General features: G+C 38.6%; 3 protein-coding genes and 1 non-coding gene across 4 annotated transcripts; 1 reads left to right on the forward strand and 3 right to left on the reverse strand.

Moving 5' to 3' along the window:
* Nucleotides 1-27,951: 27,951 nt before the first annotated feature.
* Nucleotides 27,952-31,961, reverse strand: LOC109804443 (flavonol synthase/flavanone 3-hydroxylase). Its single transcript, XM_020366267.3, has 4 exons — nucleotides 31,742-31,961; nucleotides 31,139-31,484; nucleotides 29,555-29,882; nucleotides 27,952-28,407 (listed from the first exon to the last, which is right to left on the reverse strand). Exons 1-4 carry the CDS (start codon nucleotides 31,848-31,850, stop codon nucleotides 28,195-28,197), a joined length of 996 nt encoding a protein of 331 aa, XP_020221856.1. The 5' UTR covers nucleotides 31,851-31,961; the 3' UTR covers nucleotides 27,952-28,194.
* A 2,905-nt stretch (nucleotides 31,962-34,866) lies between these two features.
* Nucleotides 34,867-36,735, reverse strand: LOC145954762 (uncharacterized). The gene is made up of 4 exons (XM_083069450.1): nucleotides 36,610-36,735; nucleotides 36,347-36,474; nucleotides 35,660-35,830; nucleotides 34,867-35,032 (listed from the first exon to the last, which is right to left on the reverse strand). Exons 1-4 carry the CDS (start codon nucleotides 36,733-36,735, stop codon nucleotides 34,867-34,869), a joined length of 591 nt encoding a protein of 196 aa, XP_082925576.1.
* Nucleotides 36,736-36,956: 221 nt separating this feature from the next.
* On the reverse strand, nucleotides 36,957-38,393 carry LOC145954768 (uncharacterized). The gene is made up of 3 exons (XM_083069454.1): nucleotides 37,892-38,393; nucleotides 37,473-37,588; nucleotides 36,957-37,355 (listed from the first exon to the last, which is right to left on the reverse strand). The coding sequence occupies exons 1-3, from the start codon at nucleotides 38,391-38,393 to the stop codon at nucleotides 36,957-36,959; spliced, it is 1,017 nt and encodes a 338-aa protein (XP_082925580.1).
* Nucleotides 38,394-42,633: 4,240 nt separating this feature from the next.
* LOC114916265 (small nucleolar RNA snoR1) lies at nucleotides 42,634-42,736 on the forward strand. Its single transcript, XR_003804656.1, has one exon. It is a non-coding gene; the product is annotated as a small nucleolar RNA snoR1 (small nucleolar RNA).
* Nucleotides 42,737-72,089: the final 29,353 nt, after the last annotated feature.

A 72,089-nucleotide genomic window follows, 5' to 3' on the forward strand; every position in this document is an offset into this window, starting at 1 on the left:
AATTTTCTCATATGTAATACCATGCTGCCTACAATAGACATGAAAAGGTCCATAATACTCACCATCATTTTAGTACGAATGCATTTCAGATTCTTTACTAACTACCTCTCAACCAAGGCATGAAATTCTTTAAACTTCTCTAGCACTTGGTATTTTGTCTTAAAAGCATAGACCCATAGTTTCCTAGAACAATCATTAGTAAAGGTAATAAAATAAAATGTACCGCCAAAACATTTTACTTTCAAAATACCACAAACATTTGAATGCACCAATTATAAAACAATTTTTTTAGAAAGAAGATGCTTCTTCAAGGATACTCTGGCCTGCTTACCAATCATGCAATGAGAAAATTCCTCCAACTTTGCATTCTTCAATCCCTGAAGCACTTCCTTTTTTACCTAAACAATTCAACATCTTCTCATTAATATGACCAAGTCTTCGATGTAACAGAGATGCCTCCATATATATGGCATTCACGTTGTCTTTAGAAACTAAAACTTTTATCTACTAAAGCATATAATTTTCTCCCCTTTGTCCATGATCAAGTTACCTTTGGTGAGTTTACACTTTCTAGAATGAAAGTGGTTATCATAACCACCATCTTCAAGCACCTACACAAAAAATCAAATTAAAATAGACATTTGGAGCATATTTAACTCCCCTAAGCAACAACTACATCCTCATGTCAATTTGCAAGTAAACATCACCAACACCAATCACCTTGGATATGCCATCATTACCCATTTTCAAGACTCCAAAATCACCTAGATATGAGATAAAAAGAACTACTTCCTGGCTATAACATGTAGTGTAGCACCATTATCAATTATCTTTATTCTCTCATTGAATACAAGATTAATTACATCAAGATCATAAAGAATGATAATATCATCACTAGTAGAAGTAGTAACACAATCATCATCATCATTATCTCTCTCTACTTACCCTTCTTGTCTTTATTCTCATTTTTTCATAGAAAATAATTCTTCTATATATGCCTTATTTTGTGAATAAAGTGACACTCAATATTCTTGTTCCGGGACCTGGACTTGTTTTTGCTTTTGCCTCTACCACCCTTTTGTTCTTTCTTCTAGCTTCTCCTCCTATTTTCAATAACAAGCACCTCTAAATGAGATGAAATATCATGTGTTATCCTTCTCATCTCCTCATTAAGTTCACCATTCTATGCCATTTGCACATAAACATCACCATTAGTAATGAAACACCCAAATTTTCTAAATAAATCAATAAAAGAATTTAATTAATTAAAGGGTTTTTGAAAAATAGTGGTGATGCTTTATTTAACTACATATGTTTTAATTAATTCTTTAATTGAGTGTATTTTGGAAAATAGGTGTTTTATATTGTGGTTTTACTTTAATTATGTTTTGTGTTTTAAAAAGAAAATAAGAGCATGAGTTGGTTTTATAAAAAGGGGATTTTCTTTTAAGCATTGTCAATTTACGCTTCTCATATAAATTTACGTTCTTCTCTTTGTGTCTGAAAAACTTAGAGAACCTAAGGTTTCTGGAGTTCATCGAGGTAAGGGGAAGTGAGTAGTCTTGTTTTGGGGTATGGGTTGTATGTTGGGTAGAGAGATTGACTCCTAATCTTGTATCTGTTTATGGATGTTGTGAGGGAGAAATCCCAATTTTGATTTATAAACTATGAATTTGTGTTTTGCACTCTTCTTATGTGCATTATATCTGATGATTGAGTTATATGTATAATCAATTCCATGTAATTCATCTTAATCATGAATTTATGAGTTCTTATAGTTCTTGTAGGAACCCTAAAGTATAGAGTAAAGTGAATTAGTATGCTTTGGTGATGATTTGGATGTAAGGATGTTAAATTGATGAGTTATTGGCATAGAATTAGGCTTAAAATATGTTTTTTTATCAATTGAATTGTAAGTCTTTGAGTAGCGAGGCAAAAAAGTTTAATGGTGAAAATTTTTCATGTTGGAAACAATAGATGAAATTTTGACTTATAAAGTTTTGATAGTGCTTTGGTTAAACTTAGCTCTTTTGGTGATACTTCTAGTAACAAGGATATTTTGTGTCATGGTCATATTTTTACTGCTCTTTTTGATAATATTTATAAAATATTTTTCTTACAAAAATTACTTTAGAGTTGTCGGATGCTCTTAAACAGAAATATGATTCTGATTAAAAAAAGGTTTTAGATGATAATCTTATGAAAAAAAAATGATTTATTTTCGATTGGAAGATGAAAAACCCTTTTCATACCAAGTTCCTGAATTTGAATACATTATTTATGACATGAAGTTGAAATAAATTATTTTTCCTGACATTATGCTTGTTAGTCTTTTAATGTCTAAAATGTTTGTTTCTTGGTTTGAATTTGCAAGAAGCCTTAACTATAAACTAGATTATTTTACCTTAGATCGCTTATTGGTTTCTTAATGAATTGAAGATAAGCACCATCTTTCACAAAAGGATTCTCATAAACCTCATTTTCAAGCTAAGGATCATTTAGTGGAGAATTCTAATAAGCCTAAACAAAAGTTTTTCAAACAATCTAGTTTTTCTAAAATATAAGTTTGGTCAGAGCTCCCATTTCTTCAAAAATAAAAAATCAGGCTTTTAATAACAACAATAGATCAAAGATTAAAATTCAAGGAAATGTGTCCTTTTACTTTCTTTGTGGGTGAAACAATCATTTTGCTAAGTTTAAACTTAATATTTTGTCGTCATTTATTAATAAAATTATAGCATTTATTCATCATCTATTTTAAATGTTGAATGTTGTGATACTAGGCATGGTAGACTTAAGCAAGTTAACTTGAAATCTATTAGAGGAATGATGAATCTTGGGCTTATTCCTAAATATTTTAGTGAATTGAAACAAAAATGTGAAGTTTGTGTTCAAGCTAAAAAACCTAGAAAAGTTTTTCAAAAAGGAAACTTGTTTACTTGAGTTTATTCATAGTGATATATGTGAAGGAAATGGCATGTTAACTCATGGTGGAAAGAGATATTTCATTAGTTTCATTGATGACTTCTCAAAAATATTGCTATGTATATTTAATAATTCATAAAAGTGAGTAATTAACTTGATTAGTTCAAAGTTTATAAAGCATAAGTTAAAAATCAATTAGAAAGGAAAATTAAAATATTTTGTTCTGATAGGGGAGGAAAGTATGCCTATAATGAAATGGGTGAATATTTGAAATCACATGATATTATTCATGAAGTTACTCCATCCTATGCTCCTCAATCCAATGGAATTGTCGAAATAAAAAATCATACTTTGTTAGACATGACAAATATTATGCTTATAAGTTCTAGTTTTCCTAGTGACTTGTATGGAGAAGCTTTGTTTACTAAATGTCATATTCTAAATAGAATTCCTTATCAAATTCTGATAAAACCCCTTATGAACTTTGGAAAAATAGAAAGCCAAATATGAAATATCTTGAAGTGAAGGATGTCTTGCAAAGGTGAATATTCCTCTTAATAAGAAATTGAAAATTGATTCCAATATTGTTGATTGTGTTTTTCTTTGATATTCTTTGCATAACACTAATTATAGATTTTTAGTTATTAATTTTGAAGATGCTGAAATTTCTAATAATATAATTATGGAATCCAGAGATGTTGTTTTCTTTGAAAATGTTTTTCCTTTGAAGAATAAATTATCTAAACCTATTTGTGATGCTTTTAGTTTTGTTCTACCTTCTAGTAGTGATGTTAATAAGCCTTTTAAACCTAGGGAAAAGTAAAAAACTTAGAAATGTAAAGTTTTTTGTTCTAATTTTTATTTTTTCTTACTTGAAGATGATCCTAAAACTTATAATGAGGCCATAATATCCATTGATGCACCTTTTTGGAAAGAAATGATTAATGATGAAATGGATTCTCTTAAAGTCAATAAAAAATTTGATATTTGATTAACCTTCCTCCTGGTTGTGAAAGCATAGGCAATAAATGGTTTTTTCTAGAAAAAAAATTACAAAAGTATGGATCTATAGATAAGTTTAAGGCAGGGCTTATTGTTATTGGTTATAAACAAGTAGAAAGTATAGATTTCTTTGACACATATTCTCTTGTTTCTAAAGTTACTACTATTAGAGTTTTAACTGCTCTTATGATTTTAATTTGAAAATTCATCAAATGGAAGAATAAATTTATATGAATCAACTTGAACAGGAATGGAAAATAAATTTCGCAAGCTTGTTAAATTTTTGTATGGTTTAAAATAGGCACCTAAACAATGGCATGATAAATTTGATCAAGTTTTTCAATCTTATGGTTTTCAATTTAATAATGGTGATAAATGTGTCTATGTAAAACAATTTGATGATAATTCATGTGTCCTTCTATGTCTCTATGTGGATGACATTTTAATCTATAGTAGTAATTTGCATGTTATAAAAGATGTGAAGTCTTTCTTGTCTAGTAATTTTGAAATGAAGTATCTTGGTCTTGTTTTTATTTTGGGTATTAAATTAATAAAGAATCGTGATGACATTGTTTTCACACAATCACATTATATTGAAAAAGTGTTAAATAAGTTTAATTAGTTTGATATGTAACTTGTTTCTACATCATTTGACTCTAATACAAAGCTGAAGAAAAATATGGATGAAGGTATTTCTCCTCTTAAATACTCTCTGATTATTGGTCTAGGGTTTCATTTATTATGAGAAAGATATTATAAATGATGGAGAGAGGTAAACACAAAAATGATATTGTACAAGTTGTTGTACAATTTTTTTTTGTACGTGTAACATTACTCGTCAACTTATACTAGATCGAACATTGCGTATGCAGTTAGTAGATTAGGAAGATATACTCATAATCTTGATCATTCACATTGAGCTTCTCTAGAAAGGATACTTAAATATATTAAAGGAATTATTAATTATGACATTCATTATACTCGTTATCCTACTGTAATTGAAGGTTTTAGTGATGCAAATTAGATTTTTTATTTTGATGAAGCCAAATCTACTAGTGGTTATGTCTTTACTTTAACTTGAGGTGCAATAGCTTGGAAATTTGCAAAACAAACTACTATTTCTGATTCTATTGTGAAAGTTGAAATAATTGCCTTAGATAATGAGGCTGAATTTCCTAAAAATTTGTTATGTGACTTGTCTTTGTTAAATAAATCTATACCTCCAATCTTAATGCATTGTGATAGTCAAGTTTCTCTTGCTAAAGTTACTAGCAAGAACTTTAATGAAAAGAGAAGGAACTTGAAAATTAGACACGAGTCTATTAGAAATTTGATATCTCATAATGTTATTTTTGTTGATTTTATCAGGTATGAAAATAATCTTTGGATCTGCTTACAAAAGGGTTGATGTGCCAACAAGTACTTGAATCTTCAATGAGAATGAGACTATAGTCCATCAACTAGTTGCAAAGAATACTAGCGCTGACAAGTGAAGTTGGCAGGGCAGGAGGTGGTCAATAATACTCACTGAGAGCCAAAAGTGGCTGAATAAAGAATACTAGAGCTAATGAGTGAAGTTATCCAACCAAGAGTGGTTAATAATACTCGGGGAACCAGAAGTGGTTTAAGAATACTAGCGTCGACAAGTGAAGTTGACGAATCAGGAGTGGTTGATAATACTTGGGACCACGAGTGGTCGAGAATACTCACTGCTAGCCTGAAGAGGTTGATCAAATAATACTTGTATTTCATTGAATATTTAGTAGAACCCTTTAGTTGAAGGAGATTGGACATAGCTTAGTCTGAGCGAACCAGTATAAAACATCTTGCACTTCTCATCCATTTATCTGATGTAGACACAAATTTTGTTTAGCTAACTTATTATATTGAAAGTTTTGTCTATCTCTTATTTATCAATGCAACTATCCTCAGACTGAAAATGCACGCACTTAATTTATTATTTCAAGAAACATTTTCATTGAGATAGACTCTCAAATGCAAAACCTTTTGCTAAGCAAATCTTACACAGTCTTCAAATGTTTGAAATCATATTCTTATCAAATGAACAAGAGTCCCTTGCGAAAAGTTTTTAAAACCCCTTTGTTCACACACACATATTCAAACCCCTTCTATATGTTTTTCCGCTAAATTCATAAAGGATTATGTAGAATGATGTATGAGATGACACATTTCGGTGGAAGGAAAAGTTGGCTGCTTCTAAGATTTGTTTTTCATGTACTGAAATAGATTTGGCGATTACTTTGTGGACCATATGGTTGGATTTTAAGTAGAAAAGATACAAGAAGAGCTTACAGGAACTGTTAGTTACAGTTTTTCTGGTTAGTTTGTGTTGGGCCTTTATCTTTGTCGCCACCGGCCCAAACGGGCCTCGGCGGTCGCGAAGACGGTCGAGCTCGCTTATTATTTTAGTTTTGAAAATGTATTGGATTATTAGAACGACTTGTTCTCAAACTGAGACCTTGTCGATCCTATCCAATTTATTTATTAAAACGTCTCACCAATCCATATTAATCCCAAGCGGGACCCTCCATGGATTAGTGGTTTTCGTAAAAGGAGGGTTCGTGGAGTCGCCACCAATGTTTTACTCAAAACATTGGAAAAAGGGATAAGGCAATTGATTTTATAAATCAACTTTGGCCATTACAACCAGAGTTGGGTAAGGGAGTCGGTTACGCGTGGGGAAGGTGTTAGCACCCCACAGCGCCCCTTTCGGGTTCCCTATGACAGATTATTTTCTAAAATAACAGCGTAAAATTACTAAATTACCCCTATTTATTCTAAGCAATTATAAATTAACTATCTACATGATGACAGTTTAAATATGCACACAGAAAGCAGTAAAAGGAAGGATTTAAGAAGAAACCTCTTGAAGCGTGCTTTTATATATTGAGTAAAACTGGGAAGCTTTTTGGCGTTCCCTCGCTCTACAAGCTCGCCCGCTCCTTCTAAAAACTTTTAACTATGGAAATCCGGAGGATTTCCCTTCGACTAGGTTCGATCCTCAAGCAAAATGGCTCGGGGCTCAAGAACTTCGTCGGATCAACTCTCCGAGTGATTTCTAGGGCAGAACACTGCTCAAAAACCCCAGAATACTCAAGGAGAGGGTTAAAACTATGTGAAAAAGTGTGGAATGACGTCCAATTGACGTCATATTTATAGGGAATAGGCGCAATACGGCCTACAGAAGCAATACGGCCGTATTGAAATTTTTGAACTTCAATACGGCCGTATTGAGTTCAATACGGCCGTATTGAAATTCAGAAATTTCAATACGGCCGTATTGAGTTCAATACGGCTGTATTGAAGCTTCAATACGGCCGTATTGATTTCAGTACGGCCGTATTGAAGTTTCTGAAACTTCAATACGCCGTATTGAGTTCACTGCGGCCGTATTGAAGCTTCAATACGGCCGTATTAAGTTCAGTACGGCCGTATTGGGCTTCATTCCCTCCACTTCCTTATTTTGAGCTATTCTAAGACCTCTAGACCTACAGAGAACCCTCCTAGGGCCTTCCAGGAGTCCTTCTGGCTGATCTTCCTTCAGTCTTCGAGAGTCTTCAAGCTTTATTTCCGACCCGGACAATTTTAGGGGTCTACAGCTGCCCCCCCTTTACTTAGTCGGACGGCCTTTTGGTGTATCGGCTGACAAGTAAAGGAGTTGACCCAATTGTCCGGGTGATGCGCCGACCTTCTGACTTGTAGCGTCTTCCGGTGGAAAATTGTCGAGTAGCCTCTCCAGGTTTTGCTTTGCTTGCTGCCCAAGCTGGAAGCTGTGAGTACCGCCTCTCCAGGCTTAGCTTCACTCTTTGTTCGAGCCGGAAGCTAAGTACCCTTGTGACAACGGTAGCAGTGTGAGTTTCGCCTCTCCAGGCTTAGTCTCGCTCTTTGTTCGAGCCGGAAACTAAGCACCTTTGTGACGACGGTGAGCAGTGTGAGTTTCGCCTCTCCAGGCTTAGTCTCGCTCTTTGTTCGAGCCGGAAACTAAGCACCTTTGTGACGACGGTGAGCAGTGTGAGTTTCGCCTCTCCAGGCTTTGCTTTGCTTGCTGCCCAAGCTGGAAGCTGTGAGTACCGCCTCTTCAGGCTTAGCTTCACTCTTTGTTTGAGCCGGAAGCTAAGTACCCTTGTGACAACGGTAAGCAGTGAGTACCTCCTTTCCAGAGATAGCTTCGCTCATTGCTCGAGCCGGAAGCTGCATACCTCCGTGTTTGTGACGACGGGGTAGCGTGAATATTTCCTTTTCAGGGATTTGTGATGATTTTGTCTCCACAGTCCACGATGCTGCTTCGACGGTTGTTTTTTGATTTTTGTGCCACTGAGGGCTGGATCACGCAGGGATCCGTCTAGGGGATGTGCAGTTACTCATAGGTTTTTTGTGTCCCAACTTTCCATTGCGTAGTTGGTGCCCACTGGGGAATTTCTGATTCCTTAGGGATGCAGACACAAAGATGCTCTTTCTGATGTGAGCGGTGCCTTATGATTGGCTGACGTCCTTTCGACGTTGGTGGAGTATCCCGGTTATCCTTGTTCGGGTAACTCTTTTTGATTTTCTGATTTTTTGCTGCCTCTGTGTAGGCTGTTATCCGCTGGGGATTCTGGATGTTGATTTTGATTAGCCTCTTCTGTTAGGCATATCACCTTGATGTTCAATGATTGGCTGAGAGCCAGATTCCACTTGGGGAATGATTATTGATCTTTTTATGATTTTTCCGTTTGAAGGAGTGCCTCTTATGTAGGCGATTGGGGAATGGGGTTCAGTGTTCGGCTGAGTGCCGGATTCCGCTTGGGGAATGGTTATTGATGTTTTTTGATTTTTCTCCTTTTGCAGGGATGCCTCTGAGTAGGCGATTGGGGAATGAGGGATCTTATGTATCCCAGAGTATTATTTAGGAAGCCTCTACAGGCTTAGCCTCACTCGACACTTGAGTTGGAGAGCTATCTTCACTGAGGAAGTTTAAGTCCTTTGACTTGGATATTCTGCTTGGGAGATTGTACTTCCATTGGGGATTTTGACGATCTTGCTTGATAGCTCTTGCTGGGGATTTTGAATCCAAGAGCATGAGTTGAGGTTCCCTCTGGGGAGTATTATTTCTGCGAGCCTCTCCAGGCTCATTTATTCTTTGATGTGGAGGATGAGGAGTATTTTGGTAAGCCTCTCCAGGCTCAGTTATTCTGTACAAACTGATGAGTATTGTTTCGGCAAGCCTCTCCAGGCTCGGTTATTCTGCGGGATCTTTTTGTTGGATTTTCTATATCCTTGCCTTTTTCATTTTCGGCTTTTTCTGTATTTTGCCTTTTCTTCTGATTTGGCTTTTTCTGTATTTTGCCTTTTTTATGTTTTTGGCTTTTGCTGTACAGAAATTAAAAGTGCCAAAGAAATTAAATTCAGTTATTATGAGAGAGTATTATTTCGGCAAGCCTCTCCAGGCTCAGTTATTTTGTAGGAGTATTATTTCGGCAAGCCTCTCCAGGCTCAGTTATTCTGAGAGTATTCTTTCGGCAAGCCTCTCCAGGCTCAGTTATTCTGTATGATGCTGTTGATTTTCTGAATCTTTGTATTTTGCTTGCTGCTGTCATACACAAGCAATTTTCTATTTTTCTATTTTATGTAATTGCCTCATGATAAGGTCTTTGAATGTACAACTAATGTGTGTGTGATGCACAAATGCAATACAATTTTTTATTTTTGTTCATTTATTTAGAAAAGTGAGTGGCTCTCCCTATCCTTTTCTTCTTGGAGGACTTTCTGTCATTGACGCGAGGGAGTATTTTTGTGAGCCTTTATGCAGGAGATTATGGATTTTACAGGAACCCCTCCAATTTTCTTTTATTGACCGATTATTAATGGAATTTCGTACAATTTTATGAAAAACCAATTCAGAGGCATAATCACATGGTCAAGAAAGAAAAGAAACAAATGGATATTTTTATTGATATTCACAAGTGTTTTTACAGAAAGGTTTACAAAGGGATTTTCTGAAGAATGGCTGGCCGAGGTGGGCTATACATTTTTGGCTTAAACAATTATATCTGTGATTGCTACTCTTCCCGTTTCCCTAGTTGTTTCGGGTGAGATGCCTGAGCCAGGAGTGTAGATACTGCAAGACGCTTGCTTCTAGAAGATTATCACTTGGACCGCCTTTCGGTTTTCGGTTCAAGTGATCGTTGCTTGCTTTACTTTTTGCATCTTATTCTTTTGCCCCTAATTTTTGCCTAGGACATGTCCTAGCGGGGATAATTTTGCCTTTGTTTTGCCTAGTACCCTTGTACTGGCGGGCTTTTTGTTTTGCCCTAACTTTTGCCTAGGATGCCCTTTTTGGGTTTTCATCCTAGCGGGCTGATGCAAGCAACGTCTTCAAGCATAATACTTCTTTACCACGTCAGCGTTGACTGGGTATCGAAGTTCTTCTCCGTCCATGTCTGTGAGAATCAATGCTCCTCCGGAGAAGGCTCGCTTCACCACGTATGGTCCTTCGTAATTTGGGGCCCACTTTCCGATTTTGTCCTTTTGAGCTGGTAGCAATTTCTTCATCACCAGCTCTCCCTCATGGTAGATTCGAGGATGGACTTTCTTGTCAAAAGCCTTTTTGATCTTCCTTTGGTAGGCTTGACCATGGCATATGGCGTTCAGTCGTTTTTCTTCGATAAGGTTCAATTGGTCGTGTCGACTTTGAACCCATTCTGCCTCGGAAAGTTTTGCTTCCATGATTACTCTCAGAGACGGTATCTCGACTTCAACCGGCAGAACTGCCTCCATTCCATAAACAAGGGAGAATGGAGTAGCTCCTGTGGATGTACGTACTGAAGTCCTATAACCATGGAGAGCGAAGGGTAGCATCTCATGCCAGTCTTTGAATGAGACAACCATCTTTTGTACTATCTTCTTGATATTCTTATTGGCTGCCTCGACCGCCCCATTCATCTTTGGTCGATATGGGGAAGAGTTATGGTGCTGAATTTTGAACTCTTTGCACAGTTCTTCCACCATCTTATTGTTCAAATTGGATCCATTATCAGTGATGATTTTGTCGGGAATACCGTATCTGCATATGATATTCTTTCTGATGAAGGATGTTACCACCTTTCGGGTCACATGAGCATACGATGCCGCTTCTACCCATTTGGTGAAATAGTCAATGGCCACAAGGATGAACCTATGTCCATTGGATGCCTTTGGCTCGATGGGTCCAATAACATCCATGCCCCATATTGCGAATGGCCATGGTGAAGCCAACACATTGAGTGGCGTTGGTGGGACATGAATGTTGTCGGCGTATGCTTGACACTTGTGGCATTTCCGGACGTATTGGTAACAATCCCTTTCAATGGTCGACCAATAATATCCTGCTCTGAGGATTTTCTTAGCCATTGCAGGCCCGGGAATATGGGTACCGAAAACCCCCTCATGTATTTCTTTGATTACATTTTGAGCTTCGACTTGGTCTATGCACCTCAACAAGACCGAGTCATAATTCTTTTTGTAGAGGGTTTCTCCAATCAACAGAAATCCCATGGCCCTTCTTCGGATATGCTTTTTATCATTATCGCTGGCCATATCAGGATATTCCCCTTTTGACAGATATTGTTTGATGTCATGGAACCATGGATGATCGTCAACAGCTTCATCTATCAGTAGGCAGAACGCTTGCTTATCGTGCCGCCGGATATTGATGATGGGCATTTCATGCTCCTTATCCAAGGTGAACATCGATGATAGTGTGGCAAGGGCGTCAGCGAACTGATTTTCCTCCCTTGGGATATATTCAAAGACGACATTTTGAAAGAATTGTATCAGGTCTTTGATATGCTCAACATATGGTATCAGCTTAGGATTTCGGACTTCCCATTCACCTCGCAGTTGGTGAATGACTAAAGCCGAATCTCCAAATACTTTGAGCTTTAGGATACCATTGTTGATTGCTGCTTGGATTCCTAACGCGCAAGCCTCGTATTCGGCCATGTTATTTGTACAGTCAAAGTTGAGTCTTGCCGTTAAGGGGATATGCTTTCCTTGTGGGGAGATTAATACTGTTCCAATCCCCTGTCCAAGCATGTTGGAGGCTCCATCGAAATACATGGTCCACGTATCATCCTTAGGATCTTCATGTTGTAAATGCATTATATCCTCATCGGGGAAATCATCCTGAAGGGATTGATAGTCATTGGTCGGCCCGTGTGCTAGGTAATCAGCTAGGGTACTACCCTTGATGGCCTTTTGTGTGACATGTATGATGTCAAATTCTGATAATTGCACTTGCCATCGGGCAATCTTCCCAGTGATTATCGGTTTGTCGAACACGTACTTAATTGGGTCCATTTTGGAAACCAACCAAGTAGTATGCCTAATCATATACTGCCTGAGCCGTTGTGTTGCCCATGCTAACGCACAGCACGTCTTTTCTAGTGGCGTGTAGCGGGTTTCATAATCAAGGAACTTTTTGCTCAGGTAGTAGATGGCTTGTTCTTTCTTCTTTGTTTCATCTTGTTGTCCTAGCACAGCTCCCATGGACTCATCAAGCACCGTTAGATAGAGGATTAATGGTCTTCCCTCGACAGGTGGCACCAACACTGGTGGATTGGCCAAACACTGTTTGATCTTATCGAAAGCTTGTTGACAATTCTCATCCCAAACTTCGGAATGATTCTTGCGCAACAGCTTGAATATTGGTTTGCACGTGTCAGTCAACTGTGCGATGAACCTTGCGACGTAGTTCACCCTGCCGAGGAATCCTCTAATTTCTTTCTCAGTTTTAGGAGGAGGCATTTCCATTATTGCCTTTACTTTATCGGGGTCCACCTCTATGCCTTTTTCACTGACGATGAACCCGAGAAGCTTACCTGACCGAACTCCGAAAGTACACTTAGCCGGGTTTAGCTTAAGCTGATACTTACGAAGCCGATTGAATAATTTTCTCAAATATTGGATGTGGTCCATCTCGTCTTTTGACTTTGCGATCATGTCATCCACGTATACTTCAATTTCTTTGTGGATCATATCGTGGAATAGCGTCACCATCGCTCGTTGGTAGGTGGCACCCGCATTTTTAAGTCCAAAAGGCATCACCCTGTAGCAGAAAGTTCCCCAGGGTGTAATGAAAGAAGTTTTCTCGCGGTCTTCTATATTCATCTTGATTTGATTATACCCCGAGTATCCATCCATAAAGGAATAGAGTGTGTTTGTGGCGGTGTGATCCACAAGTGTATCGATGTGGGGCAAGGGAAAATCGTCCTTTGGACTGGCACGATTCAAATCCCTATAATCAACACACACTCTAACCTTCCCATTCTTTTTGACGACTGGCACAATGTTAGCCAGCCATTCGGGATACTGGGATACAACCAAGAATCCCGCGTCCAATTGTTTTTCTACCTCCTCCTTAATCTTTAAGGACCATTCGGGCTTGATTCGTCGAAGCTTTTGCTTAATGGGTCGAAACCCCTCTTTTAAGGGCAACTTGTGTTCGACAATGTTGGAGTCCAACCCGGGCATATCATGGTACGACCATGCAAATACGTCCTTGTATTCCCTCAATAATTGAATCAATTGTGTTTTTATTCCATCACTGATACGGGTCCCAATGTTGACCTCTTTCAATTCTTGATCCTGCCCCAAATTCACGGTCTCCAATTCTTCTTGATTCGGTTGGAGTAGACGAGCTTCTTGATCTAGCAGTCTTTGCAGATCCGGAGAGATGGTCTTCTCATCACTGTCCAACTCAACCCATTCACCCTCGGCTTTCGGATCCCGGTCAGAGCGAGCAATCACAGACATAATTATTTATTGGTTCTGTTTAGGTTTAGAGTTTATTAATATTAATGAGAGAGAGAGAATAGAACAAAATGAGAGAATAATGTGTGAAAAAATGCCTCTTTATTGATATATGAGTGTAAAACTGTACAAAACCCTTTATTTACATGAAAAGGTCCTCATGATCTCGGGTACTGATCATGAGTCCCTAAAAGAAAAAATGTGGAGGGGCCCTATCATGGCTTGCCCTTCTCTCTACTCCTGCTGCGGTAGAGGATTCTTGCTCACGTCGGGCGCCGTCGAATCGAAAGTGACCCACCCAGCATCGATAAGGTCTTGGACCTTATACTTGAGAGCTCTGCAGTTCTCCGTTGAATGTCCCGGTGCCCCCGAATGGTATAGACATTTGTCTTGTGGATTGTACCAATCGGGGTAAGGTGGATTCACTTTCTTTGGTGGAATGTAAGCTATAAGACGCGCCTCCACTAGCTTCGGCAGGAGATCGCTATAAGTGGTCGGAAGTTTGTCAAACTTCTTCACAGAGTTGTATTGCGATTTGCCTGACTTCGAAGTGGAAGAAGATGGAGAAATGGTTACAGCGTTGACTCCTCCTTCTTTCTTCTTCCCGAAGGCCTTCTTAGCTTCATATGGTTGGGAAGGCTTAGCCAGCTTCCCACTTTTAAGTCCTTGTTCCACCCTTTCTCCAATGGTGATGATGTTCGAGAAGAGTGTCGTTGTGTTCCCTATCATTTTATCGTAATAGGGACCAGTCAACGAGTTGATGAATAAGGACACCGTCTCCTTATCCGACAGCGGGGGCTCTATCTGTGCCGCCAACTCCCTCCAACGTTGGGCGTACGCCTTGAAGGATTCATCATTCTTTTTACTCAAGGCTTGAAGATCTGACCTATCGGGTGTTAGGTCGATGTTATACTTATAGCGCTTGAGAAAGGCGTCGGCCAACTGTCTCCACGTGCACACTTGATTTCCATCCAGCTGCATATACCAATTGAGTGCAGTTTCGGCTAAGCTCTCTTGAAAGCAGTGGATCAAGAGCTTTTCATTTGTGGCATATGCAGCCATCTTGCGACAGTACATGGTGAGATGACTTTTGGGGCAAGTCGATCCCACGTACTTTGGGAAATCCGGCACTTTAAATTTAGGAGGGAATTGAATGTCCCTCACTAAACACATGTCAGCGGCATCTTTGATGTCAAAATCATGCCCCTCCATAGCCCTCAACCGATCCTCTAGGGCGTGGAATTGTTCTTTTGAAACCTCGGGCTCTTTAATCATAATTCCAGCCCCAAGGGGTACAGTGTGTGGAGGATCTTTTTCATGCTCTTCCTCCTCTCCCTCATGATGGGACCCATGTTCACTGTGATGAGATCCATGGACGTTGTGGTGACGCATGAGTTCCATCATTTGCGCCATTTGCTCTTTAAGCTGTGAAAGCTCGGTTGTGAGCTTCTTGTTTTGCTCCTCCAATGCTTCCATTTTCTTGATTCTCTGTGCGCGCATAAGGACAGAGAGATGACCAGCCACTTTCTAAAATGAATGTTTAGTTAGTTTATTTTATGGAATGAATACACTCTTTAACATGAGCTTGATAAACCTCCATCTTTAAGGCGCTGCCTTTTTAAGACGGAAGTTTACCACCCTTCTTTATCTATGATCTCTCCCCAACGGAGAATCTCTATAGTCATGGGTCTCTTTCACTCATGTCAAGAGGTATTGGTGACCCTAAAATGTATGTTTTTATGAGGATGCATGGTCTCTTATTGGTAATGATGCACATGCCCCTTACTTTTATATTTTCACACATTGGTTTTTCCTCTCATGTCATGACATTTTCATGCATGGGGATTTATTCTTAGACCTTATTACGAGGTTATTTATTAATGCACAAACAATTGCACATAAGCATTTACACAAACAATTCACTCATCCACGAACAGTCACGAACGAATCACGAGGTAGGGGTCTCCTGCAGAAAAGTGCATATTCAAGGAGGATCTAACTGTTCTCACTTGGTCAAAGGCCCCCAAGGTGCCCCCATTGTAGGGACCCAATTCCTCTCGTCGTAAGTCGATGGAAAGTTCCAACGCACTGTCGGACTCGAGTTCATGGTTATCACCTTGAGTGATGTTTTTTCCGACAACGGTCTCGTAGGCTCCTATAGACCCATTCAACCGGCCGTACTAACATCCACTCCCTATGGATTACCACTCATGCCCCCGGGTATAGAGGGAACTGTTGTGTGCAAAGGTTTGTGTGCAATTTATTTCAAACAATTGCGGAAATTTAAACAAACAACAGTTATTTAAAGCCAAATATATAAAGCATGTTATCATACAAGCAAGGGGTAATGAAGTAATTTTAACTATTATTTGTTAAAAATAATCTGTCACTAAATGGGACTGACTCTCGAAGCTTCCCCAGCGGAGTCGCCATCTGTCGCCACCGGCCCAAACGGGCCTCGGCGGTCGCGAAGACGGTCGAGCTCGCTTATTATTTTAGTTTTGAAGATGTATTGGATTATTAGAACGACTTGTTCTCAAACTGAGACCTTGTCGATCCTATCCAATTTATTTATTAAAACGTCTCACCAATCCATATTAATCCCAAGCGGGACCCTCCATGGATTAGTGGTTTTCGTAAAAGGAGGGTTCGTGGAGTCGCCACCAATGTTTTACTCAAAACATTGGAAAAAGGGATAAGGCAATTGATTTTATAAATCAACTTTGGCCATTACAACCAGAGTTGGGTAAGGGAGTCGGTTACGCGTGGGGAAGGTGTTAGCACCCCACAGCGCCCCTTTCGGGTTCCCTATGACAGATTATTTTCTAAAATAACAGCGTAAAATTACTAAATTACCCCTATTTATTCTAAGCAATTATAAATTAACTATCTACATGATGACAGTTTAAATATGCACACAGAAAGCAGTAAAAGGAAGGATTTAAGAAGAAACCTCTTGAAGCGTGCTTTTATATATTGAGTAAAACTGGGAAGCTTTTTGGCGTTCCCTCGCTCTACAAGCTCGCCCGCTCCTTCTAAAAACTTTTAACTATGGAAATCCGGAGGATTTCCCTTCGACTAGGTTCGATCCTCAAGCAAAATGGCTCGGGGCTTGTAGACCCCTAAAATTGTCTGGGTCGGAAATAAAGCTTGAAGACTCTCGAAGACTGAAGGATAATCAGCCAGAAGGACTCCTCGAAGGCCCTAGGAGGGTTCTCTGTAGGTCTAGAGGTCTTAGAATAGCTCAAAATAAGGAAGTGGAGGGAAAAAGCCCAATACGGCCGTACTAAAGTCAATACGACCGTATTGACACTTCAATACGGTCGTACTGAAGTCAATACGACCGTATTGACACTTCAATACAACCGCAGCGAACTCAATACGGGCGTATTGAAATTTCTGAATTTCAATACGACCGTATTGAACTTCAATACGACCGTATTGAAGTTCAAAAATTTCAATACGGCCGTATTGCCCCTGTAGGCCGTATTGCGCCTATTCCCTATAAATATGACGTCAATTGGACGTCATTCCACACTTTTTCACTCAGTTTTGACTCCCTCCTTGAGTATTCTGGGGTTTTTTGAGCAGTGTTCTGCCCTAGAAATCTCTCTGGGAGTCGATCCGACGAAGTTCTGGAATTCCGAGCACTTAGCTTGGAGATTCGAACCTAGTCGAAGGGAAATCCTCCGGATTTCCGTAGTCAAAATTTTATAGGAGGGAGCGAGCGGGCTTGTAGAGCGAGGGAACGCCAAAAAGCTTCCCAGTTTTACGAAATATATAAAAGCACGCTTCAAAGGTTTTCTTCTTAAAATCCTTCCTTTTACTGCTTTCTGTTTGTATATTTAACTGTCATCATGTAGATAGTTAATTTATAATCGCTTATAATAAATAGGGGTAATTTAGTAATTTTACGCTGTTATTTTAGAAATAATCTGTCATAGGGAACCCGAAAGGGGCGCTGTGGGGTGCTAACACCTTCCCCACGCGTAACCGACTCCCTTACCCAACTCTGGTTGTAATGGCCAAAGTTGATTTATAAAATCAATTGCCTTATCCCTTTTTCCAATGTTTTGAGTAAAACATTGGTGGCGACTCCACGAACCCTCCTTTTGCAAAAACCACTAATCCATGGAGGGTCCCGCTTGGGATTAATATGGATTGGTGAGCCTTTTAATAAAATTGCTCGTTTGACGAGGTCTCAGTTTGAGAATAAGTCATTCTAGCAATCCACATTTTTTAAACAAATAAACGAGTCCAACCATCCTTCGCGAATGCCGAAAGCCCGTTTCGGGCCGGTGGCGACAGATGGCGACTTCACTGGGGAAGCCTCGAGAGTCAGTCCCATTTAGTGACAGATTATTTTTAATAAATAATAGTTAAAATTACTTTACTACCCCTCACTTGTATGATAACATGTTTATCTATTTGGCTTTAAAATAACTGTTGTATGTTTAAATTCCGCAATTGTTTGAAATACAAACTGTACACAAACCTTTGCACACAACAGTTCCCTCTATACCCGGGGGCATGAGTGATTAACCATAGGGAGTGGATGTTAGTACGGCCGGTTGTCGAATGGGTCTATAGGTGCCCGTAGACCGTTGTCGGAAAACATCACTCAAGGTGATAACCATGAACTTGAGTCCGACGGTGCGTTGGAGCTTTCCATCGACCTACGACGAGAGGAATTGGGTCCCTATAATGGGGGCACCTTGGGGGCCTTGGACTGGTGAGAACAGTTAGAACCTACCTTGAATATGCACCATTTCTGCAGGATACCCCTACCTCGTGATTCGCTCGTGACTGTTCGTGGATGAGTGAATTGTTTGTGCATTCGTTATGTGACATTGTATGAGCATACATTTGCATTCTTTAAACAAACAACATTCCTATTCTATTAAAATAAGAATAAATAGAAATAAGGATCTTCTAGTACATGGTGTTAACATCTACCTTCATTGCATTCATATAGGTAGTTTCCCTTTTCACCCAAAAAATACAAAAAAGATACAAAATATTCAAAAGAAAAATATGTATTTACCCAAACCAAGCAATATCATGCATCATCTTAGGAAAATCCTAAAAACATGATAATGCTTAGTTCAATAAACACAATGCATGCATATTCAACATCATCATCTCATGCATATAGATCATGGAGGGATCTAAGAATCATTCACTTCATACATCCCTCCTAGTAATTCAGTAATAAACATAAATAAAAAGAAAGGATTAAATCGATGCGTATGTTCAAAAATGGATCGCACGCCGTTCGTCATCAAGTGTAAGCCAACAACCGCGCCAAGCGAGCGCACATCAACTCCGTTGTTGGTAATCAAGACGAATAAAGGGGAAGGTCCGACACCATTAAGGATCACCGCTCCAAGACCTTTCCCCTACGAATCAAATAAGGCTGTGCCGTGGATATACGACATCCACTCTTCTGCCGACAGCGATATCTCCAACATCGCTGAACTTGGGGGCATGACTAGGAGTGGCAGGATCTACACTCCCGAAGATCTTCATGATAAAGCCCCCAAGAATAAAGAAAAAGAAGAAAAGAAAACCGAGGAAAAAGAATCCGAGGAGGAGACAGACGAGCTGTTAAAGTTTATCCGACAGAGCGAGTACTCCATCGTGGATCAACTTCATAGGACGCCAGCAAAGATTACGCTGTTGTCGTTGATCCTATGCTCCGAACCGCATCGGCAAGCTCTGTTGAAAGTCTTGAACGAGGCATATATGTCGCACACTATCTCCCAAGACGAGTTTGAGGGGATTGTTAGTCACATCAAGGCTAATGATCACCTCACCTTCATCGATGAAGAAATCCCCGCCGAGGGATCAAACCACAACAAGCCCTTGCACATCTCTATAAAGTGCAAGGAGTACCACATCGCTAAAGTCTTGGTAGATAATGGATCTTCCTTGAACGTAATGCCAAAAAGAGCGCTCGAGCAAGTGGCAATCAAGGGAATCCAAATGTGCCCGAGCAACATGATCGTTCGAGCCTTCGATGGATCTAAAAGAAAAGTGGTGGGAGAGATCAATCTTCCAATCCAAATTGGACCCACTATCTTCAACGTCGAATTTCAAGTGATGGATATCACTCCCGCATACAGCTGTCTCCTCGGCCGACCTTGGATTCATGATGCGAAAGCTGTACCCTCTACGCTCCACCAGAAAGTCAAGTTCATAGTGGGTGACAAACTGGTGACTGTACAAGCTGAAGATGACATACTCATCAGCAAGCCATCCAACATACTTTATGTGGATGCAGCAGAGGAAGCTTTAGAAACCGCCTTCCAAGCATTGGAAATCGCCAATGTTGAAACGTTTCCCCGAGAAATGAAGAAGGTAGCTCATACGCTCACAAAGAACGGATACTTGCCAAGACAAGAATTAGGCAAGGACTCCCAAGGAATCCCGGAGCTACCCATTATCAAAGACAATCCGGGGAAACAAGGGTTAAGATACAACCCTAACAAAGATCAAAGGACGAAGAGGAACCAAGATCCTTCTCGACGTTCTTTAAGCCAGATCTTTAGGAAGGCTGGTTCACAAACGTCAAGGCCAGCTGTTGTCATCAAGTGTCCTTCTCCTTCCGATAGGGATGTATAGACTCAGTGACTATTAGAGATCACTCCTCGGGGACAGCCCGACCCCCGAGCCTCGATAGGGCACATGTTTCCACTATGATTATAATAAAATCATTCATTATTATTTCTTATTGCTTCTTTTCTCGCTTGCAATAAAATTCTAGACCGCGTTATTTAACCCTGTTTGAATAAACATGAATGAGGTTAAAATCGTCTTAAAAATAATAAACCCACATCATTTTGCGTGGAAGTGTGCACGACAGCTTGGAGCACCTTTTCTTGGCATCAATAAGTACCATCATGGATAAAGAAATCCTAAAGATAATAAGCTCGGCAGGAAACCCAAAAAGGGGACTGCGCAAAAATAAGAGCAAAAGACCCGATAGGAATCCCACAAAAGGGTGACCTAGGCAAAAGTTAGGGTTACAAAATGAAGACAAAAACCCGCTAGGAATCCCACAAAAGGGTGACCTAGGCAAAAATTAGGGTTACAAAATAATGAACAAAAACAAAAGCCCGCTAAGACACCACAAATGGGTGTTTTAGGCAAAAGTAAGAGCCATTAAAAAAGGAAAAAACAGAATAAATCCATGATGGTACCATCAATTGAATTCAACAAAGGGACTCAAGAAAAGCTATCCAAGTTGTCAAAGCACAATCATTAATAACAAAGATGTGCTTAACCTCATAAGTGTTTAATCGAACAAGCCTAAACACATAAGCCTACCATGGCCAGCCATTCTTACAAAATCCATTTTTCAAAAATAAAATAATCCCCTCTAAAACACAAACTTTTGAAAATATATATCCTTTCCTTCTTTTCTCTCTTGTCCCAACGATTTTTGAATAATCTAGTGGAAACATGGAGATATAGTGGTCAATAGGAGGGTTGACACATCTTCTAAAGAAAGGGAAGAATCATTTGGTCGATGACACCAAAATCAAAATACGCATCATTCCTCGGTAACAGAAATCGGCAGAGCACAGTCCGTCTGGAGGAATGGCAAAATCCAAACACAAAAACGCATCGGTTAATTCTTTTAAAAAAAAAAAAAAAAAAAAAAAAAAGAATCAAATAGAATTAGGTGCATCATACTGCATACATGCATACAGATGATAGGTGTACTGGAAGATCACTTATTCTCTGTTTATTGAAAAAACAAAAAAATAAATAATATAAATTTCAGAAAAAACAATGCGCCTGTACCATGTTCAGTACACCCGTACTAAAATCAGGGTTATGAACAAAATTTTCAACTCAACATGGGCGTACTGAAATGGATACGGCCGTATTGGCCATAAAGAAATTTTCAAAGACCTCGTCATGAGGCAATTGCATAAAATAGAAAATAGGAAAAATTGATTGTGTATGACAGCAGTCAACAAAAAGCCGAAAACGGAAAAGAGGCATGGGTACAAAAAATCCAACAAGAAAATCATACAGAATAATTGAGCCTGGAGAGGCTCGCCGAAATAATACTCTTTCATCATAACTAAAGCCTGGAGAGGCTTGCAGAAATAATACTCTCAGAATATTTGAGCCTGGAGAGGCTTGCAGAAATAATACTCTCAGAATATTTGAGCCTGGAGAGGCTTGCTGAAATAATACTCTTTCAGAATAATTGAGCCTGGAGAGGCTTGCAGAAATAATACTTCCTCAGAATAACTAAAGCCTGGAGAGGCTTGCAGAAATAATACTCCCCCAACTGTACAGAATAAATGAGCCTGGAGAGGCTCGCAGAAATAATACTCCCCAGAGAAACCTCAACTCAAGCTCACGGAACGAATCCCCAGCGAGAGCTATCAAAGCAAAACCGACGCAATCCCCAATGGAAGTGCGATCATCCAAACAGTATATACAAGTCAAAGGACTTAACACTTCCTCAGTGGAAGATAGCTCTCCGACTCAAAGCGCTGAGTGAGGCTAAGCCTGCAGAGGCTTCCTAAATAATACTCTGGGATACATAAGATCCCTCATTCCCCAATCGCCTACTCAGAGGCATCCCTGCAAAAGGAGAAAAATCAAAAAATATCAATAAATATTCCCCAAGCGGAATCCGGCACTCAGCCGAGCACTGGACTTCAAATCCCCAGTCGCCTACTCAAGAGGCACTCCTTCAAAAAGGAAAACCCAAAAAAGAAATCAATAACAATTCCCCAAGCGGAATTTGGCTTTTCAGCCAATCATTAAACATCAAGATAATTCGCCTACTCAGAGGCACTTCCTTCAAAAAGCAAATATCATAAAAAGATCAATAATCATTCCCCAAGCGGAATCCGGCTCTCAGCCTATCATTGAACATCAAGATGATCTGCCTAACAGAAGAGGCCAATTACAACCAATGACAAAATCCCCTGGCGGATAACAGCCTACACAGAGGCAACAAAATCCAGAAAATCAAAAAGAGATACCCGAATAAGGATAAACCGGGATACTCCACCAACGTCAAAGGACGTCAGCCAAACATAAGGCATCGCTCAAACTCAGAGAGAAAGAGCATCTGTGTCTATACCCCAAGGAGTCAGAAATTCCCCAAGGGTACCAACAATGCAATGCAAGTTGGGGCACAGGAACCTGTGAATGACTGCACATCCCCTAGACGGATCCCTGCGTTATCCAGCCCTCAGTGGCACAAAAATAAAAAACAATCGTCGAAATAGCATCGTGGACTGTGGAGACAAAATCAACATCCAGAATCCCCAGCGGATAACAGCCTACACAGAGGCGACAAAAATCAGAAAACCCAAAAGAGATACCCGAATAAAGATAACCGGGATACTCCACCAACGTCGAAAGGACGCCAGCCAATCATAAGGCACCGCTCACATCAGAAAGAGCATCTTTGTGTCTGCACCCCAAAGGAATCAGAAATTCCCCAGTGGGCACCAACTACGCAATGAAAAGTTGGGGCACAAGAACCTGTGAATGACTGCACATCCCCTAGACGGATCCCTGCGTTATCCAGCCCTCAAGTGGCACAAAATCAGAAACAACCGTCGAAGCAGCATCGTGGACTGTGGAGACAAAATCATCACAAATCCCTGGAAAGGAGATATTCACGCTACCCCGTCGTCACAAACACGGAGGTATGCAGCTTCCGGCTCAGGCAATGAGCGAAGCTATCTCTGGAAAGGGGGTACTCACCGCTTACCGTTGTCACAAAAGGTATTTAGCTTCCGGCTCAAACAAAGAGTGAAGCTAAGCCTGGAGAGACGGTACTTACAGCTTCCAGCTTGGGCAACAAGCAAAGCAAGGCCTGGAGAGGCAAAACTCACACTGCCACCGTCGTCACAAGGATGCTTAGCTTCCGGCTCGAACAAAGAGTGAAGCTAAGCCTGGAGAGGCGGGTACTCACAGCTTCCAGCTTGGGAAGCAAGCATAGCAAAACCTGGAGAGGCGGTACTCAATCATCAGGGTGATGTTAACACACTGGTGTCTAGCTTCCGGCTCGGGCGTCGAGTGAGGCTAGGTCTGGAGAGACGGTACTCAACCATCAACGTCATCAGAGGCGCGTTGATGTCCAACTTCCGGCTCGAGCGTCGAGTGAAGTTGACCCTGGAGAGGGTAAACTCAGCTACCGAGGATGTCAGAAGCGCCGAGGTATGCACCCACCTGGAGAGGCTACTCAACATTTTTCCACCGGAAGACGCTACAAGTCAGAAGGTCGGCGCAACACCCGGACAATTGGGTCAACTCCTTTACTTGTCAGCCGGTACACCAAAAGGCCGTCCGACTAAGTAAAGGGGGGGCAGCTGTAGACCCCTAAAATTGTCCGGGTCGGAAATAAAGCTTGAAGACTCTCGAAGACTGAAGGATAATCAGCCAGAAGGACTCCTCGAAGGCCCTAGGAGGGTTCTCTGTAGGTCTAGAGGTCTTAGAATAGCTCAAAATAAGGAAGTGGAGGGAAAAAGCCCAATACGGCCGTACTAAAGTCAATACGACCGTATTGACACTTCAATACGGTCGTACTGAAGTCAATACGACCGTATTGACACTTCAATACAACCGCAGCGAACTCAATACGGGCGTATTGAAATTTCTGAATTTCAATACGACCGTATTGAACTTCAATACGACCGTATTGAAGTTCAAAAATTTCAATACGGCCGTATTGCCCCTGTAGGCCGTATTGCGCCTATTCCCTATAAATATGACGTCAATTGGACGTCATTCCACACTTTTTCACTCAGTTTTGACTCCCTCCTTGAGTATTCTGGGGTTTTTTGAGCAGTGTTCTGCCCTAGAAATCTCTCTGGGAGTCGATCCGACGAAGTTCTGGAATTCCGAGCACTTAGCTTGGAGATTCGAACCTAGTCGAAGGGAAATCCTCCGGATTTCCGTAGTCAAAATTTTATAGGAGGGAGCGAGCGGGCTTGTAGAGCGAGGGAACGCCAAAAAGCTTCCCAGTTTTACGAAATATATAAAAGCACGCTTCAAAGGTTTTCTTCTTAAAATCCTTCCTTTTACTGCTTTCTGTTTGTATATTTAACTGTCATCATGTAGATAGTTAATTTATAATCGCTTATAATAAATAGGGGTAATTTAGTAATTTTACGCTGTTATTTTAGAAATAATCTGTCATAGGGAACCCGAAAGGGGCGCTGTGGGGTGCTAACACCTTCCCCACGCGTAACCGACTCCCTTACCCAACTCTGGTTGTAATGGCCAAAGTTGATTTATAAAATCAATTGCCTTATCCCTTTTTCCAATGTTTTGAGTAAAACATTGGTGGCGACTCCACGAACCCTCCTTTTGCAAAAACCACTAATCCATGGAGGGTCCCGCTTGGGATTAATATGGATTGGTGAGCCTTTTAATAAAATTGCTCGTTTGACGAGGTCTCAGTTTGAGAATAAGTCATTCTAGCAATCCACATTTTTTAAACAAATAAACGAGTCCAACCATCCTTCGCGAATGCCGAAAGCCCGTTTCGGGCCGGTGGCGACAGGGCTCAAGAACTTCGTCGGATCAACTCTCCGAGTGATTTCTAGGGCAGAACACTGCTCAAAAACCCCAGAATACTCAAGGAGAGGGTTAAAACTATGTGAAAAAGTGTGGAATGACGTCCAATTGACGTCATATTTATAGGGAATAGGCGCAATACGGCCTACAGAAGCAATACGGCCGTATTGAAATTTTTGAACTTCAATACGGCCATATTGAGTTCAATACGGCCGTATTGAAAATCAGAAATTTCAATACGGCCGTATTGAGTTCAATACGGCTGTATTGAAGCTTCAATACGGCCGTATTGATTTCAGTACGGCCGTATTGAAGTTTCTGAAACTTCAATACGCCGTATTGAGTTCACTGCGGCCGTATTGAAGCTTCAATACGGCCGTATTAAGTTCAGTACGGCCGTATTGGATTTCATTCCCTCCACTTCCTTATTTTGAGCTATTCTAAGACCTCTAGACCTACAGAGAACCCTCCTAGGGCCTTCCAGGAGTCCTTCTGGCTGATCTTCCTTCAGTCTTCGAGAGTCTTCAAGCTTTATTTCCGACCCGGACAATTTTAGGGGTCTACAATCTTTTGCTATTTAAGAATCATGTATATCTTGTAATTCCTATTCATACTCAATTATCATATATTCATATAGTTGTGCTTGAGTTTCAAAAGTTTATTTGATTAATATATATTTAGTAAATATGAAAGGAGAAGTTGATGTGTCTGTTAATAATGTAAAAGTATAGTACATGCGTGCTCAAGTAGTACTCTTGTTTGTCTAGCCAAAAACACAGTAAAATTAATTTCGCCACGTAGAATTTGCTCAACAATCCCTATCGTACGTAATTGATTAATGTGAAAACTGACAAGTATAGAAGCTAATAGATGGAATGGAATCTACAATAAAATGGAAACTTATAGAACCTAATAACAAAATATAATATTACTGAAAAATTAATTTTTACTACTGAAATATTATGAATTCTATTATTATAAAGTTATAATTATTTATAACAAAATTCTATAAGTATAAATTTTTTATATTCTAAACTAAATAGTCATCAAAATATTCTAAAATAAAATAAAATATAATTAAATTTAGAAATAAATAAAATAATAAAATAAAATGGAGCACCCCAGCCCCTATTTATTATGTGAAATTCACGTAAAAAATAGTAAGTTCCTGATATATATTGTATAAATTTTTAAGCATTAGTTAAAGAAAAATGTTATTGCAATTTATATATATATAAGAGGTATAGAGATATATAAGAGGCATAGAGGAGGAGGAGGAGGAGGAGGAGGAGGAGGAGGAGGAGGAGGAGGAGGAGGAGGAGGAGGAGGAGGAGGAGGAGGAGGAGGAGGAGGAGGAGGAGGAGGAGGAGGAGGAGGAGGAGGAGGAGGAGGAGGAGGAGGAGGAGGAGGAGGAGGAGGAGGAGGAGGAGGAGGAGGAGGAGGAGGAGGAGGAGGAGGAGGAGGAGGAGGAGGAGGAGGAGGAGGAGGAGGAGGAGGAGGAGGAGGAGGAGGAGGAGGAGGAGGAGGAGGAGGAGGAGGAGGAGGAGGAGGAGGAGGAGGAGGAGGAGGAGGAGGAGGAGGAGGAGGAGGAGGAGGAGGAGGAGGAGGAGGAGGAGGAGGAGGAGGAGGAGGAGGAGGAGGAGGAGGAGGAGGAGGAGGATCAATTTGAATTAATGAAACGAAGTATTAAATGATCTTTAATTTTTTTAACAAATTTACAGATTTGATATATACATTAAAAACTTTGAATTCAATGGTTGAATCATTAAAATTTGATGTAAAACATGAATTATTAAATGGAGTAACTTTAGGTCTAGGTAAACACACACACACACACACACACGCACATACACAGCACACACACGCACACACACATACACGCACCGACCGCACGCACGTACGCACACCCACCTTGCACGCATTTACGCGCATGCACACACACACACACCCCGCACGCATATACGCGCACGCACGCACGCACCGACCGCACGCACGCGCGCGTGCGCACACACACAGACCCACCACACGCACACACGCGAATCGCTTTTGCTTTCTTTTCCTCTGGCTACTAAGATGTTTATGTTCACTAGGTTGTCTCTTGCCTGCCCATGGATTCAGTAGCAGTTCGAAAGGTTAACCTATATCGGGAATCCCCAGATCTACGCTTGTTTTCAACTCCCCGAAGCATTGTATATATGAAAATATGATCTTTTATATATATATATGTATGTATGTGTCAAGAAATAATTGAGTCATAAGTCAGATTATACCAACAGAAAGATGTATCTAAATCAATGTTGCTCTACAACATGAGATTATATTTTGTTATAATTAATCCTTCAAATTTAAGATAAATTTATTTTGAACCCCTCAAATTTAAAATTGATATTTTTAGTCTTGTAATTTTAAAAAAAAATCTTGTTTTAATTCTTTAGGTCACCAATAACATATATGAAAATGACAAATTGAGACAATTATACAACATTAATTGGGTTTAATATGATGTTTTCACTAACAGTAACACTAGTAGCTAGACTTTATATGATAATATTTGACAAATATTCTAATAAAATTTGAGTGTAAAAGTTAAAATAAGATTTTTTTTTAAATTACAAGGACTACAAAGATCAATTTTAAATTTGAAGAACTAAAAACAAATTTACTTTTAAATTTAAAAGACTAAAAACATATTTAAATATTTTATTTTGATGGAAAATGACGCATACAAAATATTAAGAGAATAATAAGGTGATTTGATTTTAAAACTAATCTCGTAATTGAAATTAGCTAAGCTAGTTAATGAAGATGGATATATCGTACCATGCGATGGAATTCCTCCATATTTGGCATACAAATTTATTTCATGAATACAACATACTACATACGACAAGTGACGATTCTTCAATGTGTCTCTTATTGGGGAAGCTTATTGAATTTGCGATAACGATACTCAGCAAAGGTTTTTGTTGAATACTTGGATGGGTTTTGATGATTAACGAGCGAAGGGACAGGTCCTATGACCTCTTCATGTGGAGGCACAACAAATACTGCCCATGACATGCGCATTTCTTCTTTGTTCACCAAACTTCTATGTAAAACACTCTTGTACTTTCCATTGCTTAGTATCTATACCTCAAAAAGAGAGAGAGAGAGAGAACATCAAAGGGTCTCTTTAATTACAATTAGGAATTCTAGAGCTGCAATATTCAACACATTTTTCATTTCAAGAAAATATATATATACTACCACCAGTTCTTTTCGTATATGTATGATTTTATAAGACAATATTCACTTTTATTTATTTGCCATTTTAAAACAGAATTAATTACTGTTTTTCGATCATACTTTTAATAAAATGGAAAGAAAAAACAATAGTATATTAATTATCAAATAAATAATAAGAGAGATGAATAACATGTATTAAAATATTATAAATAATTAGTATTTTAACATGTGCATTTTATAGGTTTAATGTTTATTATATAACTACATTTTACTTTAAATTATATATAAAACAAATATTATATTTGAGTTTATAAAATATACTTAAAATTTATATAAATAGATATTTTTAAACATATAAATTATATTTTTTTATTTAAGATAAATATTTTATATTGCACTACAAGATTATTGATAATTTTATTTTAAAAATGTTAAATTTTAAATAATAAATAATATGATAAATAAAAAATTAAATTTTATAAAAAGTTAAAAGAATCCATAAAAATTCTTTGAAATATAGTTCTTATAAACACTCTCATGCCGGTTAATCATTCACGTTTATATATATATTCAAATAAAATAAAGAAATAAATTACTTCTATTAATCGATATATTATAACAAACAAAAAAATAAATTCCTATGGATAATAAAGAGTAACAATTTTACTATTGCAATTCAACAAATAATAATATTGATATACTTAAAAGGAAGCATTAATTTCAACTTGCGTTATTAACATTTTTCTTGTGAGAATTGATGTATAGAAATATGCTTTCTATTATTCTTTTTAAAAACTCTCTTATTTGTTGAAATTTAGGTAAATTCCATTAAATATATTGTCACTTTTCTAAATTAATTAATGAGAACTACATGAATTTCAATCTACTAGAAAGAGTATGTTAGATAAATAGAATTCAAAAGAATATGTTGTTAATGCTTATTTATATTTATATGAGTTACAACAAAATTATGTTGTCCTAATATTAATTAGATTTTCGTAGTTTTGTATTAATGCAATCCACTAAAACATCAATCTAGCTACTTTACCTCAAGTTGATCTCCAATGTGTATCAAGAGTGCATTTTGCAAGTAATTGACCGCAACCCAGGAATCATCCTTCCAAACTTGGAGTCCTGGAACCTCATTTGGGATGAGTAGAGTAAGGGCACTCATGTCAGTGTGAGGCTCAACTCCCAAAGCCAATTGTGGTTGTGGACATGGTGGGTACATATTTATCTTCATTTCTAGTTCTATTTCTTCATTTCCCAAGCTTGACTTCAAAATATTCCTCTCCAACCCTAACCCTTCGGACAAAACCTCCAAAACCTTATCTGTTACCCTTAACATCTCGTTGTTGTATTCTTTTGTAACTTCCCTATCATACACATAGATAATGTATGCAATTACAAAATTGTTCCTTGCTTCAAATTGTGATTCATCTTTAATATATGTAACGACAATTTCCAAAATAATTTGTTCATTATATTGATTTCTTTAGAAAATCCCTGAGAGGTAATTACTTTTTCAGCTTTATACACTTTTAATATAAATAAATGCAAGACCGGTAACAAAATCAATATTTGGATTTTCCGATTAAAGATAATTTAGTCAATTAAACTTTTTTTTTTTTAATGAACATGGTGTTTATATAACAGAAAAACTTAAGAAGCATTTGAAATAATAACAAGCCAGATAAGGTCCTATTTAGATTAACTTCTTAGGTTCAAATCTAATTGGTATATATATATATATATATATATATATATATATATATATATATATTTAAAGATTAACTTCTTTACAAATACTTGTGTGAAAAGAAAGTAAAAAGATAATATGGAACGAACTTCTCTTGAAAGATAAAATCAACTTATTTACTTAAACTTTTAGAAAAATTAAATAAAAAACATTTGTAAAAAGAAAGTGCATAAGTTAACTTTAACTTACGAGAGAAACTCGATCCTTTTTACCTCCTTTTATTTTCTTATGTTTTTATAGAAATATTTATTCAAATACGACGTAAATCTCTACTTAGGGAGTTGCTACGGTACACTCAAAAATCGAGGGGTTTCAATACATTTTTATATGTAAACTCAAAAAAAATTTAAAAAAATTAATTTAATTATAAAATGAATAATCTAAATTATACTTATAAAATAAAAAGTAAGATAAAATTATAGAAATTAAAATTATAAGATTAAGAAAAAAATTAATAAATAGTATAAATAAAAAATTATTAAAATTAAAATATAGAAATTCAAAAATTTTAAGTGAAAAGATAAAAATATACTTAAAAAATTATTAAAATTAAACTATTTAAATATATAATAATATTATTACAAATAAATTAGAATATATAAAATAAAAATAAAATAACTAAATAATTTAAAAATTAAAAGAATAAAATATCATAAATATTATTTAAAATAAATTATTAAAAATATAAAATATAAAAAACTGTACCGGTACCCTCTCAAATAACATGGGTACCATAGAATTTCTCAAACTATAATACCAGTTATAGAGTTTCTTTAATTTTATCGTTACAAATGTAAATTATGGTGTAAATAAAACAGCAAAATCATGCATATATATATATATATATATATATATATATATATATATATATACCTGTAGGAAGGAGGGAGTTTGGGCCACATGTCGTAGTTGACTTTAGAAGGAGGAGCCATGATATGAAAAAAATAATCAACCCACTCTATCTTTTCTTCAAGGTTTTTGGTCATTTTTGTGCCATAGCCCTCAAACTTACCATTGGAAGGGTCATTTGCATAAGCCTCTTTCTCTACACGAGGGAGGGAAAAGAACTCCTTACCAACCTCTTGCAAACGTTGGATCAACGTGTGTGATATACCGTGATCAGTTACCTGGAAAAACCCCCACTTAGAAGCAGCTTCGGCTATTTCCTTCACCAAAAGATCATGTGGTTGAGACAACGAGATGAGAGGCACAGTGACACCTGTCGGCATTTAAACCAAGTCTCACGTTATCAAAACAAAAGATAAAAATAAAATTTTATAATATACATACTTTATTGAAATAAAGAAACATTTTTTGTGCGATAATTAAAAGTAAATTCATGATAATTTCAATTTAAAGTAGATAATATGAAGTTACGTGGAATTTCCCCTAACAGCATGGTCAAATAACTATATATACGCCACTTTAAATAAGTATAATCCCAAACAAATACAAAATAACTCATCTATCTAATACCTTCTAGGGCTTTAGTGTTTTCTGGCCTTTCATTTGCTGGACGAATGAACTGAGGTGGAATCTCTTTGAGGTTATCCAAAGCCAAGGTTTGTATTCTTCCCACTTCCATTATGAGGTGGTAATGAATATGCTTGTTACAAACTACAAGAATTGGAGATAAAATAGTCTTGAAAAGATGGGTCAAGTTGGCCGATATGATCACTGATCAGTCAATATATATAGATACACGATCCAACATCTCGGTGTTATATATATAAAGATGCATTCACTATTTTTTCCATTCGGTCAAACCTAATTTATCCATCCACCATTCAATTGACTTGCCGCTGTTATTTGGAATTTTCTATTTAAATACATATGGTTTTATATAAATAATAACCGACAGCTTAGACATTGGAGTTGCAATAATAAATTAAAACCGAGGACTTCATTTAGAGTTTCAGTTATGTATGTAAGTTTATGCAATCAGTTTCTTTCTTCTTTTTTTTTTTTCTTGACTCAATCAGTCAGTTTCTTTTAAAAACCAAATATTTATTAATAAATTGAAATAGATATATGGCTTTAACTTAATCATTGACTCGGCGATATTATTATTTTTTTACATAAAATTTAATACATTATTTGATCTTGAACTTTTTACAAAATTTTAATTTCGTCCCTAAACTAAAATAATATATTCAGGTGTGTAACGACCCGACTGGCCATTCACTCACCACTAAAACACACCGGAAACACTAGACAGAATAGAACAAGTGTATAAATATAGAGTCTAGAATATAAGTATATACATATGTCCCGAATCTGACTAGAGTTAGGGCACGTAATATAGGGATTACATCAATTAGTCACTCTGCCAAGTGACCAAAACAAACAGAACATCCGCAGAAATCAGCTCCATCTATCGGCTGCCAATTCATCACTATCCATCACCTATCCCTGCTCTGCTCCCGTACATAGTACGATCATAGCAGTCCAATCACATGGAAACACAAAGGGTAAGCTAGCATAAAGAAAACAACATATAGCAAGATTTTTAAGAAAATATAAACAACCACGACTATTTATGCTTCATCAACATACATTCCCTCGATTTTCAACGTGATCATCAATAAGCATACAATGCGTCGTCACGCATATCAACTCGGAGATCTCCTACAACAACTCAGCCTTTCGGCCTACGTCAACTCAGCCTTACGCCCTACAACAACTCAGCCTTACGGCCTACAACAACTCATATCAATATTCCAACACAACATAACTTATACATCTCAACATATCAACTCACAACACAACACAAACGTACAACTCAACATATCAACTTCACAGTTCAACAAATCAGCTACAACATAACACCACTTCTCAACACATTCATCAGATACAATTCAATATCAATAATAACTTTATCTGCTAGACATCATTTCATAACCTTCTATTTCAATTCAACTCAGCATAAAACTTCATACATAACCATCCCATCTCCGCGCTCGGCGCGCACGTGGCTGCACCCAGCGCAGCGCAACCAGAGAGCACCAGGGGGCCAGCGCGCCCAGCGCAGATGTGCCCGCGCCCAGCGGGACTCAACCAGAGAACCCAAGGCTCTCTCGCGCTTGGCGCAATGGCTATTGCGCCCAGCGTTGGCCAGGCAGAGACTCAGAGGAGTCTCTCGCGACCGGCGTACCTAAATCCCGCGCCTAGCGCAAGGAAGGCAGAGACCTCCCTTGATCCTGCGCCCAGCGCACTTCAAATTGTGCCCAGCGCCCACAAGGCAGAGACTCCCAAGGAGTCTCACGCCCAGCGCAACAAGGGGCGCGCTCAGCGCCCAATAGAAAACCCAAAATTTGCCACAACTAGTATCGTGCCCAACGCGGTCCAGGTCACGCCCAGCGCGGGCCAGCCAGAGACCCACCTCCCTAAGCGCGCCCAGCGCATTCATCATTGCGCTCAGCGAGCTTGGCCAAATGGGGTCCCCTGGTGGCCACGCGCTCAGCGCGAAGCTTAGCAGCAGCCAACCATTTTCGAAAAACTCTTCAAACAATCTGCAAAACAACTAGAAACTTCACATGCAATCGGTTCGAATTACTACGATTTCATCCAAGAGTCCAAAAATACCACCTTTTTCAACATGCAACAACAAATCAAGGATTTTCCCCAAAATTTCTCAACAACCCCGAAACCCCAAAAAAAACCAAGTTCTCTTTCAATTCAACCACGAATTATCCATCAATCAGCATCTAATGAGTTTCTCAAACTCGTCCACAACCACAACAGCAAAAAAAAAAAAAGTACTAGCTTCCCTTACCTCGGCCTAAGATTCCGAGCTTCGGGTGGAAAAGAATGAAGGAGAAGAGAAGCTTGGAAGTGAACGGAGAAGAAATCAGCTGGAGGAATCAGTTCACATCCCCTAAGCACCTTCAGCTGCCAAGAATCGCCACCAGCAAAAGGGAGAAAAGGAGAAGTGAGTATTTGGAGAGAAAATGAGTTGTGTGGGGAAGGGTGAGTGAGGCTGAGAGAAGAAAAAAAAAATGTAAGGGTGAAAATGGGAAATGAAAGAAAATAGGGTCCTCACAACCTCCCCGACAACAAAAGTTTTCGTCCCCGAAAACAGGCTTACTTGGGAATAGAAATGGATATCGCTCCCTGCACTGCTGCTCCACCTCCCAAGTAGCCTCACCAGTAGCTGCATCCCATAACACCTTCACCAGAGTAATGGACTTACCCCTCAACTCTTTCAGATTATGATCAATAACCGTTACTAGCAACTTCTCAAATGTCAAGTTCTCCTTTACTCGCACATCGTCTAGCTCCACCACATGACTCAGGTCATGAATGTACTTCCTCAGCTGAGACACATGAAATACATCGTGTAGTTTTGAAAGAGATGGTGGCAAAGCCAACCGATAAGCGACTGGACCTACACGCTGTATGATCTAATAGGGACCCACAAACCTTGGTGTCAACTTCCTTGCCCTCAGTGCTCTTCCCACACCAGAGGTCGGAGTCACTTTCAGAAACACATGCTCCCCTTCGACGAACTCCAAAGGCTTCCTCCTCTTGTCAGTATACGACTTCTGTCTACTCTGAGCAGTCTTCATCCTTTCCTGAATTATCTTTACCTTCTCAGTGGTCTATAGGATTAGCTCCGGGCCTACCACCACTGATTCACCATCCTGGTACCAGCACAAAGGAGTCGTACATCTCCTGCCATACAATGCTTCAAAGGGTGCCATCCCAATGCTTGCGTGAAAGCTGTTGTTGTAAGTGAACTCAACTAATGGTAGGACCTCCTCCCAGCTACCCAAGTGGTCCAACACACAAGCCCTAAGTAGATCCTCCAAGGACTGAATTGTCCTTTCTGACTGACCATCCGTCTGTGGATGATAAGCAGAGCTCAACTTCAACTTCGTGCCTAGGGCCTGGTGGAGACTCTGCCAAAACCTTGAAGTGAACCTCGGATCTCTGTCTGAAATAATACTAGAAGGCACCCCGTGCAACCGCACTATCTCCCTCACATACAACTGTGTTAACTTTTCCAAGGACCACTTGATGTTAACAGGCAAAAAGTGTGCGCACTTGGTCAACCGATCTACAATCACCCAGATAGCATCACTATTACTAGCTGACCTAGGCAACCCAACAATGAAATCCATGGTAATGCTGTCCCACTTCCACTCTGGAATCTCCATTTGCTGTATCAACCCACTCGGCTTCTGATGCTCCACCTTTGCTTTCTGACAAGTCAGACAGGCCGCCACATACTCAGCTATCTCCCTCTTCATGCTAGGCCACCAGAAAGTCTTCCTGAGGTCCTGGTACATCTTAGTCGTACCCGGATGTATGCTAAGTCTACTCTTGTGGCCCTCCTCCAACACAGCTTTCTTCAACTCAGCATCCTGAGGTAGGCAGACTCTGCCCTTGAACCTCAAGATTCCATCTCCTCCTAGTTCGAAGCCAACAGCCTTCTCGGTACCCAACAACCCAAGAAGCTTCACCAGCTCGGCATCTTGTAACTGCTTAAGTCCAACCTGCCTCAAGAACTCACTAGTTATGGTGACTGTCCCACAACTTATGTGATCCTGAGCTAACTCCACACTGACGTTCAAATCTCAGAATTTCTCAATCAGTTCCAAATCCCTCACCATCATACTCGCTATGTGGATGGATTTCCTACTCAACGCGTCCGCCACAACATTGGCCTTACCAGGATGATACATCAACTGGAAGTCATAGTCCTTCAGAAACTCCATCCACCGTCTCTGCCTCATGTTCAGCTCCTTCTGGTCAAATAGATACTTCAGACTCTTATGATCACTAAAGATGCTGAACCGAGCACCATACAAATAGTGTCGCCATATCTTCAAGGCAAAAACAACAGCTGCCAATTCCAAGTCATGAGTGGGATAATTCCTCTCATGGTTCTTTAGCTGCCTTGAAGCATAGGCCACCACCTTCCCATGTTGCATCAGTACACACCCAAGACCTTGGTGAGAAGCATCACAATACACATCAAAAGGCTCATCAGAATCCGGCAACACCAACACAGGAGAAGTAGTCAACCTCCTCTTCAACTCCTCAAAACTCCGCTCACAGGCATCTGTCCAAACGAACGGCTGCTCCTTCCTCGTCAACTGGGTCAGAGGTGCTACTAGCTTGGAGAATCCTTCAATGAACCGACGATAGTAGCCCGCTAATCCCACAAAGCTCCGAATATCAGTGACAGTCCTCGGACGCTCCCACTGCAACACAGACTCCACCTTAGCCAGATCAACAGCAATCCCCTCAACTGAAATCACGTGGCCCAAGAACTTCACTTCATCCAACCAGAACTCACATTTTGAAAGCTTAGCATACAGCTGCTTAGCCTTCAAAACCTCCAGCACCATCTTCAAATGCTCTCCATGCTCTTCCTGGGTTCTCGAATAGACCAAGATATTATCAATGAACACTACCACGAATTTGTCCAAGAATGACCGGAAGATCCTGTTCATGTAATCCATGAACACTGCAGGGGCATTGGTCACACCAAACGGCATCACGATATACTCATAGTGACCATACCTAGTCCTGAAAGCAGTCTTCGGTATGTCACCCTCCTTCACCCTAATCTGGTGATACCCCGACCTCAAATCGATCTTAGAAAACACTGATGCTCCTCTCAGCTGATCCATCAAGTCATCTATCCGGGGGAGAGGATATTTGTTTTTGATGGTCAACTTATTCAACTGCCGGTAATCCACACAAAGACGACTGCCCCCACATTCTTCTTCACCAACAACACAGGAGCACCCCACGGTGAAACGCTCGGTCGCACTAACTGCTTCTCCAATAGGTCTTCCAACTGACCCTTCAACTCACTCAGCTCGGCAGGAGCCATCCTGTAGGGAGCCACCGACACTGGCCCCGCACCTGGAACCAGATCAATGCCAAACTCTATCTCCCTTACAAGAGGTAACCCAGGCACCTCATCAGGGAATACTTCGGCAAAGTCTCTCACCACATCTATCTCAGAAATGACTCTCTCAGTCTCCTCACTCATCATAGCAAACAGAAGACAACCCTCTGCTCCATCCCTCAACCATGATTCAGCTTGACCAGCTGAAATCAATAACTCATCTCCCTCTTGCGGAAAGATCAACCGTCTATTGGCACAATCTATAAGAATACGATTGGCAGATAACCAATCCATCCCCAAGATTATGTCAATATCAACCAAAGGCAAACAAATCAAGTTTACCTTGTACTTTTTCCCATTCACAACAATGGGACAGCTAGCACACAGCTCAGAAGCGACTACTGAAGCAGAAGCGGGCGTCGACACTAGCAGTCTCAACCCCAAATCAGACACAGGCACTCCCAACATAGTAACACAGGCATAGGAAATAAAAGAATGGGAAGCCCCAGAATCAAACAAAAGCATCACATCCTTACCAGCAGCCTTGCCCTTCCCCTTCACTAGGTCAGAAGAAGTCGAAGCCTCAGCACCAGTCAAAGCGAACACCCTACCAGTCGTAGTGGGTCTGTCACCCCTCTGAGTCTCGGTCCTCTAAATGCTACTCCTCTGAGTATCGGCTCTCTGTGCATCGCTCCTCTGAGTACTCCTCTTCGGTCTACCCCTGGTGGGACAGTTGAAAGACACATGTCCCATCTACTGACATCTGAAACACCTGCTCTCAGTGTGTGGACAATCCCTGATCAAATGGGATCCATCACATCTGTAACACCTAAGGGCAGCACCTCCACCTTGTCCTCCCCCTCTGGTAGTCTCAGTAGGTTGCCTAATGGCAGGACCCCTTTGTTGTGGTTGGGGCCTATCATACGGCTTCCCCTGACTTCCACTTCCTCTCTTGGACCCAGCTGGTCCCTCAGTAGCTATGATCACCCGGCTACTCCCTTCCAACCTCTCTACAATCTTCGCCTTCTCCACTAAGGCGGGAAACTCGGTGATGGCCATAGGCACCACCACCTTCTTCAACTCATACTTCAGCCCCTCCGCAAATTTTCTGCACTTCCAGGCTTCAGAAATAGCTTGTGAATAGAAACGAGCCAAGTGCTCGAACTTCAATGCATACTCTGATACAGTCAACCCACCCTGAATCAATCGCAAAAACTCGGCCTCCTTGGCGTGCCTCACGCTCTCCGGATAGTATTTCTCCATGAACACTGTCCTAAAACACTCTCAGTCCACTGTAACTCCCCTAGCAGCAAGCATCTGGCAAGTGTTTCTCCACCAGTGCTCGGCCTCTCCTACCAGCATATACACAGCATATGCCAATCTCTTTTCTGGAGAGCACCCCAGAACATTAAAAATCTTCTCTAACTCACGTATCCAGCGGTCAGCTACCTCTGGATCCGCTTCACCCGTAAACTGTGGGGGATGACACTTCCGGAACTCAGCCAGGTCCCGGCTTTCTTGTGACCCCGTGGGTCTTGCTGCACCAGTTGTAGCTCTCTCAGCTTCCATCCTAGCAAAATATGCATTTTGCTGCTGCATAGCCATAGCCATCATCTTTATGGCACGGGCTATCTGTTCGTTGGTTCTAGTCATCGTTTACAAAATAACAGCATTTTTAGTACACTACCAATCACCCCAAACAACAACTATCAACACAGTAGTTCATCACATCAATTAGCACAGCAAGCAACACAACAAGGCAACACATCACAGAGTTAACACAACAAAAGCCTAAAGGAACCACCCCCAAAGAGTGTCCACTAGACTCGACCTGTTCTGATACCACTAAAGTGTAACGACCCGACTGGTCATTCACTCACCACCAAAACACACAGGAAACACTAGACAGAATAGAACAAGTATATAAATATAGAGTCTAGAATATAAGTATACACATATGTCCCGAATCTGACTAGAGTTAGGGCACGTAATATAGGGATTACATCAATTAGTCACTCTGCCAAGTGACCAAAACAAACAGAACATCCGCAGAAATCAACTCCATCTATCGGCTACCGACTCATCACTATCCATCACCTATTCCTGCTCTGCTGCCGTACACAGTACGATCATAGCAGTCCAATCACATGGAAACACAAAGGGTAAGCTAGCATAAAGAAAACAACATATAGCAAGATTTTTAAGAAAATATAAACAACCACGACTATTTATGCTTCATCAACATACATTCCCTCGATTTTCAACGTGATCATCAATAAGCATACAATGCATCGTCACGCATATCAACTCGGAGATCTCCTACAACAAATCAGCCTTTCGGCCTACGTCAACTCAGCCTTACGGCCTACAACAACTCAGCCTTGCGGCCTACAACAACTCACATCAATATTCCAACACAACATAACTTATACATCTCAACATATCAACTCACAACACAACACAAATGTACAACTCAACATATCAACTTCACAGTTCAACAAATCAGCTACAACATAACACCACTTCTCAACACATTCATCAGATACAATTCAATATCAATAATAACTTTATCTGCTAGACATCATTTCATAACCTTCTATTTCAATTCAACTCAGCATAAAACTTCATACATAACCATCCCATCTCCGCGCCCGGCGCGCACGTGGCTGTGCCCAGCACAGCGCAACCAGAGAGCACCAGGGGGCCAGCGCGCCCAGCGCAGATGTGCCCGCGCCCAGCGGGACTCAACTAGAGAACCCAAGGCTCTCCCGCGCTTGGCGCAATGGCTATTGCGCCCAGCGTTGGCCAGGCAGAGACTCAGAGGAGTCTCACGCGCCTGGCGTGCCTAAATCTCGCGCCCAACGCAGGGAAGGCAGAGACCTCCCTTGATCTCGCGCCCAGCGCACTTCAAATTGCGCCAACGCCCACAAGGCAGAGACTCCCAAGGAGTCTCACGCCCAGCGCAACAAGGGGCGCGCTCAGCGCCCAATAGAAAACCCAAAATTTGCCACAACTAGTATCGTGCCCAACGCGGTCCAGGTCACGCCCAGCGCGGGCCAGCCAGAGACCCACCTCCCCAAGCGCGCCCAGCGCATTCATCATTGCGCTCAGCGAGCTTGGCCAAATGGGGTCCCCTGGTGGCCACGCGCTCAGCGCGAAGCTTAGCAGCAGCCAACCATTTTCGAAAAACTCTTCAAACAATCTGCAAAACAACCAGAAACTTCACATGCAATCGGTTCGAATTACTACGATTTCATCCAAGAGTCCAAAAATACCACCTTTTTCAACATGCAACAACAAATCAAGGATTTTCCCCAAAATTTCTCAACAACCCCGAAACCCCAAAAAAAAAAAAGTTCTCTTTCAATTCAACCACGAATTATCCATCAATCAGCATCTAATGAGTTTCTCAAACTCGTCCACAAGCACAACAGCAAAAAAAAGAAACAAAAGTACTAGCTTCCCTTACCTCGGCCTAAGATTCCGAGCTTCGGGTGGAAAAGAATGAAGGAGAAGAGAAGCTTGGAAGTGAACAGAGAAGAAATCAGCTGGAGGAATCAGTTCACACCCCCTAAGCACCTTCAGCTGCCAAGAATCGCCACCAGCAAAAGGGAGAAAAGGAGAAGTGAGTATTTGGAGAGAAAATGAGTTGTGTGGGGAAGGGTGAGTGAGGCTGAGAGAAGAAAAAAAAATGTAAGGGTGAAAATGGGAAATGAAAGAAAATAGGATCCTCACAAGGTGCTTAATAATTTTTTTTATATTTTGTAATTTAGTAATCGAGGTAAGAGGTCCATTTACATGCCGTGAAAATTTACTAAATATTTTTTTATATTCTTATACTTTGACAACCACGTCAGATTACTAATTAATTTCATCATCAACGTATATTAGGTTTTAATTCCTAGCTATAAAATCTCCTTAATCATAAGAATTATGGAATAGTATGAAATTTTAACATGTAGGGACTAGGGATTATAACCTGATATATGAGACAAAAATATAACATGAAATAATAATTTAATATAGTTATTATCCAAATATAAAGATATAAAGAATATTCTATCAAATGTCATCGATAGTAAATGAACCTTTAAATTCAACTCCAAAGATTAAATTATAAAAATGTAAAAAGATAAATGACTCAATTGCAAACCTTTTAATTTAGGGACCTAATTAAAAAGTTCTAAAAAATCCAAGGACTAAATAATATATTGAAACTATTTAAATGATGGGTGACAATGTAACATTTTATTTTTTAAAAAATATATTAATAATTATAATAGGATTATTTTTTTTAGTAGGCTTAAATTAATTTATTTATCTGGGTTATTAAATAAATTAAGGATATATTTTATAATAAAATAAAAAAGTTGGTTGATGAATATTTTAGCCTGATGCTTAATTGGTGGGTTTGGACTGTAGAACCTCAACTTGTTAGTTAACCTATAGAGAGTCTAGGGATTGAGTTAAAATACATTTAAGAAGTTTAGTTTGTTTTTCTGACTTAGAGAACTCTAGAGAAGACTCTATCGGTCGGAGAAATAAGAGAACCTTTATGAGAAGAATTAGGATCAATTAACCACATCCTTACACTCAAGGTCGTGGCTAAGATAAGACTAGTGAGACCATTGTCTTAGACTTCAACCAACTCTATTTTTTTAAATAATTAATTTTAATTTTAATAATAAAATAATATATTTTATTATATTTTTTATATTAATTTTTTTAGTACGTAAGATAATATAATTATTTGAAAAAAATAATTATATACATTGATATTATTATAGGATATTAGCTTCAAAATTTCATTATAATTTAAAAATTTATATTCATTAGCTTTTGAATTTTAATAAAAAAATTATTTAAATGAATATAAAAGCTAAATTTTATAAAAGGGAGATTATATAATTTAATGAAAATGATAGTAATAATTAAGATTGTAAAGAACATCAAGTAAAGATTTTTTTTTTGTTACTTCTAAACAATTCTTTTTCTAGTTTTGATTATTTTATATCAATATTAAGTTATTTTATTTTATTCAGAAATTATTTTTAAAAATTAAAATATGAAATCATTTTAAAAAAAATATTTTAATTTCAATAAATAATATTTTCAAAGAAATATTGTATTAATTTTATATTATTCCTCATAACTTTTTTTTTCTTCTCCAAATTAAAGTTTCTGAAACTATATTGTCAAAACAAATTAGTGTTACATCAGAAGTATATTAAACTATATTAAAAATTATTTTTTTAAATGCTTGAAATATATGTTTATAATATAATATAAGTAAAATTTATAATTATTGTCATTATTATTTTATAAAATTTAATTTTTTTACATTTTAATTTTGAGATTAAGTTGCAAAATAGTAATTGAATAAATTATCATTGTGTGAGATGTTGAAATTTCTTAATTATTAAATTTAATTAAAAATTTATCATTTGAAATTAAAAATAAAAATTGATTAATTATGTGAGAGTAAAATTTAAATAAAATTTTGAGCATTGATGACCATTGCTTAATATATTTTGACACCTCTTGTATGAGATGGATCTTTTCTAAAAAGGTTCCATCTTTGAGTATAGAAAGCAACTCTTTGAGTCGAAAAACAAAATTCACCAAAAAAAAATTAATAAATTTTTTGTATCAGGTCTACAAATTTGTTAAACATAATCCAATATAAGGATTACGGGTAATGTGTTTTTGTAACAACTCAATAGATCACTATACTTTGCATAACACAACAACAGTGAAAAACATAAAGATCAACTATCCTAAAATTCTCATTCAAATAATACTTGAATATCAAAGCAACACACACACATATAAGGTTTAGAAAACATAAAGAAATTTTTGCTCATATCAACTTCAAAACATATAGTCCCTTGTGAGGTAACAATAATCTTTGTACATATATAAATAACTATAAGTATCTATATTTAAAACATAAAATCCTAGGTTTCGATCATGCAACCATATACATCATTATATTATAACAACTCCAACAAAATGCAATCTCCAACATGACCATATGTAGAGAAAAGAAAGACACTAGAAGGGGAGGTATTGAATAATGTCAATAAAAAAACTCATCACTTTTTAAATTGCAAAATAGTAGTGTGATTATAAGAGTGTAGGCAAAGAGAGAAAAAACAAAGAATACAAAATATTTTTATACTGTTTCATCTCTGTTGGTCCTAGTTTACAAGAATCTAGAAGGGGGGTTCAATAGATTCTATCCTAAGATGACTCTCTTTTTGACCATTTCTTGATAAAGACCTATCAAAATATCTAAAATTCAACCTTTACTCAATTTGTTTTAACAAAGAATAGTAGATTACAAGATTTATTATCAATGTATCAGAATATCAACGTTCATGCAGCGAAATAATTACTTGTAACCAAGGTTGATTTTATATTACCTTCTTTTTAATCAATTTCAATTACAAGAATAAAGATAAGAGTTGGTACTGCAATTGAAATTTCATATCTCAGAAATCTTTATATTCTTTAAACAAAAAATTAGCAAGATTCTTTGAAGATAAGGGTAAGAAGATAAAGAACACATAAATTTATACTGGTTCAGCCATCCACTTGGCCTACATCCTACATCCAGTTTTCCCAAATTTAGCACCCCACTAAATCAAAGATCATTCACTATAATATTGTTTACAAACACCTTGCACACACAATATTACAAGAATTCAAACAAACATTAATCTTGACACCATAAGATTGAAAACAAACAAAATTTCTGTACCCCACAGAAATTACTTGAGAAACCCTACTCAAGATTTCAAAATCTCTTCTTGAGACACCTTATCTAAAGAGATACACCAATCAAAATGAAAATAGAAGTTTAAAGATAAAAAAGATATCACCTAATTTCGTGTAGATATTGATCTTTCACTCTTGAATACATTTCTTGAATTTCTTCCTTCAAGAATTCATGTTCTATCTTTGCACTTCTTGAAATTTCAGAAAAATTCTTTGATAAGCCTTGAATCTTGTTTGTGAAAGTAATCTTTTTCTCAAATGTTTTTCTTTCAAAAGATTTTCAAAAAAAATTTTCTAGTTCTCTTTTTAATTTCAAAAAGATTGATTTTATAGAGTGCAAGACGTGATTCAATTATAAAGAGTAATAACAGAGGTAATCTATTACCTGATATGGTAATTTGTTATCAGCTCTTTAAAATGAACCAGAAGCACAAATATCTCCAGGGTAATTGATTACGGGATATGGTAATCGATTATCCTGAGCTTTCTAAGATCCAGGCTTGCCTTTCGTTCTATGATAATCGATTATCTCTAGTGGTAATCGATTAATGTGATGAAAACTTTGATTCTTCATCCTTTTTTTCAAGCAAGAGAGTTTATTTTAATCTATTACCAACTTTGGTAATCTGTTACCTTAGAGACTACTTGAAAAAAATTTTCCAGTAACAGACGTGGTAATCTATTAACACAGAGGACATTTTAATATCCTTTTCCAGTAACAAATTTGGTAATCTATTACCCTGAATGGTAATTGATTAACAACATTACCTTGAAAACTCTTGTTTGAATCAAGTCATATTTCTATGTTTAAACACTCGGTAGTAAATTACCCTTTTTAAGATAATCTATTACTTTATGTTTACTCATGGGAATACTAAAAAATCAAATTCTTGATTTCTTAAAAAACTTGATTAGTTCTTGAATTAAGCATTCATCATCATCAATCATAAACAAACACACACACAAACCTATATCTATTACAATCAATACAATATCCTTTTGCATAGGCTCAAACACCATTTATACATTAACATCATCAAAACTAAAACTTCTTGAGGAGTCTTCAAGTCATCTCAATGATCTTCATCATCTCAACAATCCCAACTACTAAGACTACGTCTAATTTTTGATCGACCTGATCAATTTTCTCTATGTTTCACAAAGATACAAGTATTCTTTCATAAGTCACTTGTGGCTCAACCTAAGTATTCTTTAACTTGCCTCTTCAAGCAACTATTCAAGTATTCTTTGAACAATGAAACATTTCCAAGCTTCAATAATCAAGTATTATTTATAAAAATAAATAAATAAATAAAAAGTCTGTCTAAGCTTCAACAATCAAGTATTCTTTAAGTGAAAACCTTTTCAGACTTCAAGAAATAACACAAAGATAAAGATGAAAATTCACTTATTGTTTTGTTTTACTTTCAAGACATGATACAACCAAATTTTGTACAAAGATTTTACACAAAAAAAAATGAATGAATATTTTACAAATGTTGTTCTCTATCTTTCTAAATGTTTAAGCTTCTTTATATAGTTTTTTCATGAATCCATTGCAAATCCTTGAGCTTCTCTAACAAGCTTGTTTCATCTTTCTTTGTTTTCCTTCCTTATATAGAGAGAAATGTCTATTGGTGCATTAATTGTGAGTATTAAACGCATCTCACCAAATTGTCACTTCTTATCTAATCAAGGAAGTTACTTAACACCTTTAACAAAATGGAAGGAAATACTACCTATGTCAATTAAAAATAACTTTGTTTGAGACTTCACACACTTCAAGTGATTTTTTTGTCCATTATTTAACGTAAAGCATGTCTCCATTCCTTTTTGAAGTTCAAGTACCAAATAAATTTTTATTCCTTCATTTGTTAAGGAATAATATAAACAAAGATGATTTGGTTATCAAACATCATAAATAATGTATATTTAATGTATTTGTCTCTCAATTGAAGTGATTTATCTGAGAGACTACATGTCATCATAACCAAATATTTATTTGAATCCATCTTACTAAGTAATTTGAAAAATCATTTTCTTAACAAAGATGTTTGAGTTTATTAACATTAAAACTTGTGTATTGAGGGATCTAAGATCGTCTTTGATCTAACAGTTTCTCCCTTTTTGATGTTGACAAACACATTTTTGAAAATAGTAAGTTTTTAAGCACATCAAATCTAGTCAATTTTGTTTCTAAGACATGATCAGAAATTTAAGATATATCAAAACATATGCTAGTAATTGATGAAGTAACATGTGAAACATTATTTTTTACCTTTATCACAGAAAATATAATCACTTAGAGCGAAAATAGTTCATAACATGTTCAAAGACTATCAGAGCATAACTAGAGTAAATTTATCAATGCATAAATATCAAAGTATGACATAAATAATTACCAGAGAAAAAAAATCAAGTGTTTTGTATACTCCCTTTGAGATGGAATGAGAAAAAGAAATTAATTCAAAAACTTAATATTATCATAGCAAAGCAAAAATACAAAACTTAATGTTATTAACAAAGTTGCAAAAATTTAAAAAGTTTCTACTACTACTTCTTTTGGCACCAACAAAAGTCGATACCAAGGGAACACAATAAAGCCACTAGTCAAGAGATGATTCATTGTTAGAGCTAACATCCAAATGAAGTTTGTAGAGAAACTTCTAATATTTATGGTCAAAGCAATGTTGTTGACAAATAGATTGTTGAAGTGTGGTGACTGATGTAGTGACCATTGTCTTCAATTTTAGGATTGTCTCTAACACTTTAGGGACTTCTACAAAAAAAAAGGTGGTGACATTTGCTCTTCCTATTCAAGAGAAGGAGAAACAACACGAGCAGGATCATTATATGTATACAGAAAGCATATATTTATAGCTAAATAAAAACTAAAATTAAAACATAAGAGGGATGGATAGATGTAATGGTGACGTGGTTGATAAAGAGCATTGTGAGTAAAATGACACATCTCAAAGTGAGTATAAGGTAATCTTACTTTAGATGCTCTAGGCCGGTGAGCTATAGCATAACGCAGATATCTAATAATACATGAGATCAATTACTTAAAATACGTTATACCATTATTAAATATGAATATGATTCCACCATAGGAAACTGATTCAACAACAACCATATTTTGAAATATTTTTATTTTTTTTAATGATAAATTAATTTTTAATATAAAAATATTTATTTAAAATATATCTAATTATACATATATATTTTAAAATTATATTAATTAAATATGTATATAATAGTTTATCCTAAAAATCAATTCATTTAGATATTAAAAAATATTTTTTTAAACATCAATTAAATAATACCCTGCTACTTATAATTTATTTAAATATTTATAAATGAATATTACATTAACTCTATTGATTATTTTAATTCTTGTCTTTAATTTTATTATATAAAAATTATTTACCTAATATATTTTGAAATTATTTTCATGAATCTTATTTTATTTCAATTGTTATTTTAAAAGTTAGACTTAACCATTCAATTCAATTGATATAATCATGTTAGTTTCATTGTTTAAAAGTAATTGACTTATATAAAAATTAGTAAGAATTATTGAAACAATTATAAAATGAAATATTTTTTAGTAATTTAAAAAATTATTATCTTTTGGGTTTAATTTACTCAAAGATGTTCATAGTATTTAACTTATGATATATACACCTCCTTTTTATTACAATTACACCTCCTTTGTTTATAAAGGCTAAAATTGCTGACAGTAGAGCTCAAATCCATACACATACTTACGTGGAGAAAATCATAAGTTTTCCCCCTTAACTTATTGCTCAAACCACCAGCTTGTTCTTTTTTATCAGTTTTTAATACATGACAATGCGTTTCCTTGCTTTTTTCTCTATCAAACAGAATACGTGACTGTTTTAACGGAGTTTTTTTTTATTCAAACATTTATTTTAAAGTTTATTGTTGAAATAAAATCCCATCACAAATTAACATATTTTATAACTAATATCTGGTTTTAAACTTGATATGAAAATATTATGATATAACTTGATAAGATTTTAAATTAGTATTTTATTAATGGTTGGTAATTAGAAAATAAAACAAGGAAAAATACATTTTTTGAATTTTATATCTTAGATTTAATATGAATAAATATATTAAGTTAATTAATAATTTATTTAAAATGTTAAAATTTAATTTATAAAAATAATATTTTAAAAGAGAAGGGTTATAATAACACCGGTGTAACTTTTACTAAGTATTACATCGCTCAATAACGTTATATTAAATGTGAATTTTATAAATTCAACCGTTAGATTGAAAGTGTTTTACTCTTAGATCATATATACAAAATTTTATATGAATTCAAGATGATTTGATACTTCTTTCTTGTAAAATAAAACTGACATAATATAGATATTTCAAAATATACTAAAATATGAGTACTTTGATTACTTTCAAGTTGTTGTTCAATTTTAACAAAACTTGATATAAACATATAAAGTGATATGAACTTTCAATCTAAAGGTTGGATTTGCAAAATTCACATTTAATATAAAGTTATTGAGCAATGTAATTGTAACACCCCAGTTTTCATACTTTTTATGGAGGGTAATTTAGTAATTTTCATAAGATTAATTTAAGGTGTTTTAGTAGCCCAGAACGGGCCGTTCCTAAATTGGAACGAGCTGTTCCAAGCTATTAAAAAGTTTGATATTTAGTAGTCCAGAACGGGCCGTTCCAAACCACAAAAATGGCCTATAACCCTAGTTGGGAATGGCTCGTTCCAAAGTTGGGAACAGGTCGTTCTAGATATGGCCGTTGTAGGTAAAATGTGATTCTAGAACAGACTGTTCTAGTTTTGGAACAGGGCGTTCTGAATGTGAAATTTACGCATGACGAACGAGTCCAGAACGGGCTGTTCCAGATTTGAAACAGGTCGTTCTAGCGACTCTTGATGCCTATAAATACCACGCTCTAGCACTCCCAAAAGGACATTTTTTTTTTCACTTCTGATATCTTTTTCTTCTACACTCTCTAAAGACCAAGGGGAACTCAGAGGAGGAGACTAGCAAGATCCTACTTTAGTTTCAACTTCTGGTTATCGAGGTAAGGGAGGAGTGAGAAACCTTGCTCTAGGTGTGGGAATGTATGTTGGGTAGTGGGATTGACCCCCAATCCTATGTTTGTTGTATGCTTATTTATGAGGGGTTTTTCCCAATTATATATGTTTCTTCTTTTTTTTTTTCTTTTTATATGTAAATAAATGTATGATTTGAGATCTCTATGGTTTCCTATGGAAAACCCTAATGGGAATGCATTGGTGATTGTAAGAGGAGATTGTTTGAAGAGGTAATTGTATGAGTAAATTGTACTATTTTAAATGTTCATTGTATGAATTAGAGTGTTCTGTGGGTTCTTGTGGGAACCCTATGAGAAACAGGCATATTTCTAATATTTTCTATTTTATCTTCTGATTGTTCTAATGTTTTCCTTGTTGAATGAGATATACGAATATGTGTTTACTTTCGCAAATAGACAAGTTTTGATATGAATTAAAGTGCTCTATGGAGACTATGTGAATATGATGATGAGATATGATGATGAGATATGATGATGTGATATGATGATGAGATATGATGATGAGATATGATGATGTGATATGATGATGTGATATGATGATCTGATATGACAATGTGATATGATAATGAGACATGATAATGTGATATGAGAATGCATAGAGTCTTGATTGACATGCATCATTTGCATAAATGTTTTTAAGGGTACGATATGGAATACACCGCCAGGGAAGGCCCCCTAGTGTAAAAGCTTTGGGGATTAGTCCTTGGGGATAGCTCGGTTTGTAAGTCCCAGTCTCCCCCGTTGTGTGCATGGGGTGTATCTTGTGCAGCTTAGCTATCCCAACGAAACCTAGTAGTATGTCTTTCTAGTGAGAGTGTGCAGAGGATGTGACCCGACATGTACTCCTTGTAGACACCCAATTTCGTCTAGGGGGCATACAAACGAAGAAATGGACGTCTATTATCAAGAAAAGGAGCTCCCAATCATGGAAATAACAGGACATGACATCAGAAGGCTAAAAGCTCAAAAAAGATGGTTTTAGTAGCCCAGAACAGGCTGTTCCAGAACTGGAACGGGCCTTTCCAATTTACAAAAAGGGCCTAAAACCCTAAACTGGAACGGGCCGTTCCAAAATCGGAATGGGTCGTTCCAAAGTTGGAACGGGCCATTCCAAAATTGGAACGGGCCGTTCCAAGCTCTTTAAAAAAGGCTAAAACATACATTTGGAATGGGTCGTTCCCAAATTGGAACGGGCCGTTCTAAATAACAAAAAGGCTTAAATCCTTAATTTGGAACGGGCCGTTCCAGAATGGCATTTATGTGTTAAGCGCGCCTTTGGAACGGGCCGTTCCGATTTAAGAATGGCCCGTTCCAATACACTAAATTAACACGTAATGGCCAGATCCAGAACGGGCCGTTCCGATTTCGGAACGGGCCGTTCTGGACCCTGTCTAAAGCCTATAAATAAACAACTTGGGCATATTTCTAAGGGACTCCAAAATTTCGTCCAAACTCCTTAGAGTACGAAATTTCTCTCTTTTTCTCTCTCCCTCTCTCTTTTGTATTTCTTGAGATTTTGTGAGGCATTGTAGTGTGAAAGGTTGCCACAAAGCACCTAAAATCTTCCTGTTTTGAAGATTCAATAGAGCTCATTCAAGAGGTATTTCAGTTAATCTCTTTCTCCCTTTTTTATTTATTTCTTCTCTATAATAAATAGTTATAATAAAAATAATCATGTAGACATTTTAGGGTTAATTGTATCATTTATATTTCAAGCATGTAAATAATTATTAATAAAAAAGGGATTTAATATTTTTATTATTATAATTTATAATGCTAACTTCATCATAGGGTACCAATTAAGGGTGTTGTAGGGGTGTTTAATACCTTCCCTACAGGTAACCGACCCCCGAACCCAATTCTGGTTATCAAGGCCATTATTGAATTTTTAAAAACCTTTTCTTTTCCAATGTTTTGAGTAAAAAATTGGTGGCGACTCCATGAACTCATTTTTCAAAACCATTAATTAAGGATTAGTCTGGTGTCCGGGCATTCCTTAATTGATGAGACTTTTAAAAGGATGTCTAAACCATTAGTCGCGAGATCGGAAAAATTCAGGTTGCGACAGATGGCGACTCCACTGGGGACGTTTTAAGAGGGTCAGGCCCATATAAATGATGAAATTAGCATTTTAAAAAAAACAATAATTTAAATATTTTTCCCTTTATTTTTTTTGTTTTATTTATTTGACTTTCATATCTGTTTGCCTGTTTAAATTCAGCACTTGTTTGGAATATAAATTGTACACAAACCTTTGCACACAACAGTTCTCCCTACACCCGGGGGCATTAGGGTATTACACATAGGGAGTGGTTGACGTACGACCGGCCCAAGTTTGGCCTTGGAGCCTGCGAGCCTTGTCAGAAATCACACTCAAGGTGATAACTGGTTACTCTAGCCTGAAATACTGTGACAGACCTTAGAGTTTTCCAGGTGACGGCGACAGAGATACTGGGTCCCTATAATGAGGGCACCTTGGGGGCCTTAAAACCAGTGAGTTTAGAACCGTCCTATACAATGCACTTTTCTTGACAGGGACCACAGACCAAGGATTTGATCATGATCGTTCGTGGGTGTACGTTGATTGAGCATATGTGTGTGCATTTGTTTATATTATTTTATTCTAATAAGATGGATTGGAATTTTATAATAAGCAAACAATAAAGATGATAGTAATAAAAAAATAATAATAAAATTTTATACCCCTTTTTACATTCTTAGGTTAGCATTCCATTAACATCATATAGGTAGTTTCCTTTTTGTAAAAAAAAATCAATAAAAATCAATATAGGTAGTCTCATCTTTACCATGCATCATTCCCCTTTAGATAATGGAAACATGATAAAGATTAGGCAAAAAAAAAATGACATGCATTCTAGATTAGCTCATTAATTTCATTCATTTTATTTTATTAGCTAAGGAGGATTAGGTTGCCGTATGTGTAGAAAGTTAAGAAAAGTGAATGCTCTAATATACGACAGTATCTGCGCTATAAAGAAAAGCCCAAATCAATTCTTTAAAAATACTATAGTTGGGCCCTTACTTTGATATATTTGTTGAAGTAAGTCTTCTTAGAATCTAATATAGATTCTCACTTAATACTGTCGAAATCTATTTGAGCATTCACAAATAAACAAATCAATGAGACTGATATTTATTATTCTAAACTTTCTCTACATTCTGCATTACATTCATTTAGAACATATCCCTCCTGGTAAAAGAATAAACGAGAATAAAAAGGGAAATTAACCTATGTGCGTTAATCAGAAGTAATGGAAGCAAGCCATGCATAAAGAGTTGAGGGTAAAGAACTCCACAATCATTAAGACGCCAACTCTTGCCCTAAGAAGATAAAGTCGTGTCGTGCAACCGTGAAATCCAAGTGGAATGGAGAGATGACTAGGAATGGATGGATCCACGCTCCTAACAAGTTGTAAGCTAGTAAAAAGAACCTGAGGAAGGCGAATCCCTCAAACACTAAGGCAAAGTGAATAGGGCTTTCTTGAAAGATGATTTCAACAAGAGAGAAGCATTGCTTATCAAGAAGCTGCTAGAATGAAAACCCGCAAAGGGCATTCTAGTAAAAAAAAAAAAAAGAGTAATGTTTGTTCGAGATGAAAATCAAGAGACAGCTTGAATGTTCTTCTTGAAAAGGAAGACTCCATGGAAAGCTCTATCATCACTTCTACCCATTCCTACTTAGGAAAGGCTCAGGATATGGGTTGACAACACCTTCATGAGAGAAGAAGCCAAATGACCTCCCTCTACACGAGAACTTCTGAAGTGCCACATCCAAGCAAGTGTAGGATTAGCCCTACAGTCAGGCAACCTAGGCCTCTCTAAGGGGCAACCTCCCTCTACTTCTTTGTGTATGAATCACGAACACGGGGCATGCCCGGGCCCTCGAGCTACATTAAATGGGCACGTGTAAATTGAAAATTCCATTTTAATTCCATACACTTTTCTACTTCATTTCTCTTCTCCCTTTTATCTACTCTAAGCCTCGTCAACAAACCCTAAATGAACAAGTACATTTGAAATAAGGACGTCATTAGAAACAATGGCTTTATACACCATAAAAAAAAACACATAAAGATCAATCAAACTTGGCATGACTTGTGGACAAAAGCCCAAATGAAATCAGTGCAAGGGGCATCCCCCTTTAAATGAAGGAATGAAAAATGATCATAAATGCTGCAAAGAAAAAGGCCCGGCAGGAAACCCACTAAGGGGGTTGCGCAAAAGTTAGGGCAAGATCTGCTAGGCAACCCACAATTAAAAAGGGTAACCTAGGCAAAAGTAAGGATCAAAAGAAAATGTCCGCTAGGGAACACATCTCAAGCAACCTAGGCAAAAGTTAGGACAAAGCAGCATCCCGAGCTGAAAACTGAAAGGCGGCTTGAGAAGATCATTTAATCAATATGCAATCCCAAGTCATCGCTTAACTCTGAAGAAAATAATAAGCTAACGCGAAAAATGATTTCCTCACTTTGAATGTGCTTGTTCATCAGCCTAAACCACTAGCCTACCTTGGCCAACCATTCTTCTATAAACCATTTTTGAAAAAATCCTTCCTACCAAAAGTTTTACAAAAAATATATATATATCCTCTTCCTCTCTTTCCTCTTGACCTATATGGCATTAAGATAAATTTGAGAGATACACGGAGTATGCACAGTGAACACTCATAAGGAGAAGATGGAGGTGTCCTAGAACAGAGTCTAGGTACACCTAATCTAAGGGCTAACATATCATATCCGATACAAGCGAGAGGGCTGAACTACACAAACCTTAGGTTCAAGAAGCAACATTGAATTCGACAAGGCTAAAGGCTAACAATCCATGTCATTGATCAATGCTCATAGATTAATTTCTTGAAAGTAAAAAAATAAATTTTCATTGTAAGCATTAGCATATAAGCATCATTGCATAACATGCATATGGCACAAGTGTGCACAAAAGCGTATAAGTTCACAAAGAAAAAAATCCAATCCATTTCTGCTTTGCATTTTCTTTTGCATTCTTTGTGTGTGTCTACCCATCACTTGCTGGAGGAATCAAGAGGTTGAAGCACTCATAAAAAAGATCAACAACTATACAGTGCCTTAAAATCCGAGATCATGTCAAAAAGCATAGCCCCAACAAGGGCATTCCATACAAGTGGTTTCATATAACCACTGTAGACCCCTAAAATTGTCCGGGTCAGAAATAAGACTCGAAGACTCTCGAAGATTGAAGGAAAGTCAGCCAAAAGGACTCCTAGAAGACCCTGGAAGACTTTAGGATGATTGTCTGTAGGTTTAGAGGTCTTAGAGTAGCTTAAAATAAGAATGTGGGAGGATTGAAGATCAATACGGCCTCCTAGAGGTTCAGTACGGCCGTACTGAACATTTTGAACTACAATACGGCCGTACTGAACTCAATACGGCCGTATTGAAGTTTTTGAACTTCAGTACGGCCGTACCAAATTCAATACGGCCGTACCGTAGTTCAAAATTTTGGTACGGGCCGTATTGATGTCAGAGGCCGTATTGCGCCTCACTCCTATATATAGGACGTCATTTGGACGTTCCTCCACACTTTTTCCACTCAGTTTTGACTCCCTCCTTGAGAATTCTGGGGTTTTTGAGCAGTGTTCTGCCCTAGAAATCTCTCTGGGAGTCGATCCGACGAAGTTCTGGAATTCCGAGCACTTAGCTTGGAGATTCGAACCTAGTCGAAGGGAAATCCTCCGGATTTCCGTAGTCAAAATTTTATAGGAGGGAGCGAGCGGGCTTGTAGAGCGAGGGAACGCCAAAAAGCTTCCCAGTTTTACGAAATATATAAAAGCACGCTTCAAGAGGTTTCTTCTTAAATCCTTCCTTTTACTGCTTTCTGTGTGCATATTTAAACTGTCATCATGTAGATAGTTAATTTATAATTGCTTATAATAAATAGGGGTAATTTAGTAATTTTACGCTATCATTTTAGAAATAATCTGTCATAGGGAACCCGAAAGGGGCGCTGTGGGGTGCTAACACCTTCCCCACGCGTAACCGACTCCCTTACCCAACTCTGGTTGTAATGGCCAAAGTTGATTTATAAAATCAATTGCCTTATCCCTTTTTCCAATGTTTTGAGTAAAACATTGGTGGCGACTCCACGAACCCTCCTTTTGCGAAAACCACTAATCCATAGAGGGTCCCGCTTGGGATTAATATGGATTGGTGAATCATTTAATAAAATTGCTTGTTTGACGAGGTCTCAGTTTGAGAATAAGTCATTCTAGCAATCCATATTTTTAAACAAATAAACGAGTCCAACCATCCTTCGCGAATGCCGAAAGCCCGTTTCGGGCCGGTGGCGACAGATGGCGACTCCACTGGGGAAGCCTTGAGAGTCAGTCCCATTTAGTGACAGATTGTTTTTAATAAATAATAGTTGAAATTACTTCATTACCCCTCGCTTGTATTATAACATGCTTTATTACATGGCTTTAATAACTGTTGTTTGTTTAAATTCCGCAATTGTTTGAAATACAAACTGTACACAAACCTTTGCACACAACAGTTCCCTCTATACCCGGGGGCATGAGTGGTAATCCATAGGGAGTGGATGTTAGTACGGCCGGTTGATGGGTTTATAGGAGCCTATGAGACCGTTGTCGGAAAAACATCACTCAAGGTGATAACCATGAACTCGAGTCCGACAGTGCGTTGGAACTTTCCATCGACTTACGACGAGAGGAATTGGGTCCCTATAATGGGGGCACCTTGGGGGCCTTTGACCAAGTGAGAACAGTTAGATCCTCCTTGAATATGCACTTTTCTGCAGGAGACCCCCAACTCGTGATTCGCTCGTGACTGTTCGTGGATGAGTGAATTGTTTGTGCATTGACTATGTGACATTGTATGAGCATACATTTGCACCTTTTAAACATACAACATTCTTTTTTAAATAAAAAGAATAAATAGAAATAAAGATCTTCTAGTACATGGTGTTAACATCTACCTTCATTGCATTCATATAGGTAGTTTCCCTTTTCACCCAAAAAATATAAAAAGATACAAAATATTCAAAAGAAAAATATGTATTTACCCAAACCAAGCAATATCATGCATCATCTTAGGAAAATCCTAAAAACATGATAATGCTTAGTTCAATAAACACAATGCATGCATATTCAACATCATCATCTCATGCATATAGATCATGGAGGGATCTAGGAGTTATTCATTTCATACATCTCTCCTAGTATTCCATTAATAAAAATAAATAAAAAGAAAGGATTAAATCGATGCGTATGTTCAAAAATGGATCGCACGCCGTTCGTCATCAAGTGTAAGCCAACAACCGCGCCAAGCGAGCGCACATCAACTCCGTTGTTGGTAATCAAGACGAATAAAGGGGAAGGTCCGACACCATTAAGGATCACAGTTCCAAAGCCTTTCCCTTGCAAATCAAATAAGGCTGTGCCGTGGATATACGACATCCACTCTTCTGCCGACAGCGATACCTCCAACATCGCTGGACTTGGGGGCATGACTAGGAGTGGCAGGATCTACACTCCCGAAGATCTTCATGATAAAGCCCCCAAGAATAAAGAAAAAGAAGAAAAGAAAACCGAGGAAAAAGAATCCGAGGAGGAGACAGACGAGCTGTTAAAGTTTATCCAACAGAGCGAGTACTCCATCGTGGATCAACTTCATAGGACGCCAGCAAAGATTACGCTGTTGTCGTTGATCCTAAGTTCCGAACCGCATCGGCAAGCTCTGTCGAAAGTCTTGAACGAGGCATACGTGTCGCACACTATCTCCCAAGACGAGTTTGAGGGGATTGTTAGTCACATCAAGGCTAATGATCACCTCACCTTCATCGATGAAGAAATCCCCGCCGAGGGATCAATCCACAACAAGCCCTTGCACATCTCTGTAAAGTGCAAGGAGTATCACATCGCAAAAGTCTTGGTAGATAATGGATCTTCCTTGAACGTGATGCCAAAAAGAACGCTCAAGCAATTGGCGATCAAGGGAGTCCAAATGCGCCCGAGCAACATGATCGTTCGAACCTTCGATGGATCTAAAAGAGAAGTAGTGGGAGAGATCAATCTTCCAATCCAAATTGGACCCACTATCTTTAATGTCGAATTCCAAGTGATGGACATTACTCCAACATACAGCTGTCTCCTTGGCCGACCTTGGATTCATGATGCAAAAGCTATTCCTTCTACGCTCCACCAGAAAGTCAAGTTCATAGTGGGTGACAAACTGGTGACCGAACAAGCTAAAGATGACATACTCATCAGCAAGCCATCCAACATACTTTATGTGGATGCAGCGGAGGAAGCTTTAGAAACCGCCTTCCAAGCATTGGAAATCGCCAATGTCGAAACGTTTCCCCGAGAAATGAAGAAGGTAGCCTCCATGCTCACCAAGAACGGATACTTGCCAGGACAAGGATTAGGCAAGGACTCCCAAGGAATCCCGGAGCTACCCATTATCAAGGACAATCCGGGGAAACAAGGGTTAGGATACAACCCTGTCAAAAGATCAAAGGACGAAGAGGAACCAAGATCCTTCTCGACGTTCTTTAAGCCAGATCTTTAGGAAGGCCGGTTCACAATCGTCAAGGCCGGTTGTCGTCATCGAGTGTCCTTTTCCTTCTAATAGGGATGTGTAAATTCAGTGACTATTAGAGATCACTCCTCGGGGACAGCCCGACCCCCGAGCCTTGATAGGGCACATGTTTCCATTATGATTATAATAAAATCATTCTTCATTAATTCTTTATTGCTTCTTTTCTCGCTTGCAATAAAATTCTAGACCACATTATTTTAACCCTGTTTGAATAAACATGAATGAGGTTAAAATCATCTTAATAATAATAAACCCACATCATTTATGTGGAAGTGTGTGTGTCAACTTGGAGCACCTTTTCTTGGCCTCAATAAGTGCCATCATGGATAAAGAAATCCTAAAGATAATAAGCTCGGCAGGAAACCCAAAAAGGGGACTGCGCAAAAATAAGAGCAAAAGACCCGCTAGGAATCCCACAAAAGGGTGACCTAGGCAAAAGTTAGGGTTACAAAACGAAGACAAAAACCCGCTAGGAATCCCACGAAAAGGGTGACCTAGGCAAAAATTAGGGTTACAAAATAATGAACAAAAACAAAAGCCCGCTAAGACATCACAAATGGGTGTTTTAGGCAAAAGTTAGGGCCGTCAAAAAAAGAAAAAAACAAAATAAATCCATGATGGTACCATCAATTGAATTCAACAAGGGGCTCAAGAAAAGCTATCCAAGTTGTCAAAACACAATCATTAATAACAAAGATGTGCTTAAACTCATAAGTGTTTAATCGAACAAGCCTAAACACATAAGCCTACCATGGCCAGCCATTCTTACAAAAAACAATTTTTCAAAAATAAAATAATCCCCTCTAAAACACAAACCTTTGAAAATATATCCTTTCCTTCTTTTCTCTCTTGTCCCAACGATTTTTGAATAATCTAGTGGAAACATGGAGATATAGTGGTCAATAGGAGGGTTGACACATCTTCTAAAGAAAGGGAAGAATCATTTGGTTGATGACACCAAAATCAAATATGCATCATTCCTCGGTAACAGAAATCGGCAGAGCACAGTCCGTCTGGAGGAATGGCAAAATCCAAACACAAAAACGCATCGGTTAATTCTTTTGAAAAAAAGAATCAAATAGAATTAGGTGCATCATACTGCATACATGCATACAGATGATAGGTGTACTGGAAGATCACTTATTCTCTGTTTATTGAAAAAACAAAAAATAATAAAAAATATAAATTTCAGAAAAAACAATGCGCCCGTACCATGTTCAGTACGCCCATGCTAAAATCAGGGTTATGAACAAAATTTCAACTCAACATGGGCGTACTGAAATGGATGCGGCCGTATTGGCCATAAAGAAATTTTCAAAGACCTCGTCATGAGGCAATTGCATAAAAATAGAAAAAAATAGAAAATTGCTTGTGTATGACAACAGTCAACAAAAGCCGAAAATGAAAAAAGGCAAGGATATAGAAAATCCAACAAACAAGATTGCACAGAATAACTGAGCCTGGAGAGGCTTGCCGAAAGAATACTCTCAGAATAACTGAGCCTGGAGAGGCTTGCCGAAAGAATACTCTCAGAATAACTGAGCCTGGAGAGGCTTGCCGAAAGAATACTCTCAGAATAATTGAGCCTGGAGAGGCTTGCCGAAAGAATACTCTCAGAATAACTGAGCCTGGAGAGGCTTGCCGAAACAATACTCCCACAGAATAACTGAGCCTGGAGAGGCTTGTCGAAATAATACTCTCTCAAAATAACTTGAGCCTGGAGAGGCTTGCCGAAAGAATACTCTCAGAATAACTGAGCCTGGAGAGGCTCGCCGAAATAATACTCTCAAAATAACTGAGCCTGGAGAGGCTCGCCGAAATAATACTCTCTCAAAATAACTGAGACATTTCTGTACAGAAAAAGCCGAAAAACAACAGAAAAGGCAAAAATACAGAAAAAGCCAAAAAATGACAAAAAAGGCAAACATACAGAAAAAGTCAAAAGTCGACAAAAAAGACAAAGATTTCACATCTTTCAGAATAACTGAGCCTGGAGAGGCTCGCCGAAATAATACTCTCAGAATAATTGAGCCTGGAGAGGCTTGCTGAAATAATACTTTTTCAGAATAACTAAAGCCTGGAGAGGCTTGCAGAAATAATACTCCCCCAACTGTACAGAATAATTGAGCCTGGAGAGGCTTGCTGAAATAATACTCTCATCAGAATAACTGAGCCTGGAGAGGCTTACTGAAATAATACTCTCTCAGAAATAACTGAGCCTGGAGAGGCTTGCCGAAACAATACTCATTCAGAATAATTGAGCCTGGAGAGGCTCGCCAAAATAATACTCCACATCAAAGAATAATCGAGCCTGGAGAGGCTCGCAGAAATAATACTCCCCAAAGGGAACCTCAGCTCATGAAGCCAATATCCAACAAGAGCTTTCAAAGCAAGATCGTCAAAATCTCCCAAAGGAAGTACGATCATCCAAGTAATATATCCAAGTCAAAGGACTTCGGACTTCCTCAGTGGAAAGTAGCTCTCCGACTCAGGCATTGAGTGAGGCTAAGCCTGTAGAGGCTTCCTAAATAATACTCTCCCGATCAGACAGAATAATTGAGCCTGGAGAGGCTCGCAGAAATAATACTCCTTCAGAATAATCGAGCCTGGAGAGGCTCGTAGAAAGAATACTCCCTTCAGAATAATTGAGCCTGGAGAGGCTCGCAGAAATAATACTCCTTCAGAATAATTGAGCCTGGAGAGGCTCGCAGAAACAATACTCTTCCTTCAGAATAGTTGGGCCTAGAAAGGCTCGATTCCCCAGAGATATCTCAAGCTTACACTCACGGGCCAAATTCCCCAGTGAAAGCTATCAGAATGCGATCAGCGAAATCCCCAAAGGAGGCCTGATCATCCAAGAAAAATGTCTAAGGACTTTAAACTTCCCCAATGGAGGATAGCTTTCCAACTCAAAAGCGATGAGTGAAGCTAAGCCTGAAGAGGCTTTCTAAATAATACTCTGGGATGAATAAAAACTTCAAATCCCCAATCGCCTACTAAAGAGGCATCTCTTCAAAAGGAAGACCAATAAACTATTCCCCAAGTGGAATTTGGCATCCCGCCAAAACATCGAACATCAAGACTATCTGCCTAACAGAAGAGGCCAGTCAAAAAAAAATCAACATCCAGAATCCCCAGCGGATAACAGCCTACACAGAGGCAGCAAAATCAGAAAACCAAAAGAGACACCCGAACAAGGATAACCGGGATACTCCACCAACGTCGAAAGGACGTCAGCCAATCATAAGGCACCGCTCACATCAGAAAGAGCATCTCTGTGTCTATACCCCAAGGAGTCAGAAATTCCCCATGGGTACCAACTAAGCAAAGCAAGTTGGGGCACAAGAACCTATGAATGACTGCACATCCCCTAGACGGATCCCTGCGTTATCCAGCCCCTAGTGGCACAAAATCGAAAAACAACCGTCGAAGCAGCATCGTGGACTGCGGAGACAAAATCATCACAAATCCCTGGAAAGGAGATATTCACGCTACCCCCGTCGTCACGAACACGGAGGTATGCAGCTTCCGGCTCGGGCAATGAGCGAAGCTATCTCTAGGAAAAGGGGTACTCACCGCTTACCGTTGTCACAAAGGTACTTAGCTTCCGGCTCAAACAAAGAGTGAAGCTAAGCCTGGGGAGACGGTACTTACAGCTTCCAGCTTGGGCAACAAGCAAAGCAAGACCCTGGAGAGGGCAAACTCAAGTACCGAAGTGTTCAGAAAACATGGAGGTACGCAGCTTCCGGCTAGGGCGTCTAGTGAAGCTAACCCTGGAGAGGGTAAACTCAACCGCCTTATGTTGAGAGGCAGCCACATGTTGAGTGGCAAAGTCTGGAGAGACGGTACTCACCCGCCACATGTTGAGTGGCAAAGTCTGGAGAGACGGTACTCAACCATCAGCGTCATCAGAGGTGCGTTGGTGTCCAAACTTCCGGCTCGGACGGCGAGTGAGGTTGGGCCTGGAGAGGCAACACTTAATCATCAGCGTGATGTTAACACATTGGTGTCTAGCTTCCGGCTCGGGCGTCGAGTGAGGCTAGGTCTGGAGAGACGGTACTCAATCACCAGCGTCGCCAGAGGCACGTCAGTGTTCAACTTCCGGCTCGGGCGTCGAGTGAAGTTGACCCTGGAGAGGGTAAACTCAGCTACCGAGGATGTCAAAAGCGCCGAGGTATGCACTAACCTGGAGAGGCTACTCAACCAATTTTCCACCGGAAGACGCTACAAGTCAGAAGGTTGGCACATCACCCGGACAATTGGGTCAACTCCTTTACTTGTCAACCGGTAAACTAAAAGGCCGTTTGACCAAGTAAAGGGGGGGGCAGCTGTAGACCCCTAAAATTGTCCGGGTCAGAAATAAGACTCGAAGACTCTCGAAGATTGAAGGAAAGTCAGCCAAAAGGACTCCTAGAAGACCCTGGAAGACTTTAGGATGATTGTCTGTAGGTTTAGAGGTCTTAGAGTAGCTTAAAATAAGAATGTGGGAGGATTGAAGATCAATACGGCCTCCTAGAGGTTCAGTACGGCCGTACTGAACATTTTGAACTACAATACGGCCGTACTGAACTCAATACGGCCGTATTGAAGTTTTTGAACTTCAGTACGGCCGTACCAAATTCAATACGGCCGTACCGTAGTTCAAAATTTTGGTACGGGCCGTATTGATGTCAGAGGCCGTATTGCGCCTCACTCCTATATATAGGACGTCATTTGGACGTTCCTCCACACTTTTTCCACTCAGTTTTGACTCCCTCCTTGAGAATTCTGGGGTTTTTGAGCAGTGTTCTGCCCTAGAAATCTCTCTGGGAGTCGATCCGACGAAGTTCTGGAATTCCGAGCACTTAGCTTGGAGATTCGAACCTAGTCGAAGGGAAATCCTCCGGATTTCCGTAGTCAAAATTTTATAGGAGGGAGCGAGCGGGCTTGTAGAGCGAGGGAACGCCAAAAAGCTTCCCAGTTTTACGAAATATATAAAAGCACGCTTCAAGAGGTTTCTTCTTAAATCCTTCCTTTTACTGCTTTCTGTGTGCATATTTAAACTGTCATCATGTAGATAGTTAATTTATAATTGCTTATAATAAATAGGGGTAATTTAGTAATTTTACGCTATCATTTTAGAAATAATCTGTCATAGGGAACCCGAAAGGGGCGCTGTGGGGTGCTAACACCTTCCCCACGCGTAACCGACTCCCTTACCCAACTCTGGTTGTAATGGCCAAAGTTGATTTATAAAATCAATTGCCTTATCCCTTTTTCCAATGTTTTGAGTAAAACATTGGTGGCGACTCCACGAACCCTCCTTTTGCGAAAACCACTAATCCATAGAGGGTCCCGCTTGGGATTAATATGGATTGGTGAATCATTTAATAAAATTGCTTGTTTGACGAGGTCTCAGTTTGAGAATAAGTCATTCTAGCAATCCATATTTTTAAACAAATAAACGAGTCCAACCATCCTTCGCGAATGCCGAAAGCCCGTTTCGGGCCGGTGGCGACAACCACCAAGAAAAAAAACACATCAACAGTAAAACGAGATAGAACCGGAGTCGATCGAATAAGCAAGCCCATAAGCATGAAGAGGCCATCACGCCCTACTCCTCAACAGAATGAAGGATGATCTAAGAGAATGCCAAGACCAGAAATGGCTCCCTAATTAAAGCCAGAAGTGGCTTCCAAAATAATACTCATCAATAAAGATTCAACAAATAACATCATCATGGGATGGTATCCCTCCACCAATGATGACAATAAAAAAAAAGAGAAAAAACAACATGAGAAAAAGGCAAGCTTCGTAAATGTTGAAAAAAGTCGAAGCATTTTTTTTATAAAAAATAATAGCAAAAAAAGGCAAGCTTCAAACATGAAAGAGCCGAAGCTAAACAAAAATGAAATTCAAAAAAATCTACCAAAAGCAGACGCCTGGAGAGGCATCACAATACTCACATGGCAGGGGCAACACCAGAATCTCTGTCAACCATCTACTCCTTTGCCCACCAACACAAGTGCACCACTTACCAACAATCCTCGTCAAGGAGAAATCACATCATCAGCACCAGCAGACGGCCTGGAGAGGCTATGAAAATACTACGGCCTGGAGAGGCTATGAAGATACTACGGCCTGAAGAGGCTATGAAAATACTACGGCCTGGAGAGGCTATGAAAATACTACGGCCTGAAGAGGCTACGAAAATACTACGGCCTGAAGAGGCTACGAAAATACTATGCCTGTAGAGGTTACGAAAATACTACGGCCTGTAGAGGCTACAAAAATACTACGGCCTGTAGAGGCTACGAAAATACTACGGCCTGCAGAGGCTACGAAAATACTACGGCCTGCAGAGGCTACGAAAATACTACGGCCTGGAGAGGCTATGAAAATACTACAACAACAAAGAGGGTTACCTACCTTTAGAATGGGCCGGCTGAAGCCCTAAATATCAGTCCAGCTTGAAGAGGCCGAGCTCAGAATATACTCCCTCTTTAACAAGCCACAAATAAAGAAACACACTACCATGAGACAAGCAGAAGCAGTAAGAAGCATCTACATCAAGACCAGAAGCCTAGATGTTTCGGTTTACCATCCTTATCACCTGACGGAGCATATAAACCAACACTCTGTTGCTCTTAGGGACAAGGATACAGGTAAACACCATCTACCCGAAGAAATGGTGTGGGGGCATCTACACTGCTGAAGTAAAGGAGAAGATTTGGACATAGCAAGCGACATAGGGCATTCACATGGATCTTGAAGCCTAGATGTTTCGGTTCACCATCCTTGACACCTAATAGAGCATACAATCCAACACTCAGTAGCTCCATGGGGCAAGGATATAGGGAACACCGTCTACCCGAAGGAAACAATGTGAAGGTATCTATTGTCAAAACAAAAGTGAAGATCCGAATTTTCACCTCACTATCACAAGAGAAACAATGGAGCTTCTACTCAAAGACTGAAGATCAGGTGTACAGTTGTCAGCCTTGTTACCCAATAGAGTACGCAACTCCTCTAAAGGGTGAGGACACGAGCAAATACACCTATCTAAGGGAAGCAACGTAGAAGCATCACACAAAGATATAAAGAGAAGACCCGGACGAAATGTCTACGTCTTTACTTGCCTTTGGAAAAGTAACACATAGCTATTCCAAAGGACAAGTAAAGAGGGGCAGCTGTAGACACCCAATTTCGTCCGGGGGGCATACAAACGAAGAAATGGACGTCTATTATCAAGAAAAGGAGCTCCCAATCATGAAAATAACAGGACATGACATCAGAAGGCTAAAAGCTAAAAAAAGCTGGTTTTAGTAGCCCGGAACGGGCTGTTCCAAAACTGGAACGGGCCGTTCCAATTTACAAAAAGAGCCTATTGGAACGGGCCGTTCCAAAGTTGGAACAGGCCGTTCCAAAATTGGAACGGGCCGTTCCAAAATTGGAACGGGCCGTTCCAGGCTCTTTAAAAAAAGGCTAAAACATACATTTGGAACGGGTCATTCCCAAATTGGAACGGGCCGTTCCAAATAACAAAAAAGGCTTAAATCCTTAATTTGGAACGAGCCGTTCCAGAATGGAATTTATGTGTTAAACGCGCCTCTGGAACGGGCCGTTCCGATTTAAGAACGGCCCATTCCATTACACTAAATTAACACGTAACAGCCAGATCCAGAACGGGCCGTTCCGATTTCGGAACGGGCCGTTCTGGACCCTGTCTAAAGCCTATAAATAGACAACTTGGGCACATTTCTGATGGACTCCAAAATTTCGTCCAGACTCCTTAGAGTACGAAATTTCTCTCTTTTTCTCTCTCCCTCTCTCTTTTATATTTCTTGAGATTTTGTGAGGAATTGTAGTGTGAAAGGTTGCCACAAAGCACCTAAAATCTTCCTGTTTTGAAGATTCAATAGAGCTTATTCAAGAGGTATTTCAGTTAATCTCTTTCTCCCTTTTTTATTTATTTCTTCTCTATAATAAATAGTTATAATAAAAATAATCATGTAGACATTTTAGGGTTAATTGTATAATTTATATTTCAAGCATGTAAATAATTATTAATAAAAAAGGGATTTAATATTTTTATTATTATAATTTATAATGCTAACTTCATCATAGGGTACCAATTAAAGGCGCTGTAGGGGTGTTTAATACATTCCCTACACGTAACCGACCCCCGAACCCAATTCTGGTTATCAAGGCCATTATTGAATTTTTAAAAACCTTTTCTTTTCCAATGTTTTGAGTAAAACATTGGTGGCGACTCCATGAACTCATTTTTCAAAACCATTAATTAAGGATTAGTCTGGTGTCCGGGCATTCCTTAATTGATGAGACTTTTAAAAGGATGTCTAAACCATTAGTCGCGAGATCGGAAAAATTCGGGTTGCGACACTCCTAGACTACTCTTCGTGTATTATTATCGGCAATATGCCATATGATATGTTACTGGCGCCACATGCATGATAATATGTAGTCCGTGTCCATACATATTCATTCTTAATATTATATGATAAATTGATGTTTTTATGTCTTAGATGAGTGAGAAGTGATATTATTATTAATCTATCTATGCTATACATGTCTTGTTTGTGTTTGACTATCTGGTGTATATTCCTACACTATGAGCCAGAGTGAGATGTATCTCACTCCCTTTTCTTTTGTGTTGCTTTCCTTTGACTATTATATAGGTGATCATCAGCGTGAGGCTGAGGATGTTGTGATGAAGCTTAGGCTTCTATGTTGGGCTTTGCTCTGATAGGACATGTGACATTGGGGCGTAGATAGGATTAGATTAAAATGTTTTGGAAACCTTAGCATCATTTCTTTGTAATTTTCGCTAATTGAGTTATTTGTTTATGTTATTGATGTGGTACTCTCTATCTAAACACGTTTGGTATTTCAATTATGAAAAATTATGTTATTCGAATTTTGTTACCTATGTATTATGGTATGCGGGGTTGAGGGTGTCACAGTAATACTTAGTAAAAGTTATACAGTGTTATTATAACCCTTCTCATTTTAAAATATAAAAATTATTATTTAAACTTTTAAATTTATAATAAATAATTTAAATTGTATCATAATATTAATTTTAAATAGAAATAAACATATTGTTAATTATAAAAATAAGTATATATATAAATAAAGATTAATTAAATATAATATAATAATTATTATTAGTAATATAATTATTATATATTATAACGGTCCGAACACACCGAAATGAGAAGGATCCAAAGATAATATAAGTTGAGATTGTATAGTTAAGGATGACTTAAATGAATTAATTTGTATTACCTATACTAACAACATGCATCTGCTTTTCGGTAGCTTATCTCATTAGAACTTCACAGTTAAGTGTGCTTGACTTGGAGTAATATAGGGATGGGTGACCTTCTGGGAAGTTTCCCAAAAACTGTGTAATTAAGGACAAAACATGCTGAAAAGTGAAGTATTGTGAAATAGAATCCTTGAGAAGCCAAATATGAGTGGTTCGTAGCGACCGAATTTACGACGTCTATAAAATTTAATAAAATAAAAAATAAATCTTTAGCGACCGATTTATTCGGTCACTAATTTGGTCCCCACACACATCAACAACCAAAATCATTGCAACCATTTTGCGACCAAAATTTTCATTCGCTATATAGCTTTGTGACCAGGGTTTTTGTGACTACTTAAATTCAGTCGCTAAGTTAAATAGCGACCAATTTTAGCAATTTAGCAACCGATTTTGGTGGTCGCTAAATGCCATTTTTTTGTAGTATAAGGGAGAACATTCATCTCTAGGAATTGGGTGTATGTATGAAGTGTAGAAGGATTGGCCTTAATCCCATAAGTGTTCTGTTTGAAGTAATTTTGTGTGCGTTTGATGTTGTTTGTTGAGTAAATTCTAAATATGAATTTATTTGATGATATGATGCTTTTGAAGTAATTAATTGAGTGCTCTGTGGAAATGGGTTAGAACCTAAGGGAAAAGAATTGATGAATTTTAGGGGTAAGAGTCATATATCATCACACTCTAATACTTCAATGTACCATCACATCTCCATATATTACTATACATTCTCATCATATAATATAGATTTTATCATTATAACATCACTATCATAATATCTCAATGATAACAACATCATTGAACCTTATATATCATCACACATCATAGTATTACTCATTACTATTACTCATTTTAATACCTTCTTCTTATTGAAATTCTACCAATGTCATCATTAATATTTACACACTAGCATACATCATTTTAGTTAATTCCTTACACATTACTACTCATTAATATCTCAGTAGGATTATTCAACATCATGGATACAACACAGTAAATTCCTTCAATATATACATCAATATTCATTAATCTCAATCTATTAGTGTGAGATTTCCAAAAATAATTAAAAGATAATAAAGTCCTAAACTAGTCCTATCTATGTCCCGATGTCACATGTCCTATTAGAGCACACCCAATTTGGAAGCCTAAGTTTCATCACCAACATCATCATGTTAATGATCACCTGCAACACAATTTGAAACATACATAAACAAAAAAGGGTTTGAGAAACATCTCACTTAGGTTCAGGTGTAGAAATAAATGTTAGACAACACACAACAATTATATAACAAGGTACAAGTACAATTCATACATAACAATGACACATACACAATCACTTATCATGCAATGATGTTATGGACTTAACCCTTAAATGCATGCATGTGGTGTCATTCATGTGTCTCATAATTACATATCACTTGGTATGTTGCCGAAGCAACATACCTAGAGTAGTCTAGGAGTACATGCAAGCTCAACCATGCACTCTCAACTAGATGGATGTACTGCTAGGGTCTCGTCAAGATAGCGAAGCCGCACAAGATACGTCCCATGCACACAAATGGCCAAAACTGGGCCTTCCAAACCGCACTATCCCCTAGGAATCCTCTAAGATATTTCACCAGAAGGGCATTCCCTAACGGTGTACTCCATATCGTACCCCGTCACATAAATGCATATGATGCATGTCACACATTCACAAATCCATGGACTCAACATTTCACTTGTCATATCATATCGTGTCTCATGACACTTATTCACATTTCACATTTCTGATAGTCATATTTATAAGGTCACAACATAGGGATTCTCTTCATCAAAATATTCATAAGACCACATAATTCACATCAAATAGTGCAAGACAATTCACATCCAATTCATACCTCCAAACACATAAGAAAACATGTAGATATCAGTAGGGGTCGCGCTTGGCATGCCCCAACTCATGCTCAATGAATTAAATGTCACACCAAAAGTGGAGAAACACGCCCGACGCGACCTAAGCATGCTTGATGAATTTGATGTCACGCCTAAAGAAAAGAAATCTACCCGACACAACTTCACACGCGCTCGGCGTGACTTTCCTACGTTCAATGCAACTTTCTTGAGCCCTCTCGCAACCCGAAAATTTATGATCTTACGACATATGGTTTAGACATCCTTTTAAAAGGCTCATCAATTAAGGAATGTCCGGACACCAAACTAATCCTTAATTAATGGTTTTGAAAATAGGTTCATAGAGTCGCCACCAATATTTTACTCAAAACATTGGAAAAAGAAAAGGTTTTTAAAAGTCCAATAATGGCCTTGATAACCAGAATTGGGTTCGGGAGTCGGTTACATGTAGGGAAGGTATTAATCACCTCTACAACGCCCTTAATCGGTACCCTATGACGAAGTTATCATTATAAATAATAATAATATAAATATTAAATCCCCTTTTATTGATGACCATTTACATGCTTGAAACTTAAATTAAACAATTGACTCTACAGATATCTACATAATTGCGTTTATTATAGTAATATGTAAAATAAAAGAAGAAAAGATAGAACAAGAGATTGATGAGTAATACCTCGTAACAAGCTTTATTGGATCTTCAACTATGGAGGTTTTAGGTGCTTTATGGCAACCTTTCACACTACAATATGCCTCACAAAACTCAAGAAATACAATAGAAGAGAGAGAGAAATTTCGAGCTCTAGGGAGTCTTAGACGAAATTTTTGAGGTCCCTTGAACTGTGCCCGAGATTTCTTATTTATAGGCATCAGACGTGGGCCAGAACGGCCCGTTCTGGATTTGGAACGGCCCGTTCCGAATCTGAACGTTATGTAGCATTTTCGTACCCTAGAACGGCCCGTTCTGAAATCAGAACGACCCGTTCCAAGGAACCAGAACGGCCCGTTCTGAAGTGGGAACGGCCCGTTCCGGGGTACAGAATTTAGCCTCTTTGATTGGTTTGAAACGTCCCGTTCTGGTCTAGAACTGCCTGTTCCAACCTATATTTTTTAGGTCTTTTAGAAGCCTTAGAACGGCCCGTTCTGATTTGAGAACGGCCCGTTCCGGACTTGGGAACGGCCCGTTCTAGACCACTAAAAAAGTTAATTTAGGCTTTTGGGCCCCCTGATGTCCTATCTTGTTATTTGTTTGCCCCCGGACGAAATTGGGTGTCTACAGCTGCCCCTCTTTACTTGTCCTTTGGAATAGCTGTGTTGTTTTTCCAAAGGAAAGTAAAGACGTAGACATTTCATCCGGGTCTTCTTCTCGTCTATGTGTTGATGGTTCTATGTTGCTTCCCTTGGACAAGTGTATTTGCTTGTATCCTCACCCTTTATAGCAGTTGAGCATTGATTGCGTACTCTATTGTGTAACAAGGTTGACAAACTGTACACCTGATCTTCAGTCTTCGAGTAGAAGCTCCATTGTTTTTCTTGTGATAGTGAGGTGGAGATCCGGTTCTTCAACCTGCTGATGTTGAGTATTGTTGTGCCGACCTCTCTAGGCCGCCTATTGATATTGTGAGTATTGTTGTGTCGGCCTCTCCAGGCCACCTGCTGATATTGTGAGTATTATTGTGCCGGCCTCTCCAGGCCGCCTGCTGATGTTGTGAGTATTATTGTGTCGGCCTCTTCAGGCCGCCTGCTGATGTTGTGAGTATTGTTGTGCCGGCCTCTCCAGGCTGCCTGCTGATCGTGAATATTATTATGCCGGCCTTTCCAGGTCGCCTGCTGATGGTGAGTATTATTGTGTCGGCCTCTCCAGGCTGCCTGTTGATGGTGAGTATTATTATGCCGGCCTCTCCAAGCCGTCTGCTGATGGTGAGTATTATTGTGCCAGCCTCTCCAGGCCGCCTACTGATGGTGAGTATTATTGTGTCGGCCTCTCCAGGTCGCCTGCTGATGGTGAGTATTATTGTGTCAGCCTCTCCAGGCTGCCTGTTGATGGTGAGTATTATTATGTCGGCCTCTCCAGGCCGCCTGCTGATGGTGAGTATGATTGTGCCAGCCTCTTCAGGCCGCCTGCTGATGGTGAGTATTATTATGCCGGCCTCTCCAGGTCGCCTGCTGATGGTGAGTATTATTATGTCGGCCTCTTCAGGCCGCCTGCTGGTGGTGATGATGTGAATGTCCCTTTTCTATGGGAGGACGTCTGATGAAGACGAGGATTGTTGGTAGGTGGTGCCCTTATGATTGTGGGCAAAGGAGTAAATGCCGAGTATTATTATGCCTAGCCTCTCCAGGCTGCCTGTTTATGATGATGATGTGATTGTCCCTTTTCTTTGGGAGGACGTCTAATGAAGATGAGGATTACTGGTAGGTGGTGCCCTTGTGATGGTGGGCAAAGGAGTTGATGGGTGACAGGGATTCTAGTGTTTCCATGCCATGTGAGTATTGTGATGCCTCTCCAGGCACCATGCTAAGTCCTTTTGATGATCGATTGTTTGATTATTGATGGATGGTGGTGGAATAAAAGATTGCCCCTAGGTGGATTGGCAGGAGATGTTTGTTGTGCCCCTGTGTTGGTGGGCAGAGAAGTGGATGGCTAGCAGGGATTCCAGTGTTGCCCCTACCACGTGAGTATTGTGATGCCTCTCCAGGTGCCTTTATTGTGGGATGTTTGGTAAGAGTTTGGTGTCATTCTTGTCAAGGTGAGTATTGTAATGCCTCTCCAGGCGTTTGCTTGTGATGGTTTTTTTTTTTCTTCTGAATTTTATATTTGTTTAGCTTCGGCTCTTTCATGTTTGAAGCTTGCCTTTTTTGCTATTTTTCTAAATGCTTCAACTTTTTCGACATTTACGAAGCTTGCCTTTTTCTCATGTTGTTTTTGTTTTTTTATTGTCATCATTAGTGGAGGGATCTATTCTCATGATGATGTTATTTGCTGAATCTTTATTGACGAGTATTGCTTTGGAAGCCACTTCTGGCTTTGGTTAGGAAGTCATTCCTGGTCTTGACATTTTTTGAATTATCCTTCATTTGGTGAAGAGCAAAGCACGATGGCCTCTTCATGCTTATAGGCTTGCTTGTTTGATTGTTGAGCTTTTATGAATGCTTTGTCCTAACAACTCCCTTTGACCATGGCAAGTATAATGCATGGATGCATGAATGCAA

Source organism: Cajanus cajan, chromosome 1 (genome assembly GCF_000230855.2).
Source record: "Cajanus cajan strain Asha chromosome 1, NIPB_CcT2T_4, whole genome shotgun sequence".
NCBI lineage: Eukaryota > Viridiplantae > Streptophyta > Magnoliopsida > Fabales > Fabaceae > Cajanus > Cajanus cajan.

Bases quoted from the DNA above. Each gene is read 5' to 3' on its own strand.
- LOC145954762 (XM_083069450.1), bottom strand. From the start codon at position 36,735: ATGGATTACATGAACAGGATCTTCCGGTCATTCTTGGACAAATTCGTG. The intron at 35,831-36,346 runs GTTCGTTTGGAC...TTTGAACGTCAG, and splicing joins TTGACGAGGAAGGAGCAGCC to TGTGGAGTTAGCTCAGGATC. The intron at 35,033-35,659 runs GTTCAAGGGCAG...CCACTTGGGTAG, and splicing joins GGAGGAGATGGAATCTTGAG to CTGGGAGGAGGTCCTACCAT.
- LOC145954768 (XM_083069454.1), bottom strand. From the start codon at position 38,393: ATGGAGAAATACTATCCGGAGAGCGTGAGGCACGCCAAGGAGGCCGAG. The intron at 37,589-37,891 runs GTCAGTAGATGG...CTATGTTGGGAG, and splicing joins TGAGAGCAGGTGTTTCAGAT to TGCCTGTGTCTGATTTGGGG. The intron at 37,356-37,472 runs GTAAACTTGATT...TTTCCGCAAGAG, and splicing joins TGAATGGGAAAAAGTACAAG to GGAGATGAGTTATTGATTTC.
- LOC109804443 (XM_020366267.3), bottom strand. From the start codon at position 31,850: ATGGAAGTGGGAAGAATACAAACCTTGGCTTTGGATAACCTCAAAGAG. The intron at 31,485-31,741 runs GTATTAGATAGA...AAATGCCGACAG, and splicing joins AAACACTAAAGCCCTAGAAG to GTGTCACTGTGCCTCTCATC. The intron at 28,408-29,554 runs GTAAAGTAGCTA...TTTGAGGTATAG, and splicing joins ACATTGGAGATCAACTTGAG to ATACTAAGCAATGGAAAGTA.